Genomic DNA, 60948 nt, shown 5'->3' with positions numbered 1-60948 from the left:
AACTTTTTTATGTGCTCATGTGTGATGTGAGATTTCTTTGTGTGTGTACGTATATCAAAAGGCTTGAATGATGATAATATGAGTTATAACCTTTTGAAAATATAGTTCATGTGGTAACATGTTTGATATTTTTAAAGCTATTCAGACAGTAACAAATTATTATTCTCAAAGCAAAACAAATATGTTTCCAATAAAATAAATGTTCATCTGGTGTTTTGTGTGGAAATTGTGATGGAAATACATTAACTAGCAGCTAGTACATTTGCTCAATACTGCATTTGAGTACAATTCCAAGGTTCCTGCACTTTATGTGAGTATTTTCCATTTCATAGCCATACATTACTTCTTCTTCTCTACATTTCAGAGGGAGGTATTGTACATCTTATTCCACCACATTTATCTGCCATGTAAGATAAAAAGGAAAGTACATCCTTGGCGACAACTAAATTAAATTGTTGCTAATGTGCGTAATCAAATAATGAGTTTACCAACAGAACAAATATGATTACTAACACGACAAAACATCTGGCTATATTAATGTTGAGTAGACTACTTTTCATAGCTACAGCACATTTTGCTGATTATACTACACTATCATTTTGAACGCAGGACTGTAGCATAGCTATGTAGCACATATTTTAAAGTATGTAAAGAATACAAGCAGTGGAAGTTTGGCCTGTTGCCCTTGTTAATTATCTTAGAGCGCCACCTTGTGGTGAGTATCGATATTCATGAATAAATGCAGAAAATGTTATGGTGGCATATTTTTTTTATTGTTTTACTTCCAAAGTCAAATCAAATGCACTGATAGTATTTTTAAAATACTAAAAATCAGGCACCAGTTATAGCTTTTTAAAATTTATATTTTAAAATAATTTCTAAATGCAGCCGTGAGTCGTAAAACCAGAAGAAGAAGAAGAAGAAGAAGAAGAAGCCGCTGGGAGTCGGAGTAACCCACGCGCATGCGCAGACTGGCTGGCTTTAGCAGCTGTATTTCCTGATTGCTGTTTCCACTCGAAGCGATGGCAGAAGTGAAAGCCTCCCTGATTTGTGGCGGTACGTTCCCTCTATTTTTAATTAATACGTTTAGAGCTACACTAAACACGTCATCACAGCAGCTGTTAAAACGACCCGTAGAGCTCCTTGTTGTCGAAACTGTGAAGGGAAATATTGATGCTCAGTTAGCTCTGGGACGAGCATTAGCTGGTGATGCTCTCCAGTCATGAGGTTTCAGGGAAAATATACAGACTGTAGAAAGCTCTTGTTCGCGTTAAGCTAACCTGTGCTCTTCTGTTTTCAATGTTACAGTTGTAGCGGCTTTCCTGGCGTCGGCCGTGCTTGCATTTGTTGAAGATTTAGATGACACGTAAGTGATGCACCCCTGCTTCAATATGTCACCTTCCTGCTGCTGTGGCATTATAACGTGCTCGTGTTAATGCAACTTCCGAGTATACCAAAAAATCTGAGTTTAGTTCAGTGCTTACTTCCTCTCTCTCAAGTTTGGCTTGTGCGTTTTCCTTTGTTTGTGAGATCCTCTTATTTGTCTCTTTTTGTGCAGCTTTGTTTTACAAATAATAACTCCTATCGACATAACTTGAATAGTAACTATTTTAATGTCTTAACATATAACACGCATCGTGTGGTGGCAGTTCCTCAGTATTTTGAATATGAATAACTTTATCTAACTGTCATTCATTCTTCTTTTGTGACAGATTTAAAGACACCAGAGTGAACGATGTCTGGCTGGTTGATGTGAGTCTGACACACACACACACACACACACACACAAACAACAGTCTGGGTCCATTCAGCTATGCTTTAATTCACATCCAGCACGCCACTGTCCGGATCATCCCTTGCGGAAGTGGCAGTGGCCGGGATGGGCTGTTCGGAGGGGGTGTGCAGACTGTCCTCTGTGTTTGTGATTAGAGAATGACAAGTCATGCATGCGGGGCAAAGCCAGGGGGCTCGGATGGGTTTATATCAGTTTGTGTCTGAGTCCATACCAGCAAACCAAGCTTGAGCGCCCAAAGCTGCTTTCACTTCACGTCCGGGCTGCAGCAGTGAGTCCTTGTCTAAAATACTAAATTGTCCAAATCCACTAGAAAAGGGTTTGTTTGAGGGAGTATTTGACCTGAATTACTGCCAGTTACATACTGTAAGCTCCACTAATCAGTGTTTTTATAATAGCAAAGAATCAAATGTACACAGTCTCATTTCCAGTGATCAACTCACGGAGAATTATTTGCCAACTGTGCAGCTCTTTTGTTTTTCTTTTGGCTTTATGGCACATTAACGATATGGTTTAGTCTCACAGCTGTTGTCAGTCTTGTTACCAGCAGAAGTCGTCCGGCTGTTGGCAGCAAAAAAAATGCTAAACAATAAACCCACTTTACAGTACATGCGCAGCACCAAACAGCAGACAGACACAGTTAGCGACTAGCGGGTGAATTTAGTGGAGCGTTTAGCTCTTAAAGAGTCGGATACTTCCCTCAGCAGTTGGTAGAGACCAAAAACGGAGCTCAAATTGGAATTAATAATGGACTTACATTTGTCAGGTTACCAGAAACGCCACTGCAAAAAACTAACTGTTTCATAACAAGTTCATCGTATCAACTTAAAAGGGGGTATGTCAGTGTTACAACTAACTGTAAATAGCTGGGCCTTCTTCGATGTCTTTCCAACATGGCGCTGTTTGGGAGCGATTAACTTCCAGGTCCCCCCTAACCTGCACCTCTGGTACGGTTCAGAGGAGACCTGCCAACTCTGCAACTCCCAGAACCCGAGCTTGCAGCATAGCCTCTCTGTCTGGAAGGGCATTTAGGAAGGGCCAGTACGGATGGCGTCACGTCGAGGCCCTGCGTAAGCTAGCCAAAATCCTGGAGGCATGCAGGCTGGAAACGGCACAGCGGCCGATCCGAGTTTGTCAGGCAAAAGGGGGGTGAGGCTCAGAGCAGCAGCATGAGGGTGTGGTTCTGTCACCCAGAGGCCACTGGAACACAAGAGCTGACCTCGATCTCCAGCTGAAGTCAGGGAGAGGGAGATGAGAGGGAGATGAGAGGGAGTGGAGGGCGATCACCTGTCCAGTGGAAGGTGGTGGCAGAGGGCTACACTGGAACATCCACTCAGACGTTCCTAAGCACTTGGGCTCTAAGCAGAGGAAGGCTCCCAAAGACCTGGGGGGGGGGAGGCAGAACGAGGGAGCTCTGGCTCCCAAGAAAGGACACCACCAGAATATGTTCCGGTATTAAAGGGGCGAAAAACATCAGTGAAGAATGGCTCCCGGCTGGATGGATCAACCTTCGCTCACATCCGCTGCCTTCAAGTGGCCAAACAATAGCCCTTTATCTGGGTCCTAATTGGCAGCCGTGCATTCAAATCATCCCGACTGCTGCTCCCATTCTTTAAGGATCCAGTGTTGTCCTTTTGTACGTAAAGAATCTATTCCGGAGGTCAAACACAATATCACAAAGTCCTCCAAAGTACAATAGTGCAAACGCACTCAAAATTCAGGACAGTAATCTAAAAAACTGTGTGTGATTCTAAAATAATGTAGAATAGAGATTTGGTTATTAACTTTACAGATGCTGTTATATTTTGAATAAACATAATGTTTTTACAATATGTTGCACGTGACCTAAAGCTTCCTTCTCCTGTTTTTCTTCTTCTTCAGTTCTATGCGCCGTGGTGCGGCTACTGTAAGAAACTGGAGCCAGTATGGCACGACGTGGGAGTGGAGCTGAAGAGCTCCGGGTCGCCGGTCCGCGTGGGAAAGATGGATGCCACCGCGTACTCTGGTGAGTAAACGACGGAGCGCTTCAGGGGCTTCCCTTGCTGCCCGTTCGTCCCCAGGTGGTTACTTCATGTGCTGGAGACAGAGATGGATCAAACTAATTGACTGTTGTTCAACAACACGGTGAGAAGCCCTGTATGTGAAAGGCTTTCAGGTCTCATTAAAAGCACCATAGACGATATTAAAGATGGCTTTTGTTTTATTATTGTGACATTGTTATGCCACAATAATCATACAGTGAAAGATTAATATTGTGAGTAAAATTACAGTAATCCTCCATTAAATTAGTTTTAGGCGTAATCCACGGACACATTTCATTTATTGATTGACAGACTGGTACCTTGTTGTTTTAATCCACGGTGCTTTTAAAGGAATAGTTCCAACAGTTTAGGGAAACATGTTTATTAGATTGTAGTGGAGCGTTGGATGAGCTTTAGGTCTGTTAAATATAATGCTACAGATAACAGGTTCGCTTAGCCTGGCTTCATGTTTTCTGTAGCCACGTGAGAGTGCCGTCTATTTTCTCATCTAGTTATCGGCAAGAAGGAAATATCCCAAAATGTCAAACTACTCCTTTAATCCTCAGTATTTGAATCCCAGGATACTTCAAACCTCTGAAGACAATGATGGTTCTCTAATGTCTTTCTTTCGTCTGAGATGCTATGTTTGTTTTGTATGTTGCAGGAATGTCGTCAGAGTTCGGTGTTCGTGGTTACCCCACAATAAAACTGTAAGTGACAGAAAAACAAGCTTTATGCACCACAAAACTTTGTGATCATGAATGAAACACTGTGCACACTTTCTTTTTTGCAAGTTGCTGTAATTTTCTTAGCCACTCAGTGCAGCTTTGAAAAGGCCTAAAGAAATCCACGAGATTAAAAGGCTTATTGAATTTTGTACGGATCTACGGGGTCCTGACAGACTGATAATAAGCTCAATAGAATATATCTGCAGATAACACTAGTCTTAAGTATTTATTAAGCTTGAGTCAGAGAGGCATTGATTCAACTTTACCGTCAGTTTTGAGGCTTTAATTTGGTGTTCTACTTTATTGTGTGAAGCGTCTTTACTTTAGTTAGTCTGATAATAATAATAATAATACTATGTTGTCGTCTTTCCCCTGAGGTTTGGTCTGTTGAGATGCCGTTAGACGACTTATTCACGAGGGAACAAGGTGTTGTTGCTGCTTCCTTAAAGCACAACTAAGTGACACACACACCTTCACACCTTCTTGAGCTAAAATTATATTAGCTTCGGCACTTAAGTTAATTATACATTTAATGGGCAATAAACCGTTTAAAATCATCTCCAGCCATTTCAATTTGACTCTTATATTTTACTTTTCTCAGGCATATCCCAGTTTATCTTTTGATTCATTGATTGATAAATCAATGTTTGGTGCTACAGCCACTTGTGAACCACATCAACTGATTCCTCATTTTCATTTCTCGTGAAGTGCAAGTGACATTGTTATTTTTATCTTTTATATAAAATAGATGAATTTGGGTCGACGGCAGCTGCTCAACGGCACAACTCGTGTTGACTTGAGACAAGCGATCCTCCGTGCATTCGATACGGACTCATTTAACTGCTCGCTGCCGTAATGGGCTCCCCATTTAGTTTCATCGTGCTCATTTGGGAAGAACCGCCACAGGACAACACGGCAGGGTTCATAACATCAAACCAGGCGAGTGATGAAACCTCCGTCGAAGAACACGAGAAGTCTCCCTCGGTGCAGAGGAGACTAGATTTAGAGTTCAGCTCCCCCCTGAGTTCATTAAGCCCTGTGGGCTGATGCAACCGTAGCAATCCTTAATGCATTCTGCTGGTTGGAGGAGCTCCAGCAGCTTTCTTTGGCTGGAACTCAATGAGGGCCAGTCGTTTGTTTTTGTTTTTCATTGGAGGCGAGAGGATTTAGATGAAGTTGACCTTTTTGTGATGAATAAGCGTTTCCTGATGGATTTGTTTCATCAGCTCACCTTGAAATAGACAGCTTGTTGTTGCCGCGCTCAGATACTTCCAAAGACAGCTGCTGTCTTTAATGGAATCAAGTAGGGCCGCTACTAATGGACTCTTTTCATTACCGATTTCTTTTACTCTTTATTAATTAATATAACTGCTGAGTAATCAGTTTATTTATTTAGCGCAGTTAAAAAAACAACCCTGCAGTTGACCAAAGTGCTTTACACAGTAAAAAAGTGCAGAAATTGACTAATGATACGACAAAACACAGATGACAAACCTAAAACACACAGAAAGCGAGAGAAATGATGATGATGGTGATGGTGGGGGGGGCGGCACAGAAGAATGTTGACAATGCTTCTGACAGGTTTTGAGAGGCCCAGGTCTCTAATTCCCAAAGATATTCTGTTTACAACGAAGTTAATCAGTTTCTCTATTGTGAGCATTTAACTCAAGAGCATCTGTTGGGATGTGGTGGGAAGAGAGATTCTGTGCATCCCACAAATCCATGGATTCCAGCTTCCTGTTCAATCAATGCCACAAAGAATTCAGCCTGTTCTGGGTGCCGTCTAATACCTGGGCGCAGTCTAATACCTGGGCGCCATGTAATGCCTACCCAGTATAAAAAAGGTGTACCGAAGAAAGCGACCACTAGAATATAGAAAAGCAGCAAATGTTGACATTCGAGAAGCTTGAACCAGCTAATACTTCCCATCTTTGCTTTATCAGACAGCAAAAGCGATTCATTGAACATTAAAGTAGTTGCTGATTGATTTTCTGTCCGCTGACCGAGCTTTGCCTCGACTGTAATATCTCTTTTTATATTATTTCATATTCTCTTTTTCTCATCGAATGAGGTTTTGTCAGACAAACTCGATATCCTGAATGCGAAGTTCAATGTCACGTAACTGTTTTTTCATTTTATTTTCACATGAATGTCTTCACCCGGCAGCGGATGAATGACACAGAGATAAGGAATGGTACGTCTGAATTATCAGCCTCTCACGCTCTGTTTGGTGTCTGTCCCGCCTCCTCAGGTTAAAGGGGGATCTTGCCTATAACTACAAAGGACCGAGGACAAAAGATGACATCGTAGAGTTTGCCAACAGGGTGGCAGGGTAAGCCTCCGACCACCGCTTCTAAAACAAAAGACACCAAACTGATAATGAAGTAGAACTCTCTTCATTTCACAGCTGCGCTAATAAGAACCATCCGAGCAAGCTCATCAATGCAGCCCGCATTTGTTTCATAGCTCAATGGGTTTGCCCCTCCGATGCTCCAGTTTAAGCCACTGTATCAACTGTGCCTGACAGATTTCCTCCTCCTTGAGGGAAATCAAGCTTGATCCGTGACAGAGGGGGTAGATCAAAAGCTTGGCTCTCACTTCAGGGCTGCAAGTTGCTGAGTCTCCGAGTCTCCACTGGGTGGAGCCACCAGCACGCGAATCAAGACCAGAACTGTTGGCTACTCTACATCAGTTATTGCATTAGTGTGCCATCTTTGTGCTGAATGGATTTCACTCATTAACATGAGCTAATCTGCGCGGGTTTTATTTCCCCCTCCAGACCGGCCGTCAGGGCACTTCCCAGCAAGCAGATGTTCGAGCACATGATGAAACGACACAATGTGCTTTTTGTGTACGTCGGCGGGGAGTCCCCCCTCAAAGTAAGCACCATTTGTGACACAAAGACATGAATCCATTTTATTTTTTATTTTTTATTCAAGCTTCTTCAGAGCCGCGATGCTAAAACTGCGTATTGACTGCAGGATAGACACGCTGCTACTGTTGTAACACATTTGAACAAAGAAGATGTTCTGTTTAGTACTTTGTAGTGACCTGAATTACAACTGTTTGAACACCGATTTATTGAAGGCTATTGTGTGCGCGCTGAAAGACTTGTTTGCCGTTGCAGGAGAAGTACAACGACGTCGCCTCTGAGCTCATCGTCTACACTTATTTCTTCTCGGCTTCAGAGGAAGTCTTTCCAGAGGTAACGCTTTGAATTTGCCTCCCTTTGAATTTCAGAATAACACTTATCATTTGTGGAGAGTCCCATATTTTTGTCATATGTTATTGAAACTCTTGAGTATTGTGCAACCAGTAAATATCCATCTGTGCTATTTCTCTAAATTGTAAATAATTAATTCTTTTAGCGTAGCCTCAACTGCATATACAGATACCGGGCCTGCATGCTGTGTTTGCATTATGCAAAACATTACACGTTTCACAGTTTGCCGCAAAGCTCTGCTGCCAACAGTCTTGTCCCACATTTTGCAGGTGCACCAACAACCATCGAGTAAGAATGATTTATGGAACTTGGTTTTGACTTAAATATGTTTTTGTGTTCTCAACAGTCGGTAACTTTGCCAGAGCTTCCTGCGGTTGTAGTCTTTAAGGACGGGGCCTACTTTACCTATGATGGTGAGTATTGTGTTATCTACGTTGCCGTTTAAAGGGCCAGTAGGGCGCTCTCTGTGCACTGCTCCCCGTCTCCTCTTTCCTTCCCTGCCATCCTTGTTTGCTCTCGCTGTGTTCCTTTAGTTTTCCGGTCTCTGCTGCTGTCCTTTCATCTTCCTCACCACATTGAGTTATGGTGTGCCTGGCCCATCATAAAGCACCCGGGGCTCTGCCCACTATTGTGTGCGCGGTGAGGCCAGCGATGTTGTGGTGGTTTGTCTTTTGGGCGGACGTACATAGCGGGTCGGGGTGGATGGGCGTGAGAGACCACAGTTAAGGCCGACGAAATGAGTGCAGAGCTGGCACAGTGTATACAGTCATTTAAAGCCAAGAGTTGACTCACTGGAGCAGCCGTCAAGTCTCTCTGACATAAGAGGTTTAGAGGAGCTGCTCTATTGTTCTGTTGCCTAATTCGAAGCTTCTCACCGCAACAACCTGAGTTCACCACGGTCCCCCATGATGTCTTGTAATCTGCTGCCGCTGTGGGCCCGAGCCGGCAGGCGGAACCGGAAGGGAAGGGCGTCGAGGCACAGCGTCAACACAAACGGGCCCCAGTAGTGGCCGTTGGGCAGACCGGGTGCGCGGTGCAGCGCCCGGAGGACGAAATCCACCTCCGCCGCCGCCCGCCAGCTCACGTCCGTCTGCTCCACCTGGCCGTTACGGAACGGGGGCTTCCCGAGCCAGAACTGCAGCAGGAGAGGCTCGCCGCAGCAGACGTTGATAACGAAAACTCCACACTCAGCAGAGTCCCCCAGGACCTTGATACGGAGGATGTGGCCGATGTCTGGCATTGCCATGGCGACGGCACATTATAGCTTGTCGAGGACTGAGAAGGGGAGCGTCGCGTGTCCTTCCTCACATGGCGGATTCCTCCTTTTTAAGGGTCTAGGAATTGTTAAAGAAAGACGCTGGTTATTGTAGGTGAAAATGGATGAAAGGTAATGAGAGTACAGCTCATTAAGCACTTACCTACGATGATGGCCTCGCTCTGCATTACAGAAATAGTTTTCCTGATCCCATTTTAACCATCTGTAGTCCTCAGCATCTGCTTTTCTTTCCAGCTGTGCTGTGTTTCTCAGAGGACCGGTCCGATGTTGGATGAGGCACCTTATGCAGGAAGTTTTTTTTAAATCGAATGGTATTTGGCTAAACTTTTGCATAGCCACCCAGTGACAGTGTTTTATGGCAGACTATGATATCAATGAAAGTGTTTGGATGAATAACGCACATTATTTATTAGCTGTGTTGTAAATCCACCAGCTACGGAGCCTTAAAAGCAACTTTCATCATCTCCCCCTTGTTTTTGTATTTGTTTCGTGATTCAGATTCAATCTGCTTATGAGACATTCGGAGCACGTTTGCTGTTCTTATTGTGCAGGTCTGACTCGTTGTGTTTCTAAACAATAGATGTCATAGAAGCGGCGTCACGCTGTCCAAACGCGGCCTCTCGCTTTGTGCGAGATGATATTTGACATTTAGTTGAGCTTTGATTGGTTTAGTGCGCATCACAAGCGGCAGCATCCTTTTTTGAAGAGCGTTGCTAGAATATAGTACAGCAGGCTCCAGCTCATACATATTTAATAACTCAAACCCTTAGTTTCATGCTGCTGTACAGGTCTGCGCTGTTGTTTTGCTTCAAGGGACATATGGTTTTGATCATTGTGTGTGTGTGTGTGCAGGGAAATCTACTGGGCTACATGCTGGCGCTGTAAGAAGACAACAGAAACATATAATTAGGATGTATATTAGTCTGCACAGCATGCTGTTTGCACTCGCCAGAGATGTTTTTTTCAAAGATGTTTTTGAGTGTTAAAGAGAAAACGTGCAGATTTTCCACCGTATCTCTATCTGTCTGAGTTAGGGATGTAGAAAAACGCCTGCGGGTGTTGCCCATGTTCCCGTTGTCTTTGGGGAGCAGCTGCAACATCTGTAGTTCTTCCTCCTTCCAGTGATGTAATTTGTTGTCGTTGGAGGAAAGGAAGAACTACAGAGTGCTACTTCAGCTTTGGTAGCTGTGGGCCGCAAAGCCGCTCAAACACATCCTCGTTCTCTTCACTTGTGTTGTGTTTTTCAAAAGCGAAAATGGCATCGCAACATATGAGTGCAGAGGATGTTGTGGGCGAGGATTCCTACGGAGTCGATTTTACAGTATTTTGGCTGACTCGGATATTCAACCGAGGAGAGGCCACTCGAGGATGCTGCTGCTGGGAGAATATGGCCGACGGGGACCCTCCAGAACCTGGTGGAGCCGACAAACAAAATCCTTCTGCTGGATTGAATGTATCGTTTGTGAATTAAGGACTTATTTGACCAATGTCGACCGATTTGCTGGAACTGTGGAAAGACTAAACAAGACGTGCTTGTTAAGACACTTGAATTCAGAAGGTTGTATTTTTCTGTTTAGGTTAAAGAGTATTTTCTTCATTGACATTTCTGTGAGTTTGTTCATCAGACGTAGTGAAGTTGACGCTCTCATGCAATGCATCTTGGTCCACGACGGGTAAAATCAGCTTTCTTGGTCAATAAAGCCACACTATTTCCAGCAGCACTGACTGGACAGTGGACTCCCACATAAAATGTGGTGAATTTCCCCTTTAATACACATTATGTAAGGCTCAGCATCAGGCTCTCTGTTAATCTGTGTCAGTGCTTTGGCCTCTCCTTGTATGGACATGTACATGACACAGCCAGCTGTGAGGTGGCACTATTTTGCATCTGTTTATCGGCAGCACTTAACTGACAGGCGGCTTAACAGTCCATGACTGTGATTACCTAAAAAGGTAATAACACACTGATGTTATGTGACGTTTGGTCACGGCACACATGGAGAGAATTGACTTCATTGGTTATTTGAGTTGGCAAAGACGGCAAGGTCGGTGTGGAGGAAGCGTTAGCCATATTTTCCACACGTAACATCTTCACTGCATCACAAACCAGGTGTGTCCTTTGTTGGGTCTAATTTTGGTTGGTACCAGGCGACCAACGCTGAAGTGTCTTAAACTGGCATTCTTTCTAATGGCCTTTATGATCTCAGTCGCTAGTTTTAAGTCTTCTTCAATACAGCATGATGTTCATTTAGTTAAATATGGTCCCATTTAGAGTAAAATGGACGATCTAGCAGGGTATACTTTAGGTGGCTGGTGCAGAAATGCTGAATTTACCTTTTGTGCCGTCATCCAGTTATGAGTCAATTGGTCCAAAACTTTGGTTTCTTTGACATTTCCATCAGCCTCATCTGTACTCTGTGTTAATACGTGAATGTTAGCATGCTAACGTGCTAAAATGAGCTGGAGAACGTGTTAAAAAACAACCGGCCTGCTTTCTTACACATCAGGTAGCTGATTCCATAGCTAAGCGACACAGTTCTTCCACACATGCTTCCCATCCCCTCAGCTCCCCCCCCCCCCCCCCCCCCCACGTTTCTCCCACTGGCTCAGTTTCTGCACTATTTGCATTGTCTTGGAGGTCCTCCGTACCATTAACCTCCATCTTTGAAACGTGTCAGAGCTGCCTCCTCCCCGCGCTCGAAGCTCTGACACTGGATCATCCTCACTCCACCCTCTTGTCTGTTGTTCCCCCTCCCCTCATCTTTCTCTCTCTCGTCTCCAGCTGTGTGAACTCTGGGCTGACAGGCTCCTGTATGGCGATTGCGAGGTGGGCGCCCGCGAAGAGAGCAGCTCTAATTTGTTTCAAGGTGAAGCAGGTTCAGTCGGCGCGGAGGTTCGTCGCGCTGTACGGTCCCAGCATGGGGCCTTCAGCTAGCTCGCTCGCTCGCTCGCTCTCTCTCTTTCTTGCATCTGGGAGAAGAGAGTCGGGCAGCTGCATGCTGTCTATAAAGCCAGAACATCTGTGGAAAAAACTCTCTGGAATGTCTACCAGATTGACTGACTCAGCAGCCTTTAACAACAACTCTGCCTTTGCACAGCAGCAGTAAGGACTGGATTGCATTGCAATAAGGTCATTTTGAATCTAGTACATGCTACGACCTCGGGTGTTCAGGTTTTAGTTTGTCATGTTCGGTACTGTGCTCGTTTGGGGAGCAGCTTAAGAACCACGTAAAAGTCATCAGCGTTGCTGTAATTACTGTACCGGTAGCAGAGGGGTCGTGATAACTTATGAACATGTCGTAATGAGGTCCCGGCTACATTTGACATCAATTATGAGCATCCTGTAGCCTCTCCCAGCCGGAGAAAGCGGTGCTGTGGAAGCAGCCTCGCTACACCCTATTGAAACCCTCGGGGGACAGACTCCGATTCCCGTTTGCATGTTGCCTTCCAGATGTTAGGGTAGAAACATGTGGTTCACATTCAGCAAGCAATCCTTTATTTTACTTCACTTTATTTATTTATTTTCCATTTGTTGCACTTCATTTCTTTCTTTCTTTTTTCTCCCCCCTAATGCATCTGTTGAATTATTCATTTGCTCCAAATGTGTAAAAATCTGCCCTGAAAATAAATGTCTGTACGCGCGGCGATTCATTTACAAACCTTTTGTTTTGTTTTTAAAGACAGAAAAGCAAAATAGCTGTGAAGAAAATGAGGTTAGTTGAGCCAGCGTCCCAGAAAAAAAACAGCATCTATTTTGAATGAATATTGCAGTTTTTTTTGAATATCTTTACAACTGACAAGTACGAAATGAATGCTTATCAGGCTGAACGTAATGTTCTTTCATTCGTGTCTTAACAACCAAACTGATGCATTTGATTGACTACTGGATTGATTCTCAGGTTGATTGATCCACTAGCTCTGACTCGCAGTCCATCGGCTGTCAGACCCACAATAGCCTCCCTGACTACTTAACCCAGAGTCTAGCTAACCTCTGTCTTTGAAAGCTCAGCTCGTGTCCCGCTCTCTATTCCCTCGAGAGCACACGAGTGGTAAACACTGTGATCTTCTTACAATCCAGGCATCAATACGCTGTTGTGCTTTGCTTTTAATATAGACTGGTTGTGTGCTGAATGTCGATTTTTGTCCCTCTGCCTCTGAAAGGAGATTCTGTCTTTGTGTTGCAGAGTACGCAGATGCTAGTTTGTCATCATGGGTGAACAAGGAGCGCTTCCAAGGATACCTCCAGATTGATGGCTTTACACTCTATGAGCTCGGAGAAACAGGTGGCGTATGCATAACATTATTTGTACTCCCATCAGCATACATATGTGTATATATATATATATATCTCATATTATGCAGGTCTAGCTTAATTTAGGGTCCTCAAATGTCTTAATTATCACATATAACATCGTTTCCGATTCATTTTCTACTTATAGTTTGAGCTATTTTATTTTGAAACCCTATAAATGGTGATTTATTAATAATTACTTTTTTAAGTGTATATTTTTAATTTTTGTGCCATTTTATGCTCTTGATGATTACGGAGTCGCAGTCTATAGTTAACATTTTTAAATTACAGAATGATTAGCATCATATATAATTTGAAGTGCATCAGCACTCGGCTTTGCTCGGCCTGCCTCTTTAATGCTGTTTCACACTAAATCCCCTAATATTGAGCTTCCCACCGCCCAAATATCCAATCAACCACATGAGGACTTTATAATTAAAAAGCAAACATGTTAGAGTTGCTCTTGTCAAAAGTTCCTTGTATAAATATTAGTGTTAATTGTGTGTGTGTGGGGGGGCTGTGATGAGAGAGTCTGACACTTCCATCTAGATTTAGCCCATGTTGCTCTACTCCACCCACTTTCTCTCTCTCAGAGGACATTTAAGCTCCAGAGTGGAAGTCAAACTCTCTGTTAAACGGCAGTAAATTGATGCTCTGTGCAGAGAAAGCTGTGCTTCTCATCTAGATACAGTATTTTACCTCTTTATGTGCAGTTGGACTGTTTTTTGTGGTCAGTTTTTAAAGGTGCAATGTGTGAGATTTGGCGTGAATTTTAGTTTATCAACAGAATTTGAAAGACGTCTCTGTATTGAGGTACCAGCTAGCCCCGGCCCGTCCTGTCTTGTTTTACAACTTGTACCTCAGAAGGCGATAGTGAGTAACTGTAGCGTCCATTCTGACATATTTTGCTCAAAGAAACAGGGCAACCCTAAGGGCTTGTCAATCACGTTGAAGGTACCGGGTCTGTGTAGGTTTGTTTGTTTTCGTCTTCCCCGCCGCCGGTAGGATTCTTTGCCGGGAGGAGATGGACGCATGATCCAGGAGACGGACCTTCAGTTAGCAGTTAGCTCGAATTCAGCTAGTGCAAATTCCAACACCGGGGCCAGACCGGCTAACTCTCTGCCCTCCACCAGCCCGCTGTGACTCCCGGCTCTGGGGGTTTGTGCTGACTGAATTTGAGTTGCTGCTGACTGGCTGTCCGTCTGCCCGAGCCACCGCACGCTCTCCCCCCGGCGAAGAAGGTGTGGCTTATTTCCCTGTTTCTGCCCCTCGAGATTTAATCCAATAAACCGACTGCACAGCAACGTGAACTATAAGACTAGATAGCGGTGTTATTTTGAGCGGCTGGACCCAGTAATAGAGGTGAAATGATGCCCCTTATTTGTTAGGAGCATGTGGCCAGATCTTCCACATTGCACCTTCTTAACCCATTTATACCAAATTTGTAGTTTTTAGTTCTGAACACAAAACAAAAGTCTCTAAAGCACCGTAACTGGATGAACCCGATGTGACTGATTTAAGACGGCACAGTCTGCAGCTTCAGTCCGCTACAACAACAAACATAAATAGAGTTTAGATCGAAGTTATATTTGTGAAAACAGTATAGAATTTTCCAGCCTCGTCTCTAAAGGCTTTTCAATCAAGTGTCGAGTTTCATGCCCTCGGGCTCATCGTGTGGCAGTGGGGTGACATTTCAACGCTCTAAAAGCCTCATCCCACGCACGTCTGTGTGTCTGTTTAAATACCAGTGTGACCAAAATCAATGAATAGTCTGGAGCTGTAATTTAGTTCTATTTACGGGGCGAAACTTAAGGGACAGGCAGAGGCGAGGATAAATGACGTATTGAAAAGAAAATCTATTTGACGGGTTCACAGGGACTGGTGCTCAGAGGCAGAGAGGATCGTCAATGCAAACAACCCCTTTAAAAAAAGAGACCACACGGCAAACTTTCACTGCTGACTATTGCACCGTGAAATAATGTCACAATCACACCAACAACTAATGAAAACTGCAGCTTTTGGTGTGAATTTTCTCAAGATTTTGCACATGAACATGAAGCTTTCTGCATGTTTAGACTCACAAATGGTCAACGCGGCTGGATAAAGGATGTAGTCCAGTCTATAAATATGCTTCAGCAGATTTGAAGAAATATGATGCGCGCAAGTTGATGGATGGGAAATCTTTGAAATTTGATTACATCGCTCCACAGTGAAGTTTGTGAGTGCTGATAGCTCTTTCTTTAAGCGTTTACCAGAACAATTAGAAACTTAAGCCTGTGGCCCTTTTATTATTAACTTAATGAAACGGTTTCCTCATCGACGTCATGTCTCATGTGACAACCTATGAGTATTTATTCATGTTTATCAGCATTTTAACTACATTATTACCACAAAGAGAGGTTTAAAAGGATTATATAGATCATTATTATTCATTGATTTTAGAGACAGAATATTTTATTGCACTCTAACCTCCATGTTGTGCTTCACACTGGTTAATGAACAGATCTTTGCATCAGAATAAAACTTCTTCACCTGAAAATAGTGCTTTTTGTTAACATTTGGCGTAGAGGTCCCGTAGTTTCACAACATTGCACTAAATCTATTTCTTTCATCAATATGCAAATGTATGATTCAGCTACTTCAACAATACACCCTGTGCACCTCGTTAGGCGCTTCAAATAGGTAATCATGCACTTTTTTACAGGTTTTATTGACATGAAGAAGCATTGTAGAAGTAAACCGTTCATAAACTATTGTTCACTGCATTCCTGTTTCCCTCCGACAGCCACAGAACTATATCAGTCATTTTTGGAATGTTGGAGATTAATAGTGCACGTGGATGGAGTGCAAATATTCTCATATACAGTAGGACTGGCCCTTTAACACAAAAATAGTTTCTGCAGCTCAACTTCCATTTCCACACTCTCTGCATGTGAAATATTCATTTTCATGACTGTCCACTGCCTTCACACGAAACCTTGACACGAAAAGCACCGCCGGTGACCACCAGGGGGCAGGCTGGTACTCTCATCCAAGCAACAAGGCCTCAAACTAATACGCCTCTGAATGACAGACCTTTTGAGTTGTGTAACAAAAAATTATTTTTCCAAGTAGACCTATTTGTCGTGTTGTGGGTTTGAGTTCTGAATGGCACCGAAAATATCTCTTTTACCAGAAAAGTGACCACTTGTTTCCTGCTCAACCAAGTAGGAAGCCTAAGCTGGCTTAATGTTTGAGTGATGAATGAATAAAGCGCTCTCGGTGCCTCTTTCTTCTCCGCGGCTGAGAGGTGATTCGTCTCCTCCACAGCCTCTTATCTGCTTGCCATTGTCTTCTCACCCTCTCTTTTCTTTTTTTTGTGTGATTTGTAATCCCTGTCTGCCACCTCAGGCAAATTGGTAGCGATTGCGGTCATCGATGAGAAGGACCCCACAGAGGAGAGTGGCAGGTACAAAGAACTCTGAAATTAAAAAGCATGGCTCTGTATAAATGACTCCCACACAGGCCCACGGTTTCCACCGTGGTTGTGTTCAAGTGCACGGCTTTCAAATAAAGATAAGACTCGCTGTTGTTGTTTGGATCGCTCCACAAATTAAAGGCATCGGTCTGAAAAAGAAGAAAAAAAGGGTTAGACTTCGACTCATGTGGTGTTTCGCTCTCTTCTCATTTGCTTTTAGATTAAAGACCTTGATTCAGAGGGTGGCGAAGGAATACAGAGAACATTTTAACAGGTAAGACACGATGAGGTCAAAGATGAATATCCAATTTATACATTTATTCGAGGATGGCGCTCTCGCTGGGGAGCGCCGCCTGTCTATTCACAAGCTAGTGCATGCCTTTGTCGGGGCACGCATGTTCTCATTGAGGTTCAGTAGAAAGGTAATTATGCAAAATGTCAGCTTCCAAATATAGGCGTTCTACTCAGCTGTCAGTCAGAAACTCAGCTCGGTTGGTATGAATGCATAATTCTTCTGTTTTCTCTTGTGCAATAACAACCGGAGATGGGATCTTTGTGTTGCGTGGCGCCTTGTTCGACCCGTTCTCCTCCTGGAGGGGAACTAATTAAACAAGGCATCCAATACAAAGAGGAAATCCACCTCAAATGTATAGTTTCACAACCGCGTTGAAGTTATTTTCGCTGTTGGCGGACTGTAAGGGTCTGAAAGAAAGACGGTGCAAGAACACGGACACTCGGAGGTTTACCATAGGGCTCCTGACACAGCAGCTGCATGTGTGCATGCTTCAGTGAGTGCAGTAGGTAGGTCACCCTTCAGCTGAAGGACCCAGGTTAAAGCACATGCGCTCAACTGAAGTGACTCCAATTCAGATCGCCTCTAATGTTGCTGTTCTGTAGCTGATCCTTATCTCTGATCACTCCCAGCAGAGCGCCAGGCGACAGGATTTCCTCAAAAGGATTAAAGAAATAAATAAAAAAATCACATTTTCATCATTATGTTGTGCTTAAGTTCCTCATCGCACCCCATCATTGACCACGTTGCTTCAGCCGACAGATCTCTGCTTTTGATTGAAGAGGTGCATCTCAAACCGCCGTGATCAAAGTGGTCTCCCTCTCCAGGCGTTCCCATTAGGACTGATTTGAATTACACAGATCCCTATCATCAAGTGGACTGCTATCCGCCACGCTCCTCTGTGCTGGCTTTTTTTTTTTGAAGACTTGCGTTTGAGAAACCCTGCTGAGATCAGAGCTGCCTGCAGTGTTCTGACATACCTAAACGGTACTTGTAGTTACAAGTCAGGAGCTCGAGTGACGCTCCCGGTGGTGGGCGGCGGCAGCGCATAGAGTCAGCAGATCAGAGGTGACTGATGGAGGAGCACCCGTCATTATTATCTTGGCTTCTATGTGCCGGTTGCTGCACAGACGGTTGGTGCAACAAGACCAGACAAGAAGCCCTGTTCACAAACTGAAACCTTTGACTTAAATGGACCTGGACTCTTTAGGTTTCACAGGCTTTGCCCTGCTTACAGGCAATTGGATGTTGAGCAACATACTTAACTTTTCAGGACATCTTAAAGATGCATTAACCAATGTATTTATATCCCAATATCATAAATAAAGTAAACTCCCCCCTCAAGAAACACCTTTTAAGGGGAATAAATGGAAGAAGGGTTGAGGAAGGATCCCTCTCTCTCTCCACCAACAGACAATATGCAATATTGCAATTGTTGTTTTGTGGTCTGCAACTTTAATGTTTTGTGCACACTCCCACCGCCCGCTGCTTCCAGACGCAGCAAGCAGCAGAACAGCTCCCATAAAGCCACTGTACGCTCGTTAGCTGGTGAACTAGCTGAACATCCTCTAGAGCAGCTAAAGAGCCACAGATTTGAGGGCCAAGAACCGAGCCAAACTACACAAGGTTGATATTGCATTCACAGCTTGCTGTGCTGCACCAACTGGCCAAAATAAATAAATTAAGACGAATATAAGAACATCTTTTACAAGAGACGCACAGTTAACACAAGCTCGTTTAACAAGAAATAAAGCTTACGGATGATCTAAATGTCCCCAGTGTCTAGAATGCATATGTGGTGGATTTCTTTTCTTTGCGTATCCACCATAGTATTTAATATATTTCCAACAACATGCTCCTTTTTATGATCATCGGTTGTTCTGTAACTAATTCCTTTCCACAAAGACATCAGAAATCTATCTGCGGGAGCCCAAAGCCTCCTGGTGATACGGGTGACACGGTTTTCCTGTAGAACATGCTTGTGTGTTATGAACCACCTTCTATAATTTGGCAATGGCTTTAACGGCGTTCACCCCCACACACACACTTTCCCTGGTGTGTTAATTCAGTGGGAATCTGGCTTCAGAAAACACTCCCCCCCCCCCCCCCCCCCCCCCCACCCATGAGAAGCACATGATGTGGCAGATAACGCCAGTAAGTATCGGCTTCAGTTGTTACAATTTCGACACTTGAACGATTCCAGAGGGAACATTTAAAGTAAACAGACAAAGTCTCACTCTTATGGACAAATCTGAAAGTGTTTACGAAAAAGTAGCTGTTGTGCATTCTTTCTCCGCGCCGCCTCCAACGCATGCAAGTTTCTCAGTTAGTTTGCTCACCCCTCTGGGCCCGTCTGCTCAGCAGTCTGGCCAAGATGTGTCATTGTCAGTGGGAAGATAGACATACATGGGGAAACGGATTTGTAAATGTTTAAATTATAGAATTAATGACAAAAAGTCTTGCACTTGTAGATCCTTTTTTCCAGTGAAGTCGGATCCAAAACTCCTTCAGAGCAGAAGCTACAAACTGACTTTTTGATGAGCTTCATTCCCAGTTTGTCCCAGTATTGTCAGCATTATTGTCACTAACGCAGACAGATTTTTATATTGCATCCGCAGGATTTATCATGTAGTTCAGTCTCTTTATAATCGTGTCATCGATATAAGCAGGAGCAGTATTGTGTGGCACCCAGGGGACAACCGCGCAATATGTAGCTGTGACTCGGAATGAATATAATATATATGTTGAGGCCCCCATAATCCGTCATTCAGTGGAAGTCACTGGCTCTCTCGCCCCACGTACCCCCCCCCCAATTCTACCCACAATACACTCTGCTCAGACATAGTGCGGCACAATGAGATACAAATTGAATTCCTTCTCCTGCCTTATCGTTTAGATAAATCACCTGAGTCTTTTCTGTGGTGGGGAAACGGGAGACACGCAGGACGGAGCTTCGGGGGAATTTTATTTTATTTTTTCTTCTGCAGTGACAAAAATACCACTTTTCCATAACAGAACGTACAATTCCATTCAATGTGTTCTCATAACTGTGCAGGAAAGTCGGCGTCCCAGTTTCGTGCAGTCCACCGAGACAGGAGAGAAAGTGCTTGTTTTGCTCTACTGTATGTTCTTCTTGATGCACGTTATCATGACACTGATTTGTCTTGCCTCTCCAGAGACTTCCAGTTTGGACACATGGATGGGAACGACTACATTAACAGCCTCATTATGGGGTGAGTGCCTGGAATCCTCTCTCTTCTCTCGTCATGTCCTTCTCTCTTCTCCCCCATCATAATTACCTTCTGTCAGCTACTTATCCAGGTCTGGACTGACATGTAATTGTCGGCCTCTGCTATTAAAGATGCTCTTGTGGAGAATTCAATTACACATGGGGCGGGATCGTATGGGAATGTACGGATAAGGCTCTGCCTGGATTAGGTCTGTAATGGTCATGTGTTTTATAATAGCGTGTCAAAGAGCAGCGCTAATGATACAGCCAGCCCTGCTGCAGGAGCTCCGCGCCGAGGCCGACTGTTGGTGCGTAGGGCTCGGAGAGGCCCCGCAACTTGACAACCCACACACTTTTAATTAGAAAGAGCTGCGCTATAGTGTTACAGGCCAGCAGGGCTGTAGCAGTTGGCGCGTCTGTTTTTATATCTTAACAACGTACAGTGTCTAATTATGTCTCTCTTTGTGTAATGTTGTGCGTGTTTGTGTGAGAATCTCTGAGTGTACGAGACCGCTGCGGGATGTTATTTGAGTACAGTAGAAGTCGTATTGGAACATGTGACGGCGTTCAAACAGCAGGCTAAAATTAGACGGGCAGTGTTTATATTTAAGGATGAAAGAGGTGATTAGCTCTCCTAATTTTATATGAGTAGATACAATATGTATTTGCCGGACTGAATTTGGCTGCCGCAGCGCGGGATTAATTGCCCTCCTTTGAGGAATGAAATCCTGGCCTGTCACTGTCCACTAATTCTCTCCCCTAGGAAACCCGTGGAAATAAATCTGATGGCTTTTTATCCCTCTTTCTGTCATCACAGCGATTACTGTGTTCTGGCAGCGGTCTGTCTGTCTGCATCCACCAAACACACACACACACACATGAGCACCACTCTAAACCCGAGGATGTCTCTTCTGTTTAAACGTGGGATTATCGCTAACCCCTTATATGGAATGCATGGTGGGCTGTGAAAAACGTAAGAGTTGTGAGGCAACAGGAACGTGTGTGTGTGAAGGGAAGATTTGTAATCATAGAAGGTGAATGATTCGGAAGATTGTTACCTCACAAACCAGCCGTTAGATTTGTATGCTAAAGATCGCTTGTGTGGAAATGCTACTTTTTCTTTTTAAGGGGCAGATTGTTTGTCATCTAGTTTTTATGTTTCCTGGACACTCTGTTAATCATTATCACCGTCCTCTTGCTATAATTATAACCCAAGAAATGCATTTGGTAACAGAAAGTGAAAAGAGAACTCGCAGAAGAGGAATTAATGAACTGCTGATAATGAGCCGGAGTCTCACTTAGTGAGTAAATAAAAACCTCATGCAAATGGTGTTTTTAAAATCCAGTTTTCACCTTTTACTTATCTATTTATTCCTTTTATAGACTAGTTCCAACAATTAGTTTTTTGCATAGTTGAATAAGAAGATCGGTACCACACAAATGGAGCTCAAGCCACACAGTTGGCTTACAGCAGTGTAACACGGTGTGTTCTCCAGAACATTGCTCCCCAATTTAACTTCCCCCGAAACCACAAATCCAATCTAAAGAGCGTTGCTATCAAACGTGTGCGTTTCATGCATTAGTGTGGAGGTGAAAACATGAAGTAGTTGTAACTTCAGTGTACTTTGTCAAATCTGGGCTCCAGGCCTGAGGACATTTACATGCTAATATATACTCATAGCCCCGCCCCTACATGTTAGCCCCGCCCCTTTCATAACCAATGAACTGTTGTCGTAAGACACCTTGGGAGTCGTCATTGCACTCAGCAGAAAACTTCCAGACCTTATAACACAGGCTAACGCTCAGCTCCATGGTGAACGCACAGACATGACAGTGGTATTAATAATAAGCGTATTTCCCCAAATGTTGTGCTTAAAGTGTATCTGTGCTTTTTTCTTCTTCTTTGGTTTAAAGAATAGTTCATGTATGACTGTGGTGGTGTCGATCTTTCTCATCTAACAGTATTCAAGAAGTAATTGTATTTCATAAAAAGTCAGATTGTCCCTTTTTAATAATCCAGACGGATGCTGGGTGAACTTCCTCTGTGATCATGAATAATTAGCCCTAATTATACAGTATGGCAGCCGCTTTTGGCAGCGGAAGGGGAAACGTCTTAAATGTGTGTTTTGTGCCAGCTCTAATTCTATAGAGTACAGTGTGACCCTTCATTATGGGCGGCAAACCCCCAGTAGTCTCCACTCACAGAGGTGAATAGGCTAATCCATATTTATTTTAAATGGGTGCCATCTGTTGGAGTAGGCTGGTTGTCAGATGGACTAGTGTGTGTGTGTGTGTGTGTGTGTGTGTGTGTGTGTGTGTGTGTGCGTGTGTGTGTGTGTGTGTGCGTGTGTGTGTGCAGTCATGTGATTGCCGATCTCAGCTGGACAGAGTAGTGAGGCGTTGATGACTCGAGTGCACGGCCGTGTGTGTGTGTCTGCCCTCCTGATCTCAGCTGGGTGGTGGATTGGGACAGTGATAGATATGTGTGTGTGTGCAATTTGTTGCCGGGTTGAGAAACACTGCAGGATGTGAGGCGGCAGAGCTGTGATGGACTGTTCGTGTGCTTGTGTGTGTCTAAGCCAGCGCTCGGCGTGGTGCGAGACATGTGAAAGAGGGATTGCCTGTTTGTATGACCTTGTTCGTTGCCTCACGCAGTTTTGTAATTCCTCCGCTGATTTGTCGAAGCACGCGGGTCGGAGAGCGTGCTGCGTTTCTGTCTCTGTGAAATGAGGCTTCTTTGTATACGTTTTGTGTGTGTCTCTCAGCAGTGGATGCAGAGTTGCTCTCCTCTGGCCTCCCTGCGATTCACTTGTCAGCTGTAATTTGTGACGGTCTCTTTAACTGTGACCGGCACAGACCCATAAAGCCCCAGAGTTGCACACTGTATGCATAAACGATAGAAGAAGTGGCACTCTGAAATGAGCCAGGCTGCAGCTGCGTTTTTCGTCAGAGTAAAAAAAAAAAAAGAGAAGGAAATACTTAATAAATGATGCCATGGGGAAAGTTCTGTTGCTCCAAGCAAGGGTTTGTTTATCTCACTGTTGTTGTGTTCTCCGTGTTAGTTTGTTCTTAAAGAAAGCACAACGTGTTCCCGTCTAATGATGCACTCTGGTAATGGCAGTCCAAGGTGCCGAGGTTAAGGAGATTAAAAGCTGTGTTTTCCTGTTTCTCTCAGCGAGGTGACGGTGCCCTCCGTTATCATCCTCAACACATCCAACGAGCAGTACTTCCTGCCCAGTGAGCCGACTGAGACCATGGAGCAGCTGGTCCAGTTCATCGACGGTGTTTTGAACGGTTCTGCACAGGTCCAACCCTTCTCCTCCTCTCTCCCTCCCTCCCTCTCGCTCTTCTTTTCTTTCCATGCATTCAGCTCGGTGTGTCCCTTCCCCTGGTGTTGTACCGTTGTAATCACACCAGTAGTCCTCATTAATCAACCACGTTGCCTCGCATTTTAAGTCCTCCCAGGAAAATAGTTTCAGCAGATGAGGTATTTTTGCAATCCCCTTTTGCATGTTTAGATTTCATATTGCTCTCCTCCCTGGATGGATTATCTACAATAATTATTTCCTCAGTCAAACACGGAGATTACTACAGGATTCTGTATTGTGGTGTACACACTAATCTGGAAAAGAAATGTCATCGCTTTCCTCTGTGCTGCACTGTAAGTCACCAGATGTATGAAACCATAAGCCAAACAGCCAGAGGTCCTGTCCTTTATTTTCCGAGGAAGGTCTGAGCTATTTATTTATTTTTTTCATGGCAGAACAAACAACCAAAAAAAACACCCGGTTGCAGCCAAAGCTTGGACAGATTCAACATCTTCACGTCATGCTAGTAATGTCTGCCATGAGGCTGGTTCATGCTTCATGTAGAAAATACACAGAAAGATGTGTGTGAAATGCTTTCAACTCAATTTAGGATAATGAAGATGGCGCAAAAAGGTAACAATAGTTACCGTTCGTTTCATCTTTTTGGGGGACCAAAATTCTGAAATCTGTGAGTGTTCTCCATGAGAAGCATGAACATTAAGGTTCACAGACGGCGTGTTTAGCCTCGCACGATGCTTGAACGGAGGACGGAACTGGCAGGCACCTCTCGAGCTGATTTTTAAGGGAATTGCTAAAAAAAGCTGTTTTAAAGTATCTCCCCACTCACTGCTCTTCTGGTACATAGGCTGGCTTCACTGTCTCAGTCCTCTATCGTTTGCAATTAAGAAAGAACAACCCCAACAACATGCTATTAAAAAATACACGTAATGTTAAAACTTCTAACTAAAGTACAGACCTCACACAGCATCGGCATACGTCTGTGCAACAGCTGCTTCCACAGCAATCCTCCCACGCCCACCTTCAGTCCTCCTCAGTCACAGCTCACTAATTGGCCATCCTGATGAATTAGCGTCGAGACAGATCGCCCATTGGCTGCCCAGGTGCTGTCGCTAACAAATGAGCTCAGACGGAGTAGAACGGCCGGACAGAGAACAAGCTAGAGTCGGGCACATCTGCTGATTTTGTGCAAGGAAGCGTTTAATTAAACACTATTTTAAATGTCTGGGATGCACCGACCGTGTGAGGATGCCTGAGATTTAGAGAATTCTGCGCGAGTACTTTGAGAAAGTTTTGGTGTCGACGAGGCACAGTAGCTCATCTGTCTCCATCAATGCATCTGTCTCCCTGCAGGCTCAAGGAGGTGATGGCTTCATTCAGAGGATCAAACGCGTGGCCTTTGATGCCAGATCCACCATCATGGTAAGTTGGTGAGAGTTGGTTCCAGGCTGCTGCGTGTAGACGGTCGGAGAACATTTCTCAAGCACGTTATTGAAGTTTAAAATGTTCAAACCATTCAGCAATAAAGAAATTGCAAAAATAGTTAAATACATGTTATTTTGCAGGATATCACCATCATGACTTTCACTAAAAAATGCCAATTACAATTTACATTACAATTTAACCTAACTACTGAACTATAGTTTTGATTTAAGTAACTCTTTGTTTTCAGTTTTTGTTTTGTTTGTTTTTATGTTTTTTGCTTTTCTTTCTTGTTATTTTCTCCTTTACTACTGTAAACTGAGTAACACGTGCACAAAAATGAAAATACTTGCTCTTTGATTTTTATGTCATATGGTGCATTCTCATCAATAAAGTATATATAAAAAAAAGAAAAGAAAAATGCCCCCAAAAAAATGTCTTTGACCAAAATTGCGTTGCTCCAAAAGCCCACACATGTCTAATAGATTTAGTTTTAGTCTATGAGGTTATTTTGTAACAAGTATGGTACTGTAGCTTTTTAAACCTCCATTAATGTATGTCCACTTGGGAGCAGCACAACAAACTGCTCATTTTTATTACTGTATTTTACAAACTCGTAGGCAGACAGTTTCTTGTTTACACAACCAGCAGACGCGTAGCAACATCGGCAAAGATACGGAGTTGCGTTTCTGATGGGATGAGTGATGGTGAACCGAAGCAGTAAAATTGACCTAAACAATGACCTGAAAGACGCTTAAACGCTCCGTAGACCTCAGAGAAACAGCAGACGCTGGTGATTATTCTACGTGGGTTTGTGTGGATGATGACCCATAACCCTTTGTCCAGTGTTCATATAGAAATGTTGATTAGTCCAACTTTAGAGTCTATTTTGTATAAGTTTCAGGCTAATATTATTACCTTACTTGTATACCTCTCCTCACCTCGTTCTTTATTATACCACTGAACCCCTCGTGCTCGTTGATATGCTGCACGCCGCGCCTCACCTTCACCGTGTTCTCCAATCCATGGAAAGTACTGTACATGCATAATGCGGCAAGTTCAGCAACACTGTAAAACAAATGCCCGAGTGCCCTGCTCTCTCTCCCCGTGGGAGGAAGAACAACATTCAGAGAAACAAGACGCGGAGTATGACTGAGAATATGCAATGCAGGCAGTACACACAGTATGCGGAGAGAGAGAGCAGCAGGCGGTGGAGTGATGAGAGAGCAGACCGAGTGAAAGTGGGAGGAGATGCAAGTTCGGTCTCCTGACCCGAAGTAGTTGGTTCTGTTCGGGGGAGCTGGTGTTTATTTTACTACGGGTGTGCTAGGAATGTAAATACAGCTGTGTGGTAATTCTGCAGTTGTACTGTAACCGCGGGTAAAGCTCGACACTGCCCTTAACAATGTCCTTAAAGGGGAAATCATAGGTTTTATAGTGACTTCTGGAAGCTAACCTCAACGTACGAAGAAAGGCTTGTAAAAATCTGTTTATTGAAGGTTTTCAACATTTCCGCTGTCGGCTCTGGTTTGACAGTTTAAACCAGAGGAGGAATAAAACCCGGTTGAAAAGGTTAATAATAAAAAAATCTTTCTTTGGGCTGAAAGAGAAGAGCAAAAAGTGAAGGATTGTAATTGTTCCTCTGCACAAAAGTAAGAATCCACATGTGAAAGGCTTGTCTCACACCTGTAAAGAGGAAAGCTATTCTCTCCTCGCTTCCCTAAATTTGGCGAGCTGCATGCGTCCCCATGAACAGTCCTGCTTACAGTGACACGACATGATCCAGAGCAGACAGGCAGCAGCCATCACCTCGCCCCCGGAGCCTAAATCTAAATGCACGGCTGACGGGAGCACGAGGGAGCAGCCGCATCAGGCCCAATGACTCACAGCCTGCTGTGTTAGCATAGCATACCCATCTCCACCTCATCCAGCGTCACACAGCACCGGCAATTACCATCCCTCTTCCTGTGGCAATGACTGGAGGGCGCATGAATGTTTCTCTCCTTCTCAGCTCAGCGGCTGACAGAAGTTGTGATCGAATACTCGCTCCCAGGTACATTGTCTCCGATGTAGCCCGCTATATTCAGGCCAAATGACTCATCTGTCACTGGGATCATTTAAAGAAGGAGGTTGTCCTTCAGTGACCCGGGCAGTGTTGTTGCCGCAGGGAAGGTGTTTCACAGGAGTGGAGTGGTACGTGTCACAGAAATGTTAAATTGTTATGTGCAGGTTCGGGGCATGGATGTGAATAAGCAGTTACTGTTCTTTTTACCGATCTTTAGGGATTCATGCCCGGACAAGTCCATACACCAAAATGTGCAGACTGTCACCAAGTTCTAATGAATGTAGAATCTACAGGTAGTAAATTAAATGGAGAATAGTTTCTCCTACCGAAGGATTGCAACAAAATGTAGCTGTAATTCGCTCACAAAAAGATGTACCGGGATGCGGGTGCTTGGTACCTTTGCACACATGTAGCAACAGCACCTGTCTGAATGTGTGTGAACGTGTAGTCATGGGAGGTGAGCCTATTATAGGCGAGGAAGACAGAAATTATCTTCAGACAGTCCTGTGCATAAAGGTGGACCTTTTCCCTGTTTGAAGTTTGAGATTTCTTTATTTATATCGGTTCAATCTGCACAATGTGGAAGTACCAGAAACCCAAAGTGTTGCAGATAAAAGGGTAAAAACTCTGCGATAGGGTCATCAGTGTAAAACAAAACCAAAGCAAACAAGACGGCACATTACGAGACAGAAACACAAACAGTATAACGTAACACAGACATCCTGAAATTACACGACATCAATTTAATTAATACTAAAATATTAAAGCCTGCCTGGGTTTCTGCAAATGATTTGTGACCTGCCTTCTAAACACACACACACACACACGCGTAGCTTAATGGCGTAATGCTAATGAATGAATACATGAATGAATAAAAATGCAGTATCTCTGCTGAAAACATAAAAGCATGTCTGCAGTTCTTCACACCAATATTCCTGGATCTCTAAATAGGATTTTGAATCGGCTCTCCCTAATGGCCGCTGTAATGGCAGTTTACTGTAGTAAACACTTCTACTAATCACGCCCTCTCCACAGCTGGGCTGTGACATATTGGGGAAGCATTGAGAGAATTAAACCATAAACATTTCATCAGTTTCTTTAATGTGTGAAGTTAAGAATTGAGGTCAGGGCCGGATTAACCCATTTGGGGGCCCGGGGGCAAAAGAACGAGCTTGGGGCCCCTCCCTGTTGAACCTCGATCGTTCCAGCTTTCTCGACACTGGTACAGTCGTCCTTTTTGCCGTTTCTAGTCCCCATCGAGCGTTGCACACAGCAGACCACACATGGTGGTTTCCATGTTCGCCGATTTCTGTTCCAGGGGTTGGGATGGGGGTTTGTTTTGTTTTGTTGTCACACTGTGACATCAGTGTTGGGTTTGGTTATAAGTGCAACTCTTCACATAGAAATCAACGATCCGCGTTCCGGCCCCTTATCACTTCTCATTCACTTGATTACCACCAAGCAATTTAGCAAATGATCCCAAACTAATTAGCACCCTGACGTGACCCGCTTTGTGATCCAGACTTGAATAAGACAAGAACGAGGAAGAGATTCTGAGTGATGGTAACATTTGTAGATGGAAAGGCTTTTTACTTGTACGTGTACAATCAATTCACACCTCTTTTCTTTTGTCTCCATGTCCTCCCCTCACACTCCCCCTTCTGTGTCTTCCTCTCGTCTCTCGTCGTCTCCTCTCCCACATCAGTCGGTGTTTCGCAGCTCTCCGCTGCTGGGCTGCTTCCTTTTCGGCCTACCGCTGGGCGTAATTAGCCTGATGTGCTACGGCATCTGCACAGCCGAGTCGGACGACGGTTCGGAGGACTTGGACGCGCTCAAGAGGGAGGGCCTGACCGACGAGGAGGAAGACGAGGAGGAGGAGGAGAGGCAGCGCGGCAATGAGCTGGAGGGCCCCGAAGAGGGCGAGAACGAGGAGGAGGAGGAGGAGGAGGAAGAAGACGACGACGTCGTCGTCGGAGAGAAGGATCCCGAAGAGAAGAAAACCGATTAACGCAGGTGCTCCCGCCGGATACAGGATGATGGGCCAAGTCAAATGCGGTGACATGAAACTCAAAGACTTATCAATGTGTTACTATTCTGCTTCTTTGTCTTTCATATCACTCCCCCTCAAAGCCCCTCTAGCACAGACCGCTCTCCCATCTTTGAGTTCTGTGTTAAAGGTCGGCCGCTCAGCGAAGCCATCGAATCTTGTTTCAAGCTAACAGCCTTTTAGTGACGGCGTGTAAACACGTAATGCTCCAGAGATAGAGGCGGCTGTGAACCAAACAAACCTCTTATTTATTAAGATTCGACCAACCAGTGGTTTGTTCCTTGTGACGCTTTCTCTCCTTGTTTTGTAACTACTAAAATGCTTATTGTTTTGTTCTATCCCAATCTATTTTTTTCTTTTTGTTTCCAGTTCATTATGATATTGTAGAATAGTAAAATACTGACATGAATACAGACATTTTCCACCTCTACCCCAAACCCAAAGTTAAAGCTTAATTGGCGTGTGTAGAAAGCAAAGGAAGTGCCCAAGAAGGAAAATCTGCCATAAATCAATCGTGCTTTATCTATTGTATGTTATTGCCTGAACATATTTCTTCTTCTTCTTCTTCTAGGGGTGCAAAGTGCCGAGACAGTCGCGCATTTCTTACTTATTTCTCAAGCCAGCCACCTGTTGGTGTCCATTTATGAGTTAATGGTAATTGTTATCAGTGTGTCTGATTCTGGGATATGGCAAATGTGCTTTTTTGTTTTCCAACATGGCCAACCTGCTGAAATTCTTCATATAGATGGGTTGTACCTGTATAGCAGACATCCATAACACGCATCAGTAGTCCCTGCAGCTTTTAACAAGTCATATTCTTCAGATAGACGGGCTCCGTCTCTTTCCATATTTCAATCTGTCTTCCATCACTCGTTGCCATATTGAATTCAGTAGGCAGGTTGAAGTTTAAATCCCGATACACTGAGCGCACAAAATATAAAGCCCGTCTTCCTGCTGCTTAGTTTCACCCCTTCTTTTTCTGCAATAACGCACTATTGTTGGTTTTCTCAATGCCATAGCTGTCCTGTTTGCAATAGCTGAAATCTGGTAGGGGTTGTGGCTTCCTCTTGGGTTGAAGTGGCCGGTCTGTTACGTATAATAAACAAGTGTTCCTAAAATCTGCTCCTCCCAGTGTAATACGCTTTTTATGAGAGATGCTCAGTGGAGTGCTCCTGGTTGGATTTGGGGACTTTCTGGCAGCGAGTTAAAGCACCTGAGAACATGTTTCATTATCTTTGTTACACGTTTGTGGCTAAGGAAGGAAAAAATAAAGGAAAACCTGTAATATGCAGGGACATTTCCATGGAAACAAAAGCACATTTTTCCCCAGCTGTCGTATGTTTCGTGCTAATTGGTGCATGGAGATGAAATCACACGTTTTGTTTTTTTCCTCCAATTCAGCCGTGTCACCAGTGGGAAGGGTACAAACAAAAACACAAATAATGAATTATGAATTATGTGACGATTGGTAGATAAAAGTATAAATCATGTTGGAAACTCAAAACTTTGAGAATTTAGGAAATGCGCTTCTTCACTTTCTTGCCAAGCGTTACATGAGAAAGTTGTTACTGATGTCTGAAGGGGAAAATATGAAGCCAGTGCCAGCAGCTTGTTAGCTTAGCTTAGCACAAAGAATGGAAACCACTAGCCTGGTTCTGATCGTAACAACCGCCTGCCAGCACTTCTAAAGCTCTAAAATCTCTCTCGTTTTATCTGTACACAAACTTCCAGGAAGTCTTCTCTGGTTTCCTGGAAACCTCACAGTGAAGACTCCAGGAAGTCTCTGCACCCGACCAGGATTTCGTTTGGCACATAACCCCCATTAAAACCACAACGTGTTGTTTTTTACTCATTCCTTTATGGATTAAGCAAACGAGATAACCTGTTCATTAGAGAGCTTTAGAGGGGCTGGTATGCACTTTTTTTGGCCTTTGACAGAGCCAGGCTAGCCATTTCCCCTCGCGTCCAGTCTTTATGCTAAGCTAAGCTACTCGGCTGCTGACCCTAGTTTCATATTCACCATGCAATCCTCTCCTCCAAGTCCCGGCGACAAAGCTAGTATACTTCCCTAAATGGCAAACTATTCCTTTTTAGAGTGGTGCACTGGATTATTATTATTCGCTCTGCATTTGTTTTACATTATTCAGCCGAAACATTCCTGCATACTATTTAACGTACAGAGCTGGCGAGTAATTAAAAGTTTGAAATGAGCAACGACAGCTTCTGTAACAGGCTTTCTCTCGAGGGAACTTCAACACATGGTGATGAATGAGCATTAAGTTCATCCCTGACCTTGGGAGGAAGTCTCAGTCCTGCGTCCACATCCTCACTTTGACTTGATCGCGTCTCACGTAACGACAACTGAACTAACTGCTGATCTACTCGGTGGATACTTTGAAATAGTAATGAATGTTTTGAGCAGTTTATGCTATTGTTGTGTAAAGGTGATCCTCCCTCACACTCTTAGAAAGTGTAACAGTGATATGATAAGATTCGTTATTCTTCATTTCATCCTGCTTTTGCAGCTCAGTAAATCTTGTAACGTGATCGACTTAGGCTGCTCGACCGAAGCACACCTGCTGTTTTTAATATACAGAGGTCATCTGTATCATTACTGTGAATCTGCACTAAAGGAAACCATGCCCTCGCCTTGCCTTCCGGTCCTTGTAGTTGCCTACCATTCTCTGCCGAACTTCCTCCTTTGGGTTTGAATTGAGATTGTCACACTTTATTACAGGTTTGAAAGATTGAAATAAAGATTGTCGTCTTTTTCTTGTTCTTGTTGACTGGCATCTTTTGTCCATCTGACGTATTTCCTGCCTGTCCTCCATTTAGACATCTATTTCTCCATCTATCTCCAATTATCGCACATATGAATGTGTTTTTTTTTTTAATCTCTCGACAGTATAATTCGAGGTAGAGGTGTCAACTCAATTACAGCAGATGTAATCAGATTTTGGGAGATCTAGGTTTAACTGCGACTGATTGCGTTGCGTGATGCGAAACTCATTTATTTCTTCTCTTTAGGGAACGGCGGCGCTTAAAAGTCAAAACTCTGAGACGTGACTTTACATAATGGGATAAAGCACAATGTCACGCTGTACTCTGTGAAGAACTGACCCTCGCACAGTTTGAGAGAAATAATACGTTGCTTCTGGGAAATTTGATAGGGTTGTTTTTTCGGGTCTGATAAAGGAGGGGGATGTTCATTTTCCATTGGATGTCATTTTGGGGATAAATTACCGCAAAGGGGGAGATAATATATTACTAGGCTACATCAGAATCGGTGTCATCGAGTGGTGCTGATGCAAAAAGTAATTCATCGCTCAATTACCTCGCCATATATTCTGAGAACGAGTCTCATCTCGTGGCAAATGAAGGAGGCCTCCCGTCTCTTTTTCTTCTGGAGAACCAACAATCTTGCGCACTAGACAAGGGCAATTACACTCTGCTGCTCATTCTGACGTCTCTCGTGTTGAAATGGCATATTAAGGCGAGCTAGTGATCATGAGTCACGGGAGGTGCTTAATGGCGTCGGGGTGCCGCGCGGGGTCAAGGTAGAAGAGATTGATGGTTATTTCAGTTAATGCGTTAAGCCCGTATTTCAGGGCTATTTCTGAGCTCCGTTTGTGTCACTCAATGGCTGATTAGCTGTCCTCACCATAGAAATCAACCCACTCCTGTTAGAAAAGCAGTGTTTTAGCAATCTGATAGATGGCCGCAGCTGCCAAAGTCCATCCGTTTGCCGCCACAAATACCTCGACGCCTAATTACGCAATGTCTGCAAATGTGCCCTTTTGAGATGTTGCTAAACTCTCGTGTGCGTTTCCACCATCAGCATCGGCACGTAGATAATTTCCCGTCAGACTATTTTTGGTGCATGCGACTTCACACCAACGGTTCAAACCGGGTTTAATAGCCGCCTGTCAGCCGATTGATGGCGCTTGTTTGCCGTCGTTTGGACCTGACATTTTGGAAAATGTTTCTTCGGGGGTTGTGTGAAAATGACTGTGTGCTGCATGAAGATGCCCGTCAAAGCCGTTACAGCGTCTGCATCAAAAATCATCAAAGAAACACACAGGAGGACGGTATCTGTCAGCTGAGAAGAAGATAAGTGACAACACGGCGGAGTCAAACATACACCCTGTTTCTGGAACACAATGGAATGTTTATAGTTGAGTATTTCTGTAGGAAAAGTAACTAATGTATACAATTTTTTTATCACAGTTTTAATTATAATTTCTATTTGATTATTATGCAGCATAAAAAGCTACCAAAGTAGCATTGACCGGTGCATTGTAGTCATTTTAAAACACGTGTTCACCTCGTTAGCTGCCTTGTTTAAACATGCATGTGATTAAGTCTCCTGAAAATTATTTTAGTGGTAATTAAAATATATTCAAGTATTCATAATGCATTCACATCATAAACTGTGACATATTTCTCTCCCATATATAGTTCATATCAGCTGCCTTTTTTTTAATAATAAATAGTATTGACCTTAAACCTAAATTTGTGGTATCACCCCCCCCCCCCCCACCAGTCAGGCCTATTTACGGCTGCTCAGCCATGATTGGACAACCACCGTTCCTGTGAGAGGTTTAGTAAACGGTCAATTAGAAATCCTAAAATTCAAGTCGACTGCGGCTCAGCGCCTCATCCGGACTCCATATCTCGGTTTGTGACAAATCTTTATTTATAGCCGGAGCGTACAAATGATGCGCAGCTCTGCAGAGAATAACAAGTGCATGGCCCGCATTATCTCTGTCACCTTTAAGTGCACCGTAAGCATTTCCCACTGGAGTCTTTCTGCTTATCACTCTGCCGAGGAGCCGTTGCCACACAGCAGCTGCCTAATGATGTTGCCTGGGTTGTCATCATTTACTGAAGGGACCTGTCCCCTCGGGGGGGTCAGGGTGACTTACAGTACCTGAGACGTAACTGCTCCTGGAGGAGGTGACGTGCTGACGTCGTCACTCACACCTTTTTGCCAGGGGCCTGTTTCCATGCTCCAACCTGATTACCCAAAGAGCTAAAAAAAAATCAGCTTTCACAGTCAAGGAAGACAACAGGTCCGTCAACTTGTGTGTGTGTGTGTGTGTGTGTGTGTGTGTGTGTTTAATCTGAGCCTTAGTCCCTTTACCCAGATGTTCAGGGACGTTACGTGACTGGCCTGCTGGGTCCAGAGCTTACTCCCAAACCCCCTCATAGTGACTGTAGCCAGCTGGCTGTTAATGATGGCACAATAACAACACTTATGTACACTGATACACACTTCTTCTAATGCACACCAACACTGTTGACGTGAGGACCTTTTTGCCGCCCAGGCAACACACTGTCGGTACGGGAAACAGTCTGTATATCTCTGGAAATATGTGGAGCTGAGTGCGAAGAAGAAAGTGGGATTTATTTAAGTTAAGAGCTTTTGCACGATAATCCTTTTAGGGGCATGTCATTTTGAATTGGTGGGGCCCCAAGCAGAGGGCAGGGCTGTCTGTTTATGGAGATTATACTGAATATTATACGCTGTAAGTACTGTACCTGTGTCCGTAAAAGCAATTGCTTACATCACAGCACAGAATCACAAACAAAGATTCAAGATTGGCTTGTTGTGGGGAGTGGTGGTCTTCAAATATTAATGGGCTTCTCTAATTAATATACATGTCGCTAAAAGGGTATATATGATGTTTTAGGTTTAATTAGGGTTTGGACCCACTCTGGTGTATTAAATAATTCATTGCCCATTTGGTGCCTGATATTATCCTTTTATCTTTCACATCAACTGCGGTGTTTTGGCCTCAGTCCTCTTATCTTTTGTTTGTACATAATTTGTTCTAGTTTAATCCTCTGCTCAACATATAAGTAACACACTTGAACAAATATTCACAAAACAAGAAAAGAACAAAAAAAAACACGGATTCAATCCAATGTGGGATGCTGACATATTTATATTCAAAACATGAAATACCTCTACTTATTATACTGTGTACACAGAGAATTAAAGAAATGTTTTGGCATTTGGGACATAGGCACATTTGTTTTCTTGCAGACAGTTGGATGTGAAGATCCGTAGCAGTGTTATATCTGTACGCTAAATATAAAGCTACAACTAGGAGACGGGTAGCTTAGCTTAGCATTAAGACCGGAAACAGGAGGAACAGTTAGCATGGCTCTGTCCAAAGGTTGTGGTTTTATAGGGGCTTATGTGGCGGACTATCCCTTAGCCTGGAGCAGTGACTTCCTGAAATAACCTCACATTAAACCACAACTTGTAGTCTTTACACTTGAGTTTTAGTGAAATTCAAAAATAACGTGTTAATCAGTGATCTTCAGAGGTGCTGGTCGGTGGCCAGGCTGTTTGCTTCCCTCTGTCTTTACACAAAGCTAAGCTAGGCTAACTGTCTCCTAGCTGTAGTGTCATATTAAATAGACATGAGATATGAATGGCATTAATCTTCTCAGCTCTTGGCAAGGAAGTTGTGTATTTCCCAAAAAAGTCAAACAATTTCATTGTTCATCATAAATTCATCTAATTGGTCCTGTTATGACCTCGCTCATGGGGTCATAAACAAAAAAGGAGACACATCATGGCAAAGTTTAACAAAATAAACTAAAATATTAAGTGATTCAAGTTTGTACTGCATGTTTAAAAGAAAACAAATAAAATCATAAAATCTTTAATGACCGGCTTAACTGAACTCATGAGGATAACCTCAGACCAGTAGCGCCGAGATCGTGGCCGATGGTATGCTACTGTTCAGCAGTATGTACCTATCCCTAGAGTGGCATGCCACTGTTGTTCAGCGGTAGGTACCTATCCCTGGAGTGGCATGCTACTGTTCAGCAGTATGTACCTATCCCTGGAGTGGTATGCTACTGTTGTTCAGAAGTAGGTACCTATCCCTGGAGTGGTATGCTACTGTTGTTCAGCAGTAGGTACCTATCCCTGGAGTGGCATGCTACTGTTGTTCAGCGGTAGGTACCTATCCCTAGAGTGGCATGCCACTGTTGTTCAGCGGTAGGTACCTATCCCTGGAGTGGCATGCTACTGTTCAGCAGTATGTACCTATCCCTGGAGTGGTATGCTACTGTTGTTCAGAAGTAGGTACCTATCCCTGGAGTGGTATGCTACTGTTGTTCAGCGGTAGGTACCTATCCCTGGAGTGGTATGCTACTGTTGTTCAGAAGTAGGTACCTATCCCTGGAGTGGTATGCTACTGTTGTTCAGAAGTAGGTACCTATCCCTGGAGTGGCATGCTACTGTTGTTCAGCGGTAGGTACCTATCCCTGGAGTGGCATGCCACTGTTGTTCAGCGGTAGGTACCTATCCCTGGAGTGGCATGCCACTGTTCAGCGGTAGGTACCTATCCCTAGAGTGGCATGCTCTACTCTCAGTCTGTATGTCAGGGTATTTGATGTTCTGTACTTGACCACAGAGAACATACATGGAAGCATCATGTGACATATATGCTTGATGTTTTACAGTGTAATTGTAATTTATCTTTGAAGCGACAATCCCACCTTGTGTCTCCTTCTGCATTCGCCCCTGCTTCCCCACGTCGGAGAAAAATAATACAATCAAAATTTACCAGACACCTTTGAGAGTTCATGTGAACAATGACAAGTTGATTGGAGACGACCGCTCCTGATGTGCTGTTCTTTGGACCGGCGGTGGTCATTACTGAGCCCACTTTAGTATCCAACATCACCACAGAGGAATAACAGCACAGCGCCTGCAGAGAGTAATAACATCTTGGTGCTCCCGTGGCCACATTGGGCTCAGGCCAGTGGTTAACTTTGCAATTTAATAGGAAGTGTTTTCTTTTCAGCTCCCTCTGATGGCTTTTTAATTGCTTTCAGTGACACTGTCACCTCACTCCCTCAATAGCCCGGAGACCGTGTTGGGTTGGCTGTGGCAAGGGAGCTCTTTAATGTAATCATGGAATAATCATAATTAGGAAAACATAATTGTGAGCAGTTATTTGGCTTAAAATGACCCAGAGGTGCAAAATAATCATTTAAAATGCATTCTTATTGATAGATAGCGCAGCACCACATTTAAAAACAAGCAATAATTGAGGCTGGAGGCCTATTATTGTTTGTAGGGACCAAACACACTCCTCTGGGCTTTCTGTTAATATATAAGATAGAAATCTTCTGGGTCATAGTCTTCCTGGTTATTGCACTGAATTATTACCATCGCATTGGGCTACACTGAAAAGTGCAAACAAGTGGAAAACACATTTAAAAACGCAACTGGTTCCCTTCTGTTGGTGATACGGCTTCACTCAAGAATAAAAGAATCTAAAGAGGATTTTCGATGTTTGAATGAAAACAATAAAACATTCACAAAGATGGCTAAATGTAATTTTCCTGTTTTCATCTGCTGCAACAACAAAAAAAAGGCACAAGTTCAGCCAACGGTTAACAGAGACGAGCTTATCCACAACATGCTCCTTCTTGACAGGTTGGCCCAGATAAAGTTAAAAAGTAAATTTGTTCATATTTATGTCAAAGCCCCATATATTTTTGTACTTCTGGTATTGATACACATAACTGTTTTTGTGATAATAGGATACTTTATAGTGATAAAGTTAAACAAATACTGTATTGTCCATTTTTGTCATTCCCCTGAATTCCTGCATGATCTTTTCCAGGTTATTATATTGTATGCAAGTCTTATGGATGTCCTGTCATTTTGAGGTGAAGTATTTATTTAAGTCAACATCAGTATAAGTGTAGCTTTTGTATCTTCATAATGTAACTGTGAGTTGTGTTTATTTTGCCATTTTTGAATGTGATAAAACAGCCAATGAGCCAAACCAACAAACAGTAGCCTGCAAAGTTTCAATAGGAATATCTCTAACTTTGATCACAGCTGCAAACAAATGTAAAAACTCAAACTGAACTTCCTCAAAACCCCTCAGAGCTGCTCCAAAATAAAGTGAACAGCGGAGAAAAACAACCCCACAATGTCATTGTCAAGCGGCGGTGCTTTTAAGGCGGTGTGACATGTGCTCTCTGTGGGGACACGAGCGGCCCGGATGAGTGGTGCAGAAGTTGTCAAGCATCCAAGATAAATCTTCTCCGAGCTCCGCGCTGCTCAGACCACCCAGGAGGGTCTGGCCCGGAGGTTCGTCAAGGACAGCCAGAGGCGGATTCAGAACTGGCCCTCAGCCCTGCTTTTCCCCAAAGTGGATTGTCTTCTGTGGCTTCACATCTCTGTGCCTCTCTCTCTCTCTCTCTCTCTCTCTCTCTCTCTCTCTCTCTCTCTCTCTCTCTCTCTCTCTCTCTCTCTCTCTCTCTCTCTCTCTCTCTATATATATATATGATGTGCGTGCCCGTGTGGTGTAGCTGCTGCAAGTAGGGCAGAGATTGTCTGTCATGTGTTTCCGCCTATCTGGACTTGGTTTAAACAGAGCGGAAAGCGAGAGCGTTGCTCAGAGAGAGAGAGAGAGAAGCTGTGCAACTCTGGCCAACGATGACAGACGGAGAGGGGGTGGGGGGGGGGGTTAGGATGGGACGGTGTACCTGGAGTTAATGAAAAAAATCTAACGCTCACACGAAACATGTAGGGTCCTGCAGGATCACAGCCTGCCACAGCCATTTAGAGGCTACATTTGTCACGTGCAGGCAGAGAGTCCTCTGCTGCGCTACTTTGTATCAATCAGCTTGTCCTGACAGCAGCATGAGACAGGAAGAGAAACAGACGCCTGCACACAAAAAAACAAAAAAAAGTGCACATGTTATATCAGCAGTCATCAGAGATACAGACAGGTTGCATTCTACTTTGTTTCTTTACAGAATCTCAAATCTATCTGGGAATTATTTTACCGGCCGACCTTAAAATATGAGTATAGCTGCACATCTCTGTGTTATGTGGAATAAAGCACATTACAATTAAGATGACGATCTACCAAAAGGATGAATGCTGATGCTCCTGCTCCATTGCTTTATCCATTTATCATTCTTTGTAAATTGCACATTGTTTTGCCAAGATATTCCCCCCCCCCCCTCTCTGTCAAATGCAGCTAAAGGATACGAGGCTATATTTGTGCTGTTCAGTTTTTTCCTGCACCACATTTGGGTTGGATACTGCTCATGAAAAGCAGCTGACTAGATTCAATACAATGCATCACATATTAATATGACAGCATGCTGATTATTGTTTCAGACGTTGAGGCAGAGAACTTCTTAGAGAATAGTCAATTTCTTCATTTACTTTTTAATCCTGGTGTTGCTTATCTTAAATCTATTTTTGTAGAAACGTATCTGCCATGTTTTATGGTTTGACTCTAGTTAGTGTCGATGGAAAATGTCCATTTCCATGGTCTGTGCAGGTATCAGAAAGCACCTTAAAAACCTCATTCACATGGGTGCAACCAACCTGAGCTCTCTTTGGTTTATGGTAGATGCCACGTCCACTTTATACTGGAAAAACCCCAATGTTTTAAAACTTACTATCCCTTGTGACTGAAACACACACACACACACACACACACACACACACACACACACACACACAGCTTCCTGCTACTCATGCGGAAACAACCTATCAATCTTAACAGCAGCATGAACGTACTGAAGACAGAGAGAATCTTATTTAAACGGAGGCAGCAGCAAAATGATAAGCTAACAGTGTGCGATTGGACAGACACGACCAGCTGATGAGGACGGCTGATAGTGTGATTGACAGCGCCAAACAATGATGCCCCCCCCCCCCCCCCCACGTCTCACTTTTCACTTCTATCAACAACGTCTGATATCAGAATGAATCTGAAAAGTTGCCATTCTTTGCCTATTAGCATGCAGGAGAGACACCGTCTTTTTGCATGTGAATAAATAGTTATTAAAATTGCCGTCTGAATCTGGAGAGGATCAAAGCGTTTCTCTGATTTGACACTTTCTGATTGCATCTTAAAGAGCAGACATTTGAAGAACCCGGTGTTTATTTTACTCTCGTGGCAGCGGTTACTTTAGGCAGCCGGGTGACCGACTGAACAGACGTGCATTATTCTGGACAGTTTTTTTCAACATTATATGACTTAGTATGAAGAGAATAAGCTAAGTTGGTGATGATTTTATGATGAATATACTGTATATAGCTTACATATATATTTTTACAAATTAATTCAGTTAGATTTGATTCTGCTTTCTGAAGAAATAATCTTTTGTCACGTTACAAGTTTCTCTCTGCGCCTTTTAACTGAACTTGCTACTTCTACGTTGCTATTTCTGAAGCTTGTTAATGAATACAGCGTGAACCTGATGCCCTGTCGACAGATTCAAAGGCGAACCAAGTGAAACTACCAGTGTGCACACACCAACCCGATATCCTTCACTTAATCGTGGCATGTTTTATAAATGCATTCACTGAATTGTAAAGCCTTTATGAATAATTAATCAACAATTGTCAATAAATGAATACAAACTGAAGGCAATGCAGTGACTGCTGCATGTTATTTTGCTTGAAAAGCTGCAAACAAAGGAGCAACTGATGCAGAATGAGCTGTAGGAATGGTGTTAATTAAAATATAAGAGACGGAAGAATAAAGAAAAATAAGTGCAAAAATAAGTTGATGTGTACGCAGTGAAAGGAGTAGAAGTGTCAGCTGAATTGTAGTGAAAGAAGTTGAAGTCACCATATATAAGTGTAGTGAGTAGTATCCAAAACTCTGAGGCCTGTCAACCAACAGACATTTCCTTTTAACTGACAGTTATTAAAGAGTAAAGAGCAAAAGAGTGCAGTTTCAATTTAGCTGTCAGATACAACACCGACAAATGATCACCTTTTAAGTTGATATACTGTATCTAACCCCCTACATTAGCGTCAATTTGGAGCCGTGTTTCTGGCCACACGACGAATGTAACCCACACATTCACTCTCCTTTTAGCTCTGTTTTGCTCTAAATCAACCTGTTAAATGCTCCACCATGCTCGTCACCACACTTTGTCTGGTTGCTGTTTGGTGCTGAGGAGAGAGTGTCGAGCTGTGCCGCTATGATGGCGTTGAGACTTGACCAGAACAGTGAAGCTGTGAGCTGAAACAACCCAAGTCAAACAGCTGAAAGATGCTAATATGCTAAGAGCTGAGATAAACTGCAGAGGCAGGGATGAATATCTGTGGGTTCATCACTACGAGTGGACCCCTTTCTCATGAGAATTGTTGGCTCGTACATATTTTGAAGAGAAGCTTAGCGAGCTGCTGAGTGATGGAGATGTTTGATGTTTCCGCACAGCTCCCGAGCTGAGGAACTGCTCCTCGTAACTCAAAGACGAACAAGCCAGTCAAGCTTCTGACATCAGTATGCCTGCGATTGGATGAACAGGATCGCTGCTTCCCCCAGTGTCAAACAGGCGAGTGTCTGGGCTGTGGTCTCTGTGATAATGAAGTGTTGTTGTCTCGGCTAACAAGCGCTCCCTGACCGCCGACGTGCGCCCTGGCCACCCACTGAAATCCTTAACAGCAGATGATCAGAGGGCCTCCACGTTAGCTTGTTATGTGAATAATGAGTCATTGGCGACAGTCGTGCCGTGACACTTGTGTGATCATAGCAGGATGCTACACTCTCTCCCTCCCTCTCAGTTCACATCTCACACAAACACACTCATATACGGGGGAGATTGCTGTATAGCGTGTGTGACTTCTGTATCCACTTCACTAATATTGGATTGTGCGCCTCAGCAGGAATTTTATTGGCACCACTGCACATACCGCGCCATTATTCACTGGACCAAATGAATCTATGAGCTGTGAAATCATTCAGAGGGGGGTGTAATGATAAGCTATCACCGGTCTGTTCCAGCTTTTGTAGCAATAAAACACCCTGATAGAGTTAGCGCTGTGAATATGCTGACACTTTGGAACGCGGAAAAGCTGCAGAGTTAGGATGCACCGCACTTCCTCTTTTTGTCCTTATTCATCTTAAAGCATGTTTCATCAGAGCCAGTGGACACTTTTATTAAACCCCCAAAAAGCACCCAAAGGATGTCCATGCTCAGTCTGCGATGAATAAGGGATCGCATATTTAATTTTATATTCATGCTGACAACTTTCTATATTTATTTGACACAACAGGGGCAGCCACAGGGAAAGTGTTCACAAAGCAATTATGTCCTTTAAATCATCTTCAGATTATAACCAGGAAGTAGCAGCAACTCAGTGCAACATAAGCAGCTTTGGAAGCTTTTGTAAGATTGCAAAGGTGGTTGAAATGTGACTAAATAAATTCATAAAATAATATTTAAATTCTAGTTGTAAAACTTTCCAGAACACAAGATCACACTCAAGGGTATTGTAGTTCTTTGGCATGTGTGGACTACAACGATAGAAGTAAAACAAAATTGACAAAAAAGTGCATACTTCATAAACAATGACATCAAGGAGTCATCCCAAAATTAAGAATTTACCTAATTACAACAAAACAAACTTGCTTTTTACTTAAATCATACATTACAAAACTTGAAATATGCGCCATATAGCAAAGTGCGACATCATTTAGGCAGTTAATTTCTTTGTCAAATTACAAAAGTGGTGTAAAATGCATGCTTTTTGGGAGTATGTATACCGTGTCTATGGTAAACATTCTCTGTTTTGTTTCACAAAGATCCACCGATGGTCCACAGATGTAGATGCAGTCCTGTACAAGATAAGATAAGTCAAGATAAGATAAATTAAGACAAGAATAAGATAAGATAGGCCTTTATTTATCCTGAAGAAATTGTTGTGCAGCTGTTGCAGTACAAAAAAGTAAAGAGAGCAAAATATCAATAAAGGTGCAAGCATAAATATCAATAACATCCATTCATCCATCCACTAGCTATACTCATAGCTAACTGCCTGCTCTGATATTGGGTATGAGTATTTTTCCGATATAATCACCTCACAGTATGATTTCCCTGCGGGTGCTTTGAAGCTCGGGCACTTATGGCTTTGACCGACAGATTTAAAGACGTTCTTTCCACATTTGATTTTTGCAAGTCGCTTTACGGCGAAACATTTGTCAACATTGAGCCAGACTTGGTAAAATTGAAAAGGTGGTGAAACGGACTCAAACTTGCAAATGGCACCAATTTGGATGTCATGACAGGCCTCTGCTCTGGCAGTGTCTCTCAGACAGAGCTTCTGTTTGTGAATTATGTGACTGATACCTCTGGGTGATTCATAAGCCTGTTGCCAAGCACTGTATCGCCTACATATCATTCTGTCCACACATCCCTCCCTCTTCTCCTCCCCCCTTCCCCTCCCCTGTGCTTTATAGGTGGCTCTTTGCTGTCACCACACACCGTCTGAGGGGAGGGCAGGCCTCTGCTATCTCAGCGCCCATCTGTCATCAGCGGTCGAGCCTGGTTCCACACACTGTGCCTGGGGGAGCATCAGGAGTGGGTTGGCCTCCCCCCCGGGGGGTGCCGCGATGACTTCAGTGTCCATTTCAGTCACAGAACTGCCCAGAGTTTGGATTTGTGTCAAGTCAAGCAGCAGGTTTTCAGCAGATATCAACTGTAATCGTAGGGTGTCCAAGGAGCCACTGCTGATTTTCACAGCCTCAGCAATTATGATGTGCTGCAGGAGAGGATGTGACTGAAGACCTCCATTCTCATGACATAATGGATGATATATATATATATTCTAATCAGTCATACGTTTTTTAATGCATCAGAAAAGTACATGTATTCTGAAAAAAGGAGCTGCAGTGTTGTTCTTCATATATATTTTATATGGTGGTTAAAGGTAGCTTAAACACAACTTTGAGGTAGGCTTACTTGTACACCTAATTTTACACTTTTGTCTCCTTTATACTATATATTATTATTTTTATTTGGTAGCATATAGCTGTAGTTGCTGAATAAAACAACACATAAGCAGCTTATAAAACACATTATTATAGGGTAAACGATAAGTACATTCAAAATTTAAATCAGCTCTATTCTACCAGCTAGCCTATAATATAAAATTATCTTTAGGCCTACAAGTAAATGCATCCATAATTACAATAATCCAATAATTTAACCATATCTAATGACACCGAAAGGGGCCATTCTGCAACTACTTCGGATACTCAAGTACATTTTACTGACAAGTCAATACTTTTTTAGAGGCAATGGGTCATTCGCGGCAAGTGCTGCCACCTGCTGGCAGGAGAAAAAAAAGTGTGGTTTTAGAAATTAATATATTTCTGGACTAATGCATGAAACATAAAAATCAGTGGCTGGATATGATAGTTTTAAAATAGGGGTTTATAATTGCAGCTTCCGCAGTGCAACGTCAAGAGCCGCGGCAGCGCGTTGCACAGCTGCAATGTGATTGGCTGCTTGCTCGTAGTTGGAAGCGAAAACGAGTATTTTAGAGGGTTAGTTACTGCAGACGGGTAGCCTGTCAGTGAAGAGCTTCTACCGATTTCCGTGCCTGTTATTCGGAGAAGATGGAACCTGGTTCAAGAACAGGCTTTCAGGATATCACGCGCCTCCCTGAGAGGATTACGTAACACGAACGCAGCGGAAATTGGGCTTGAGCAAAGCTCAACGTTACCCGGATGTACAACGCAGGTATGTGCCCAGTGTGATGACCACCTGTGTTAAACTAAGATAATCCTTTATTAGTCCCACAGTGGGGACATTTACAGGATTACAGCAGCATAGTGGATAGTGAAAACAAGAGACATAGTGAAAAACATGTATTATAAATAAGTATTAAAACAGTTAAGAATATTAAACAAGTAAAAAAGTAGAAAATCCACAATAACTAAAATATTATATATACAGACAGAATAATTGTATTGCACAGTGTATTTATATTGCGTTGTGTGGTCTACTGTTGTGGTATTGCGTTACTTACTGCTAACGTTACTTTTACTCAAGTGACGTTAGAGGTTCTGAATCTTCACCACTGGTTACAGTCGGTTTCTTAGGACTTAGTTTATATATTTCTGTGTAACATTAGCCATTAAAAGCACTTTCTTATTTTACTGCTAATGTCGTATTTGTGTTCTGGAGACCCCAACAGCTCTAAAAGCATACAATATAATTCTGTAACATTGTTTTATTATCTCTAAATTGTCTGTCAATTGCTTATTGGATCTCCATACACTGTATCTGTGGTCAGTTAATTAACGATGCTGTATGGTTTGTGGCAAAAGGAAGGGTTAATTGTCAACTTTTGTATTTGGTTTACTTTTACACATGGCATTGAAGGGTGTGGGAGATGTATAAGGCCAGTGTCAACAAAACACAAGGTTAACTGATAAAGTAAGTCTTAAGCTGCAGAGTATCATGCTGCTGCACGGAGTAAATAAACCTAAAAGACACATTTTAGGACCAATTTCAGTCAGACTTCTCGGTTTATAGCAAGACGGTGTGTATCCCAGTCTCCCTGCAGTATGTGCTGAACACGGGATTCTATCAATGGCCCATTTCCAGCGGTTTCAGCATTTTTAAATCACTCGCTAACCCAGATTTGGTCTCGGCTGAATCCCAACCCAGATCTGGTGCCTTGGCTCGCCACAGCACACAACGCTGAATGGATGATTTATCAGTTCTTGGAGTGGTAGGAAACTAAATGATTTATGGCTCAACTCTTTTTTTTTTTTTTTTTTTTAACCCAAATCATATTTATGTCACAGTCACTGCTGCCGTCTCGGTTTCTGACTCTTCCTCCCTCTCTTCATGTCTCTTTTCCCTTCAGAGGTCATGCTGGCGAGGTGTAATTCAAAGCTTGATGGGTATTCCTAATGTATGCTGAAGTCCTGGGAAGCCTCATATGATCTCGATGAGCACTTATGATTGATCAGAAGCCGGATGTATGTGACATTTACTCCCTCACAATACTGATGCGCTGTCAATCCCAGCATGTATTCATGGTGGGATGCACATGAACATGCACTCGCACAAACGCACACGTGCACAGGATGGTGTCAAACCGAATTAATGCACCAGCCGAAGCATTGCAAATGCAAGTTATTGCTTATTCTCTCTTCCGTAGAGAATGTGCCTGTTGAATAAAACATTTACGAATAAACACATATATTGATTTAAATATAACTCTATGAATACGCTATAGATTGCTCTTCAGATGCTGTCCCCTTCCGTTCCCTTTTATCCATTATTCCATAATCACTGACGTTAGCATATTCCTCAATCGCTCTTTCTCCATTTCACCCTTTTGCTATCTGCAAAAAAAAATAAAAAATAAAAAATGGATTGGACTATTCCCATCATGCATTGAGGAAACACAACCAGAGGCTATAAGTTGGTCAAATGCAAACAAGTGGGATCCGCCGATCCTAAATGTGAGCCACTAAGTCGAGAATTTTGGGCCTTTGAAATGTCTGACAGCTTAAATCACTGTCACTCTGGGCAATGACGCAGAGAGAAACCGAACGGGAGGGAGATGGACAGAGAGGGAAGGAAACAGACTACATGGGGGGAAAAACCCATTATTTCCTCCTCTATCTATAAAGCCACAAAGGCCACGGTAAATATTCACAGCATTTAAATTGAAGCTTGTCATCTGTGGCTCCATGCCAGATGACCACAGTTTGACTTCATGCCTTTTTCATGAGCCCCCCTGTTGATGGAAATTCATAATCCTGATCTGCATTCTCTGATCAAAAGCTCTCCTGAAATGTGCAAACAGATTGCCACTCCGTCTCAAGCAGAGATGTTTCTCTACAAAGAGTGCGGGTGAAACCACTGCGGGACACAGGCCCTCTCTTTCAGTATGAAAAGGATACTTGAAAGGCAAGATATAATATTCACCGGAGAGAAATATGGGGCAGATAGCGAATAGCCTTGAGCGAGCTGGGCTCCTGCTGCGAGATGCAGGGAGAGAGAAAGAGACGGAGGAAGATGGGGGGGAATAATGGAAAGTGAGAGGGAACGTAAAAATAATTATTGAAGAGCAGATAAAGAAAAAACGACCAGTTAGCACACACCTCAAAACTCTTAATCGGACTCGGTGCCTATTAAGTTTTTACTTTGCCTGGAAAGTTCACATTTTTTTGAAAATTAGTTATAGAGCTCAGAAAGGCGAGTCTGAAGCTGTGGTTCGGACGGTCGCAAGGACACGAACTCATCCGCGTCGTCGGAGAATGATGGATGTGAACGGACAGTCGATAAACAGCAGAAGGGAAGTGTCTGACTGTGTGACGTCAAGAGCCCTCGCGGGTATGTCGAGCGTGAATCCCTAAACCCATTTGGGTTCAATAGCAAAAAAAATAACAAGCAACTTACCAACAAATACCTCAAAAACCACAAGCAAATATGACACTTATTTTCCACCTGATATTTTGTCCCCACACTCCTCAAGAGTGTCGGAGGCAGACACGACCAAAAGATCATTAGATCATGGGGGCGTAACAATTCTAGGTCGCCATTGATTAGCAGACGGGGGCTTTCTGCTTGCTTGCCTCTCTGTCATTTCCAGGCCCCGGCTTTATTTTTAGGCGAGGGCAGATCGATAGGAGGCCGCTTTGTGCGAGGCTCGGTGGTGTTGTGCCTCCCTGTGGAGCCCCGGTGTAGGTCAGACCAAAGCACCCCGAAAGGTTGAACCAATGATGGGATCAATGGATGGGGAAATGTCAACTAACATGGCTGTTTACCACAGTGGAGGTCGCTTTCTAGATACATATTGTTTCATGTGAGCTGATGTCTAAATCCCATTTTGTATCTTTCAATCCTTTAAACTGCTGCTAGATATAAATCTGGGGAAGCTGGCTGAAAAAAGTTTTAGTTTTAACATTTGGATGCGTCACCCTGATTTTGTATTAGTGTTTGTTTTTCATTGTTTTTGTGACAATGTGCTGATCTTACCAAACTGTTCCAGCTGTTTTTCTTTTTCTTTTTCCATTTAGTCATTATATCAACATTACGGATGATTATTTATCAAAAATCTCATTGTGTAACTATTTTATGAAAGCACCAAGAGTCAACCCTACACTTTTGTCGCAGTATTGAGGTATTTGGTGAAATATAGTGATCTATTTGATTTCCTCCATATCGCCCGGCCCCGCCTGCTGCCATTCATTTCTCCCCGTGCCGTCCAGAAGGTGCCGTCTACAGTCTACCGCTCACCGTCTGCCTGGTTCCATGTGATTGCAGCATTAATTACTGATTTAATGCGCTGCCCTGCAAGTTCTCTAAGTGACCCACATCAAACACGCCCACGGTGTTTCACGAACAACAGGTGCATGCTGGGTCAAGCTCAAATACTGAATGCTAATGTGCTCATAGTGGAACCTGGTGTGTAAACACTGTGCAGGCTCTCTTGCTTTAACGTGTTTGTGGGTGTAGCTTCTGCTGGATTCATATAAATATGTTTGTTGTCTCCCTCAGTGATGTGTCTACCTACTGCTGTTGAATTCATTTATGTGGCATTACAGTGTCCATAACTATTGTTTCTTGTTGGTAGTTTTTTCCTACAATACGGCAACAAAATTGTCCCAGCCCTAATTCAGATCTGAAATCTGCTCTTTCCTCTAATGATCTCTCTCTCTCTCCGTCCTCTCAGCAACACATCTGGCCGACGCAGTCATGAAAAGTTAAAGCGCAACATGTTGCACAATTAAATGGATGTTGTGAAGTGTTTCAAGCTTCACTCCCTTGTTCTTTCCAATGCGAGAGTCCACTCATGGAGCGCACATCCACCCACTTATGTGAGCCGCTTGAACTGCTCGATGATTCAGCAGTATATAGCTGCACAGTGGAATCGCAATCTGTTTTTTTCAGAGAGGCACTTAAAGATCCTTAATCCATTCTGAAATTGGCCCTGATGCAAGTGGCTGTTTTTACATCGTGGTGCGACAGATTTTTAGTTTGTTTTTATGGTTTCAAGCTGTGTTCACAGTCAGATATTTGTTTTGTGGAAAATACTTTTGGACATCAAATTATGCAACTATGAGGAAAGCTGTATGAACCGTGTGTACTCCAAGGTCATTATTTCCACGTTTTTCTTTCACATGAAGGCGAGTGGACTCTGTGTCAGTAGGAATGAACTGATAAAACTGAAGTTTTCATATTTAATGCATTATTGATTTTTTGAAGACATCACTCGCAAACAACCATGAGGAGAATTTGGATGCTGGAATATTAAATTAATGTTGCCGAGCATGTTTTTTTTATTTTTATGCAGCTTGTCGGAGAAGACACAATAAGGACATCAGAAAAACATTTCAGCGGTAGAAAATGATGTTAATTATCTTTTGGAATATTCCCCTTAGCTTTTCGCTGTTGTTTTTAAATCTTTGGTTTTAACGACTTACTCTTTCTACTCAAACTAGCGGCTTTAAAGTGTTTGTTTTTGTTTGTTTTACAACTATGTTCTGACAAACATTCTGAACATTCCAATCATTCATGTAGGTCTACAGTGCGGACATTATATACTGTACTACAGACTGATTACACTTCTTCAGCTTCCTCCATCACTCTAACCTCCTCTCATGTGGTACGTTGTATTGTTAATTTAACTAGAATAGAATGTACTATCGGCACAATCCTAATATTTCTTGAGAATTCCCTCACCGTCTGCTCGCAGTGAGCAGACGGTAAAATCAACATCACCAATAAAATCCATTACGGAGTACAAGATAGTCGTCGTATTGTAGAGTACTAAGTACTAAATGTGCCAGAATATGTTCTGGGCATAATGGCAGCAGAGTCAAGAAGGCACCATATGAAAGCCGCTGCAGCACTTGTACGGTGGTTCACAGTATCAGCGGCTCAGGTGTGGGGTTTGAGAGAGATAACAGGTGATTATAGGAACATCTACACCCAGAGTCACCCAGACAGCCGCAGCAGTGCTGGTGTCAGCAGGGCTGTGGTGCAAGCAGGAGAGGCAGGGCAGCCGGTCAGGCCGGGGCAACCGGTTCTCCGAGTCACAGCTGAGAACATTGATCCCTGCTACCAGGCCTCCTCGTGCTCATTAGTGGCATTACTCGGAGTACTGTAGGGCCCAGGGGTCCCCGCTCCAGTTGGACGGCAGAGCTAGTCAGCGGTCTGAGGAGAAATGATAACATGCTGGGTTTTCAGGCCAAGGAGCACACACACACACACACACACACACACACACACACACACACAAGGGCCAGGCGGATTAGAGTGAAGCACAGGCTTATTTGGCCAAAAAAGTGAGCTCAACAGTCTTGCGGCCAGCTGGTCAACTGTAGTGTATATTAGAGGCTGAGTTGCGGTTTCTGTGCCTGAGGACATGATGACGGCCGCGTTCAGGCAGCAGTGGAAATAATAACGAGGAAGTTTAGAGTGAGCCGGAAGAAGGAAAACAATAGCTTTTTACAGATATTTCTTTTTTTTGCGCTGGGAAAGTATTTACCTTCGCCTGTTTATTGCAGCGTGTCACATTCACAGCAAACACGGCGTTTGAAATGTCGGCTATTTGCAGGCTTGCCTGCTGCACGAGGATATCTGCTGATAGACCTTCAGCACGGAGGCAGAACTTGATACACACAGCGTAGGCAGATGACGTGCGAGATCTCAGGTTGTGTTTTTTGTTTTTTTTGTTTTGTTGGTGTTAAATGCACACATTTACATATTTTCCAGAAGGGAAACGTTATCTGCAGAAATGTACTGTTTGCAGATGCATAAGGTTATGCGCTAGACAGAAGACTCCCACGTTTCTCCCGCTGTCCCCGCTCTTCAGAGTCGCTGGTAATTTGAACAATTGTCTCTTGGGATGATCAGTGATTCAGTGAGAAGTCGTGAATTTCTTATTCTTAGCCTCTAATTGACGGTATGTAAACAAGCATGGCGGTATTAAACCTTTAAATAACGTTACAAAGACCACTGAGCACCTTTGAAGCCAATTAAAAGACCGTAAACGATGGTTTGAAACGTGATACTTGGTCAAGATTACAGCTTCAATGACCAGACAAGACGCACCGCAGCTGAGAATGTAACTTCTAAAGATAAAATAGCAGCACTGTCGTGGCAGACTTATGCATTATGCATTTTATTCCAGACAACCAACGCGATTCAAACTTTGTCTTTTGTTTCGGAGATAAACACTTGAAATGGCTCCTCATGTAGAAAATACACTTGGGGGGGGGGGAAAAAGTTGGCGAGAGCGTCAAGGACTCTCATGTCTTTTGCATCTCAGGTGTGTGTGATCACAAAGTCTCACTAATACGCCGTTCTCGATGCGCGGCAAAAAAAAAGGGGGCTTCATTTGATCCCAGTAGTACCGCGGTGCTCCCTCGGTACCGGCACAGAAATACTGCAGCGGAGGAGCACTGATGTTCCGCTACTTTCCTCCCAAACAAACGTCTGACATTTGCCGGCGTTCACATTGAACATTGCACCTTGTACTTCTGTCACCGCGTACCTTTTGACTTTCACAAGTATTTCTTGTTTGAGGGCACCTGAAAGGATGATGTGAGGAGAAGGGCCTCCAAAAATATCCTGTTTATTTATATCGAATGTTCAAAGCTTCAGACATCGCTTGCTTTATCTAAATATATATATATTTCTCCTGAGCGGTTAGCTTGGAACGAGATGTGGCGTTGTCTCGCATAATAACAGGGAAATGTAAGAATATCCGAATGTCAATCTTACACACGTAGCATCCTGACATCAGTAAGGATAAACGTCCCGATGGGTAAAGCTGCTGTAAAACAGCTGAGTCAGTTGAGCTGAATATGCCTTGTCAGATAAACTCCTTGTTGCAGAGACAGTCAGACACTTTGTCCTCCAGGGGAGAGCAGAGATGATGGTCAGCTACATAACAGCAGCCCTGGATCTACCAGGGAATTGAATGCCTTGCTGAAGAGCACTTCAGCAGGGTGGATCTCACTTCTTTAAGCTGAATGATGAAAGTGTTTTTGTTTGTTTCTCAAATGATAAACCGGCGGCTGTGTAGTTTGAAAGATGAGGGGGATTCAAGAAGAAGTCAATTTAATGGCTGGGTGTATTCAATCTACCAAAGCAATGGAGACCCAAGGAGGCAACTGCATGGGCCCGATTCAAGTACGTCACACAACCACCAGCGAACACCATGACTGGATTAAACAAAGACGGTGTAACGTGTTGATTCGTGAGCTTTAGGGCTGCTGGTAGGCAGAAAGAGCCAGGCTAGCTGTTTCCCCAAGGTGCCAATCTTTAAACTTTGCTTGCAGGGCTCCTTTTTTTAGGTTTCCTGATTTATACATTTGATCACTAGGTCACCCTGCCACCCGGGTTTGACACTCTCACCACTCTACACATCCTCCGGGAGCATATACGTTATCATGTGGGTGTGAGCGAAGAACATGTCATCCGAGCAATTTAAGATTTAAGGCTCCAATTTGGTCATTCCCCCTCTTTGACGACACTCTGAGAAAACTTCCTCCAGCTGGTTCTCAACCAGAGAGGCTTGCTGCCGCGGTCTCTCTGCTTAGCATGTCGGAAATAGCAACCGAGAGTACTTCCTTCAATGGGCCTGAATTAGAGGCGAGCCATGGAGCCGGCAGGAGGAAGAGAGACAGGATGCACCTCAATCTTGACAAAATAGAATGATTTAAAGCTCTCGGAAAAACCCATGTTTCATCCACTAGTTTCAGTCAATTTATGACAGCCCTCGTTACCGACGATGGCACGCCGTCGGATGCGTGCCAAACACTTAGCAGTCCTACATCATTGTATCTGTTTATACACTCAAACCACAAAGAACCGGCTGTAAAAGTAGATCATGTCAGAGAGAGGAGGCAGACCAGAAGAAGCATGTGACAGCGCTAGTCTTTGCATCTGCCCCCTCTTTCCTCCGAGACTATCTCCGAGATGGTGGCAATTTCCTCGATATTTCATGTCGGCTCCCAAACTAGCACTCCATCTCCTTTTATCCTCCGCAAGCAGCGATCCGCTCTCCGCCCATTATGTGTTTTTTCGGAGGAAGAGTATGAAGTTGGCAGGTACTGTGCAAACTTGATTGGTGTCTCGAATCATTAAGAATGGACCACGGCACCGGTGTCTGCATGTCTGACATTTCAGAGCGACATCAAGCCAGGCCTGTCACACTGATAACGTCCCTTGGGGTGAGGCTGCAAGCGAAACATCCGACTTTATTTATTTTATTTCTCATTAATCCCACACAGTCAAGGTGGCAGCTGCGTATGGAGATTGTCACGTTTGCCGTATCTTTGTTCGCCTCTCTTTGTTATCACAATGTTACACCTTGTATCAAAAGTGCAGCGTTTTTTTTTTCTTTTCTGTCAAGCATTTATATTCTACATGCTAGCACCCAACTTTTGAAGTTGGAATGCTGTGATGATGTATATGCAAGTGGAGTATTGTGAAGCTTCAGGCTGCCTCCCAACTGGGAGCGCCGGTTGAACATAATTGAGGAGAAACGGGACTGGTGGCCAGTTAGTGGTGGACCCTGGAGTCATGGCTCATGCCTCCACTGCCACCTTCTAAAAGTAGCACAGTCCTTGTTTATGGTTGTGGCGCTTGGTGGTTTTTATCAGGCCTGATGATTCAAGAGCGCCCAGGGAGCCGGTATGGGGGGGGGGGGGGTTTCAAGCGTGCTTGATCTTCAAGCCTCCTCGATGGCCATTGTGAGAGTGCAGTCTCCGAAGATACGGGTCATAAATAAATAATTTATTCATTGCCTTTGATCCATAATATCAGTAATGGAGTACTATCTCTTTAATGGAATTACCTCTCAGAATTTGTTGCGGCTTTCCGTAATGACAACAGTCCACTTCTGTAATTTCTTGATTTATTGTGATTCAATTTAAGGACTGGAACGGCCCACCTGACTGCTAACCACAATGCTGTACCGACAGCTGAATGTCTCAGTATTGACTGTGAGATTTGCACTCAGCTTGTATTTGAATCATCCGTAAGGTCTTTTGAAAGGAGAGAGAGAGGAGTACTCTTCGTTGGCAAGAGCTTAACAGAAATGGTTCTTGGCTGAGAAAAGGTGATTTTATTAATAAAGACTATGAAATGTGAAGAATTTATTGGTAGCACATTTTTGATTTGTTACTGTATTTTCCTCTTGCTTTACATAAACATATGTTCAAATGTGCACTATGACTGTGATCCCTATTAGAGCATGTCACTGTGAAATGTGTTGTTTGAATTGTGCACCACACCTGGCTTGTTGAAGTCGTGCACTTATTTATTTTCCAAGCATCTCAGTGGTGGAAAGTAACAAAGTACATTTACTGAAGTACCATACACAAGTACACATTTCAGTTATTTTGATTTTACTTGAACATGCCTTTTTATACTTCTAAATAAATAAATATACAAATTATGGGGAAAGTGTAGACGATGTTCTCAGACAGGTATTTGTCGACTACTTTCAGTATAAAATGCAGTATTTTTACTACTTTAACTCAAGTACAGAATATTAATACTTCCTCCACTGCTGCTTGGGGCAAAGACTTGAGGCTAAGACAGCGAAGTAGAACAATGTTCAGACCAACCATACATCTCCCTCAGAGAGCATGTATCTACACATGTCCAGTAAGAAAGAGACAGCTGTGGACCCCCCCCCCCCCCCCCCCCCCCCCCCCCCGTGCAGCTGGATTTATTTTTAAATTGAACTTTTGTGTTTGCTGATTGAACATTTATGAGCATTCCTTGTTCTCCGAGCATACCGTTTGGTGTCCACTGGGGCTCTTCCTCCCAAACGTATAGTGCTGAGAAGAACATGCAGTTTAAATGTCAAAGGGAAAGTTCACCACCTTTTTTTATTTGCGTGTCCAATCAGTGTTGATGTAGTCAAATGAAGCAATCAAATCTTCAGTACGTACTTAATTGAGCGAGAAACCTTAAAGGTCTGCCCACTTTAATTGAGCCTGGGCTGAAGTTGATGCAAACTTTATTCAGCGGGTGGCGAGCAAAACACAGGAACTTAGCATGCGGGGCTGAGCGAATCGATGCGCTGTGCGCAGCTCTACAATACAATTAAGTTTAAAAAGGAAGAAACAAAGTGTCAATTTACACCCGGGTGAGAATATTCATATGGCAGTTATCCCACTATTTACACCCAGCCAGGTGGAGTTTATGCTACTTCATTTAGCAATAGTTAGAAGAAGTAGTAATAGTTATTGCAACAGTAGTTCTGTATAGAGCGACAAAGTATGTGTAGGGAATAGGTTGTGTTGAGACTGGGTCAGAGACAGGAGTATGAATCCTGTGAGGAACATATTTTGACACTGAGTTGACCGTTTGTTTTCCGTTGTCAATAACAGTTTGGTTATATAGGCAACAAAACTACTTGGTTAGGTTTATGAAAAACATACGTATCCTACAGCAGGCTACATATACACATACAGTATCTAATGCGTTGCTGGCTACAGATACCTGGGTGCTTGTCTCTGCCACGCTATACACACCTGGGTGTAAATGGTTATTCCACCCGGGTGCAAATAATATTGTTGGCTTCTGACACCTGGGCTCTAATAGCATCTGCCAAAAAATCAACATGTGGCAGCCAATGTTGATATTGTGGCACAAACATACGGTACCCTCAGTCCTGCTGATGTTATTTTCACGGTCTGTGCTGAAGGAAAGTATGTCGATGGTACGGTACAGGACTTCTAATGGGGTCAATGATTTTGTTCACAATATACGTAAAGTAATTTCAACATTTTCTCAATACTTCCAGTAGCAACTGTAAATGTTTGAGGTAATAAGGTGTGGGGTTTTGTGCTTGCAATGACTGTGGCATGGGCGTAGATAATGAGAAGATATGAAGGTGATTGATGGAGTTTGTAATTTGCTACTTCTAAGCCGTCCATCCCACTCGCTCTGTATCTTTCAATCACGCTGAATGTAGTGAGTGAACACATTCGTCATTAGAATTTAATTCCGTCTCTGCAGCCCGGCGGTATCGCCGACGAGGTCTACCTCTCGCGCTAAAATAACCGAAATTAACGACGCGGCGAAAGGAGAGGCTGTAGAATTCACCGTTATCGCCATGGCAACCTGAGCCGGGAGTGCGAGCTGCCGGTTTTTGATATTGCACTCGGAAGCCTCGGCTCACTCTTGTTAAGGGGATGGGAGTTCAGACCATTGTGTTCTCTGGGGGGAAAAAAGGCGGCAAAAGCATTGCATATCTTTTGTGTGTGTGGAAGCCTTCGGGCGCTCTAATCTGATCTACGTGAGGTGGAAAGGTTTTCTAAATAAGCCGATTCCCACATGGAAACAAGATTCTAGAGGTGTGTTAAAGGGGTATACTGCTGGATTTTAGCCCCGACACGCGTGCTTTGAGGAAAATTCAACCTGCACTGGAATATCGACTTTCTTTTAAACATTAAAGGACTGAAGTACATTGTCTGATTCTGTGTTTAAATCATGACCCTAATTGCACATGTATAGGAAAGAGAAATTGTCCCAACAAAGCTCGCACAAGGACTGTGCAATCAGTAAGCATTCAATAACCGTGTACTTTAAATCAAATTATTGTGTCAGCTGTAGCCGTCCAGTCGATGATTGCAGCAACGTGTAGTCATTGGATATTGACCTCTTGTCATGCAGCACTCCGAATGTTTCAGGCACAAATTTGCCGTCGCTGCAGGCGACTGGTGTTTATACATCTGAAGATTATTCAGGTGCTGTTTTTGGGTTTGACTTTTAAACAGAAATGTCCAGCAAAGGATCACCAGAAGAGGTTAAATGCCAGGAAACCTGAGAAAGGATACTAAAGAAACTCGTTTACTATCAATTCTGACTCAAAATACACTCGTAGAAAAGCTTCTACCAATCCATCATCCATGTATCCGTTATCAAGGAAAGACTGAGTGGGGAAACAAACTAGTTCTGAAAAAAATGATGCTATTAAATATAGCTCTGACTAAAGAAATGGGTTACTAGTCTAGACATTATGAGTAGTGCAAGGTTTTCTAATCTGTGCAGCAAGATATTTTTCTTACAGCAATAGTTTGATGTTTTGGGAAATCCGTCCGATGAGTAGATTGATCCCTCTCTCGTGTTAAATATCAAGCCTGCAGCCGGTTAGCCAAGAACAAAGACTGGTAACTGCTCCTGGCTAAGTAATATAAAACATAACTCCTGTAAAACCGCAACTTGGCATTTGTACACTTTGGTTTTATACCGATTAAGCAACCAAGAGGAAGTACAGTGAGCTTTAGAGGTGCTGGTAGGTGGATGTTATCTTTATTGTGGGGTCACACTATTTAATATCCTTTATGCTAAACTAACCAACTGGCTCCAGCTTCATGTTGTTATCAGAGTGGTATCTTCTCATCTAACTCTCAACAATAAATTGAATAAATGCCCTTTCAAAATTATCAAACTATTCCTTTTTAAAACTTTCATTGGTCCAATCTGAATAAATAAAGGTAGAACAAACTGTGGCTGCACTAGTCAGACTAGTGATTTAAATTCTGTGTTCATTTCTTTTAAAATGTCGATCACATAATTCATATTCAAATGAGAACCCACTCCATTCTCTCAAATATGAGACCGTACCAAGTGTTCTTAACATAACTGGCAACTCATTTTGGTTATCTCAGTCTAGATTGTGCCAGTACGTCCAAATACAATTTTCTTTTGTGACGAGAGGAGCCGCAGACAATGGTTTTAATTTACACGGCACAATGCGTCTCTCCTGGTCGTCTTCCACTGATGTTGCTGAAACTCTCCAGCGGTGCGGCGGAGTGAGAGATCTTCATCTAACAGCCGCTGGAAGCTGTGTGGCTACATCGATTTGGGCGGCAGAGAGGATTCATCGTACATACAAATGATGCATGAATTGCAGCGCAAAGTGGGAGATACTTAAAGTGAGAGCCGAACAATTTAATTTGATTGAACTGAGCCACAGACAACCCTAAACAGCTCTTTAAGGAGGTGTTGCGTTTGCCGAAATCACATTAGTTCGGGCGCCACGCTGGAAACAAGAGACACCTTTCAGCACGAGAAACCCCCCCCCGACATGAAGATTGATGCCTCCACTGACACAAATACAGCAAAAATCTTTTCCACCAATCGCCCATTTCTTGCGTAATGAATTCAAATCCAATTACAAGTGCTCATTACCGTAAACAAAGACAACATCAGCATCAAATATGCAAATGAGTGAGCATCATATTACTCAGTGAGACGAATCACTGTGCACTAGATGAGTGATGTGTCTGTAGCAGCCTGTCTTTTATCTTTTTCACCCAGCCCTGTTATTTGCAGCAAATACTATTCCCATTAAAGTTTAATTAGTTAACCGTTGTACCAGACACATTCTTTTCATGCTATTTGGTTTACCGGAAATGCCAGCTCGCACATAAAAATGTCTCAGAAATGTTTTTTGTTCGGGTCCTTACAATTAAGTCTGAACTGGTATGTGCTGCAAACCAGAGGCTTCTCTACTTCAAAGTGGAGCTGACAGAACTGTAGCGAGAGGCCATAATTCAAAGTTGTAGTGAAGCAAAGCCTCATGTTCTTGAGGCATCACTTTGGTTGCTCTCCCACTGTTAGTTTGTGTAATATTCACAATGCCCAGTGTCAGGATACCACAGGGAACATCTGAATACTTCACATTCATGCCAAACGCTCATAGAAATTGCCATAGAAATTATGCCAAGGAGAGTGGAGAGAAGAGCAGCTAAGATAATTAAGAATTCCCTTTTAGAGTGAAATTACACACACAAACAGAGCGCTTGCGTTTTAAAAGGTTATGTAAATGATCGTTGACTGAATCACGGGGTCCAAAAACAGTTTTAAAAAACTAATACGGGTTTAATATGTACAAACCAGCCACAGAAGCCCTGTTAGACATCAACATGCTAACAACTGCTAACATGCTGATGTTTAGCAGGTTTAACATGGACCATGTTCTCCATCTTAGTTTAGCGTGCTAGCATGCTAACATTTACTAATTAGCTCGAGGGCTGCAACTAAAGTCAATTTTGATAGTTTATTTATCTCTCTATTACTTTTATTTATCAATTGGATAAAAAGAAAAAAGCTCAATTTGATTATTTAAGGCATTTTATTGAAGAAAAACATCTTGTACGATTCTCTTTTACTATGATTTAAATATGTAATTAAATAAATGGACATTGGGGATGCACACAGAACATTAATGCGTCATTAATTATATTCCAATGATATAATATATATTATTCTGAAATGGGCAATTCTGCATAATGCATACATTTTGGTACTTTAAGTATATTTTGATGCTAATACTATCCATAGGAGCAATGGGCTGCTTTGAAGCACCTGGGGAGCAACGTGGGGTTCAGTGTCTCGCCGGGTATCGAACCACCAACCTTCTGATCAAAGGATCAACGTGATAGACCAACAGACCTGAAGACCTAATCATTAGATCCACGCTGCTAGCTAAACTCTTTAAAAAGTATCTTACTAATCCGGAATTGACATCGCAATGACTCACAGAAAACACTGACTATATATTGGTAAATGTCGTATGACAGCGCAGGACTCCAGCGGGACTGTAATGTGGACAGTAAACTGCTCCTTTCATTCCATCCTTCTGCTGCTCTGCCTGTAAACTGTAAATCTCCACGGTCATGTGAGACCAAAGTGAAGGGAAGGAAAGTGTCTTTTCATTTCACATCACTGACAAAGTGCATCGACTTAAACACGTACTCCTTCATGAAAGTGTATTTGCAAGACAATGGTTGGCCCTAAAGGGACCTAATTTTAACAGTGGCGCATGTCTGGGCTCTTGTCAAGAAAGTGGCCTTTTTTCTTAAGTGCACAGAGAGAGTTTCTCACATGTCGCCTACTGAATGTGATTCTGGTGAGTTTTGAGAATTTACCATATTGCTTCTTCTAAATAAATCCATGCAGTAGTCCTGGCAGTCTAGATGTTCTATGTAGTCCGTAAAGTGTACTTGTAAAATATCCACCACTGCTTCTAAGCTATACACTTCTCCACATGCATTAGTATTCATGAACTCGCACTATTTCGGTATACATTCATGCAATATCACAAACATTAGGCCTGTGTTAGCTGTACTCATTATAATAAGGTTATATGCATTTTTTAGACTGTGCTCAGAGCCAGTCTGTCATGTTTGCACACGTGGGTTTCTTGAACATACTGGGAACAGATTAACACAGCCAAGTACAACTGCATATGATTACCATTTGTAGCAACAAAGTAATGTCTCGGCTGAACTAGGGATCTCATTTGTTTCTTCCCAATAATCATGTAGTGTATCGCAGTTTAACTTTATAATATATCATGTTAACATTATTCCGTGTTGCTTTAAAAATAAAAGCAACTATAATTCACTCCACACACCACAGATTTGTGTTAACAAGTTTGAGTGTCAGCGTTTCCTGTGACTTCATATCTACCAACTGCCATGTGGGTCTCTGCAACAGCTGTGACATCGTAAATGACTGTAGCCGGACATCTAGATAATTCAAATGAAGCAAAAATATTTGGAGGTTTTCGACATTGTTTTAAAGCCCCTGGGAGGGCAAATCCAGTATTGGCTCTTAATTATGTCATTTGGGATCTAATATGCATATTAGAGATTGAAGGTTAGTTTCTAACGGCATGTGAATCTGCGTGCACAAATAAATCTTCCACTCGCCACCCACCCAAATTCATTATTTTCTCCGATTTAGAGAACCGCACTCGCATGGCCGTTTCACTCCCTCTACTAGTCCCTGTAGGCTGTGGTGCTTTTCAAAATATGGGTTGCATTGATGTGTTTTCTCTAACTATTGACTTCAATGATGAGAGCGTCTGCTTTCAGTAACTGTCAACATCTCCTGCAGGCAGTAATGTCACTGCAGCAAATGCCATGGGACATTTAACCAGCACAAGTATAAAAACTAGTTATAAAC

At 43.1% G+C, this 60948-nt stretch overlaps 1 protein-coding gene across 1 annotated transcript; it reads left to right on the top strand.

Annotated features, from left to right (window-relative positions):
• Positions 1–980: 980 nt before the first annotated feature.
• tmx3b (thioredoxin related transmembrane protein 3b) lies at positions 981–31947 on the top strand. The gene is made up of 16 exons (XM_076080474.1): positions 981–1056; positions 1309–1366; positions 1713–1752; positions 3674–3797; positions 4478–4523; positions 6793–6873; positions 7321–7420; positions 7669–7746; positions 8111–8177; positions 13225–13323; positions 16722–16779; positions 17009–17062; positions 20257–20313; positions 23485–23614; positions 24989–25057; positions 28828–31947. Exons 1-16 carry the CDS (start codon positions 1023–1025, stop codon positions 29128–29130), a joined length of 1398 nt encoding a protein of 465 aa, XP_075936589.1. The 5' UTR covers positions 981–1022; the 3' UTR covers positions 29131–31947.
• The last annotated feature ends 29001 nt before the right edge of the window (positions 31948–60948 follow it).

The sequence above is a fragment of the Anarhichas minor genome, unplaced genomic scaffold (genome assembly GCF_050575085.1).
Source record: "Anarhichas minor isolate MPS153535 unplaced genomic scaffold, ASM5057508v1 ptg000074l, whole genome shotgun sequence".
NCBI classification, from domain to species: Eukaryota; Metazoa; Chordata; class Actinopteri; order Perciformes; family Anarhichadidae; genus Anarhichas; species Anarhichas minor.
The sequence above is the reverse complement of the archived record's forward strand: the minus strand, read 5'-3'. Positions and strand labels throughout refer to the sequence as shown.

Coding starts and splice junctions, on each gene's coding strand:
- tmx3b (XM_076080474.1), top strand. CDS start 1,023: ATGGCAGAAGTGAAAGCCTCCCTGATTTGTGGCG. Junction 4,524..6,792: donor GGTTACCCCACAATAAAACT/GTAAGTGACAGA, acceptor CCGCCTCCTCAG/GTTAAAGGGGGATCTTGCCT. Junction 17,063..20,256: donor TACAGAGAACATTTTAACAG/GTAAGACACGAT, acceptor TTGCCTCTCCAG/AGACTTCCAGTTTGGACACA.